The following is a 72,089-nucleotide window of genomic DNA, read 5'->3' as shown; positions in this document are numbered from 1 at the left end:
CCCTTAATTTTCGCAGTCTTCCTTCAGGTTGAACATCTTTAAATTCTTTTACCTGGAAGGTGCTATCAATTTCTAAACTTCTATTGTTGTTAAACGCCAACATGATCAAATTCCATATAGAAAGTTCAATGAAGATTTTTTCTTCGAAATCAAAAAGATCAGTTAAATTTAGTCGCCTGAATCCTTCCGAATCACTTCACTTTAAGGGGAAACCACATTAGGAGGCTTTCAGGATCGACTTTTTTTCTTACATAGGCCGTTAGCTTCGCTATTCCAGAATATCCTGCAGAAATTTCAAAGTGAGATTCGCGTTCCTTTAGATTTAATGAGTCTGGAACCGAACGATTATCATGTATAGACTGCAACACAGGACGTAGTCGCTTTATGTCCTTACGTAATTTTGTAGCGCAATGTAAATAGTAATTTCTATGAGCGCATTTGGATTTGTTTGAACTATATTTCATTAGTAATTAAGAGTGATAAATGTCTTCTTATGCGAAGGGGGGCTTTTCAAACAATTTTTTTTTTCAAAAGCGTTTTTCTGAAAATCACTTTTTCACATTTTTCACAATATCTGTCAGAAGGCTATCCCCATAGTGCCATTGTGGCGCGGCAGGATTCGCAGCGTTCGAAATTTATTTGGAATGTTGCGAATGTGAGTGGTCAGATGACGCCACCGACGCTCTCCACACATTTTTTTACAACTCGCCACAGGAGTGGAGAGCACTCTCGATAAGTAGGCGGCAGAGCGACGTAAAAAAAAAATAGAAATTGAGGAGTCTTCCGTCAGCCGTAGGATGAAATAGGAATAATCAAATTTATTGATTATGTAATATAACTGTAATTTAACAAGAAAAGAAATGACTAACAAGAATAATTAATTTGTAATTATCAAGAAATTATTAAATATATATAGCTATATTTTCTTAAATACGTATACCGGTCGAAGCCATAATGAATCTCTACGCAGACTTGGGTCTGATAACCTTAATTAAGCCCTGAAGCATCCGCCAACTGCATTGTGACCAGCAAATTGAGTATTGCGTTTCCTGGTATCATCACGGGAAGGTTTCCCTCGGCCGCTTGGAATTGTTTTGGCCGACAGGGTTGCTGCCCCCTCTTCATGCCCGCCACCATAGAGTACCAATAGAATATAGCAGGAGGAAGAAATAAAACCTAAGGAAAATACGCAAGTAATACCGAATCGTACGGTCATCGAGCTACGGCTAAATAAAAGAGTGCAAGACAAAGTGGGGGATGCACTTGGAATCAAGGAAAAAAGGCATTCTGACAAGCCCAACAACTAAAAGATCAGAAGGGAGGATACATGGTCCCCAAGTAGTTTTGCAGCCAATTACTAAAAATTATAGTAATACACTATTATTAACTTTATTTGAATAGATATCGTCATGGGGGTATTTCGGAGCCTAGGCACCATATAGGAGCAGCCTCTTGATTTTTTCCAGATTTTTCGGTTGAGTTGTTTTAGAGTAGTTTTTGTTAAAGAAATTATCACGGCCCCCCGCACTCCCAACCTTTCCAACGAATGTCAAAGTTAATTTCGGCTTCGGAAAGTACTAATCGATACCTTTCATTTGATACCCAACATGACTATATTTGATGAAAAAAAAATTTTACACCCCCGTTTGCATGTATGGGAATCCCCTCTTAAAGTCAATGTAGAATTATGTAACTCACTGTATGTCTGAGCGTTCACAGTTATCACCTTTCCACCAAATTTGGTGTAAATCGCTACAACCATCTCCGAGAAAAATGCGTGTGACGGACGGACGGACAGAGAGATAGTAAAACGATTTTAATAAGGTTTTCTTCTACACAGGAAGAGGAGACCAAGGATGCGAATTTACCCAGAGGTAATTGTAATCTCCAGTAAAGGAAGTTTACCGTATGCGAAGATACAGAAAAAAGGCAAAGCTTTATCCGTCCTAAGAAGGAGTGGCGGAAGTGTCAGCAAAACCAGAAAGGCGATCTCATATTTGAGCTGAACAAAATCTAGATTGGGATTTTGTAATCAAGTTATAAATTCGTTTGTGGAGAATGTCGCGGTACTTTTCCAAAAACTTGTGATCTGTATACAATGGAAGAATTCCAATGAAGGGACATCCACCGAAAAAATCTACACTGCTCACTACTCAAATGGCTACAATGCAACTACTAGTTAAGGGAAGGCAGAAGGTGTTTGCCGTCTAAGAGAGTAGATCTTATTAAAAAAGAAATTCAAATGTCTTGTGTTTGGACACTTCGTAAAGACATGTACTAGCGACATTGATCGGTCTGATCCTAGGAAGGAGTTCAAATATGATTTTAACTTGTGAGCTCTCAAAAGGGAAGTAGAGGGAATAATGTAAAGGGCCGAAATCTGTTAGAGACGTTTGCCAGTTGGATGTATGGGGTTTTGCCATAGTCGTAGACCTAAGCTTTGTCAGCCCCACACTGGTGTCTAGTATGTCTTGACACGTTGGCGAGGACTACGGCAGCGATCACCAGCCAATTATCGTTGAACTGAAAAACACCATATCTAGAGCCGAGAAAGACAACAAGCTGGCCAGCAAAAGCATTAGATTGGCAAATATTCATAGAAGTGGGTTTTGACCAACCTGCCAAGGCAGGCAGCCACACGGAAAGGGCTTTCCATATAACGCAAGACATCGCCAAAGCATATGACGCGTCCATGCCTAGGAGATGCATATTTCCTAGCAGAAGAACTACTACTGGTGGAATAGTGAACTGGCCAGTCTCCACCCAGCTTGACACCCAGGCTGACCGGAAGCCGGCGGGATGGGACGATTCAGTGGAAGGTCATTTCCACAGAACACGTGTCCTATCTCCTTGTTCAAAATTATCTGGGAGCTATTCTCCTAGAAAAAAATTTTTTGCGGTAATGAGAGACAAGCTGTTGGAGATCATTAGTAGAACAGGAAACAACAGTCCTAGGCCTGGACGACATAAAGAATAAGGCCGTTAAGCTCACGATGAAATTCAGACCGGATACATTCGCTGAGTTATTTGGAGCATGAATGGGCAGCCCACCTCACAGCTTCTAGTTGAGCCATTTGCTTGCAGTTTCATATATATTCTCTGAACTATGGGCCAAATGCTAGAGCGGGTAATCTATAATACTTTGGTCCCGGTTATTGAGAGTCAAGAAGGCCTTTCAGATCGACAGTATGGGTTCCATGAAGCCTGATAAACCATTGATGTCATCAAATTGGTTACTGGCTTCGCCGAATATCCAATTCACAAGGAAACTAATAGCAAATATTGGGTGCCGTTAACCCTGGAAGTGAGAAGTGGTTTGAATTCAACCAATTGGAGCCTAATACGGAAATCTTTGGCGAAAATTGATATTCCAGTTATTTGGCTGCTCTTATCGATAGCTATTTACAAGAACGAAGGCCCTTGTTTTATATAGACCATGTATTTAATCTTTTGATTCCGGAGCAAACCATGGTCGTGGGTTCTGAATAGGAGGTGTGATGGAAATTAGTGTAGAGAATGGTCAGAATAACCATCCGGGCTGAACATGGCCAACCGCGAGGGTAAAGCTCCCCCTCGGACACCACCTTGTCGTGGTGGGGGAGCCTGTAGTAGTTTACTACTACACTAAGGGTGTCCAAAAATATGAATATGGAAACGATGGATATAAACTCTCCAAGTGGTAAGAAGTCACAGACTTCGAATCCACCCGCGACCATGAGCAATCATGTCGCGACCGAGGCGCGGATTTTGGAGGCCTCACCACGTTCATATTTGCCAATAGAGCAATCTGTAGAAGGCATGCTTTCCGACTCAGTGGAAAGTTTGCATTTAGTGCCTACGGCGAAGTTAGCCAGAAAGGAAAGTACGGAAACTCTCAAATCGGGAGAAACTGGAAATCCGACTACGGCCCGCCCGTCCGTGGCACTACAGCCCAAATCTACCCGCAAGCGGAAGAGAAAGGCCCGGCAGAAGGGAACTTCGGCCACTAAGGAGGGGGGACTACAGGCTGAATCCTGCCTGTCAGAACCTTCTCCGCCATCCTTACTGGGAAGAGCGGAAGAACGGGAAGCTGGTGACGTGGACGCTACTGGTTCAACGCCAGTATGTGGAAATGGATCCAAGCGGTCCGAACACCGTGAACCTGGAAAGGCCCTAAGCCGACGGCAGAAGAGAGCACTGCGAAGGAAGATGAAGCACTTTGGGAATGAGGACATGGACGTGGCTGTACCACTAGGCGCGGTAACGCCCAGAGAAATCGGACGCAAGGTAGCGGAATCTCCGGCGGAAGGTGGGGATAAACTGGAAACCCCGGTAAGATCCACACTGGACGCACCAGACTCTTCAGTCAGCGGTAATGCGCGCAAGAAGCGTAAGACCAACGCATCTGCTGTGGCCGACGCTTTATTGTGCTCCGCACCAGGGCTTTCATCCACGCGTCTCGCGGGGATTAGGACCGGTGTGCCGGGAGGTGATCAAATCAGCGAGAGAGATCTCAATGAAGCTGGTCCCTCCCACAGGAATACGAACACGAAGGCGGGAAGGAAGAGGACGTATGCGCAAGCTGCGGCCTCTGTTCTGACTGCTGCCGTGGGAGTTTCCTCCAAGGATGGCAAAATGTCAGAGGGACAATTTACCATCCTCCAGGAATGCCTGTGGAAGAAAATGATGGAGCCTGGAACGAAGCCACGATTTAACGATCAAGGTTTTCGTGATGGGCTTCTACATTTGGAGTGCGCTGACGAGGCTGCATTAAAGTGGCTCCAGCAGGTAATCCCAACTTTGAGTTCCGGCGGTTGGCCCAAGTTCACTATTGTGAACACTGAGCTACGCAGGACAGAACATGTCGGATGTTGGCTACCGGGCCCTCGAAGGAAGGCAGGGGACATCATCCGCTTGCTGGGTGAACAGAACCCGGGCATGGACTGTGGGCACTGGAGGGTAAAGTTCATGAATGCCAGGAAGGACCAATCTACAAACGTGGAGGGCTTCAACTTGGTATTCGAACTGGACCAACAGAGTCTGAATGTGCTCAGGGGAAGTCACCATATGGTGCTCCACTTTTTCCTATATAGACTGAAATTCAGTCATATCAGGAAACTGTAGGGCACGAAAGATCCATAAGACCGAGAGTTTGCGTCCTGATGTCAAGACGGTTAGAGGCAACTATGCTGAGGCAATATTGTTCCCAGGACTTAGCTACGGTCATCATACAATACCAGATAAATGGCGAGAGGAAAAGCATCATAGTTGCCTCCGCTTATTTACCCTATGATTCTTTGTATCCTCCACCGACGCAAGAACTTAGGGATCTGGTGGCGTATGCAGAATCAAGTGGTCTCGAACTCTTAATAGGTTGCGATGCGAATGCTCAACATATTTGTTGGGGCAGTAGCAAATGCAATCCAAGAGGCTATTTGATTTCATCACTTCAGCTGGTCTTATGACTGCAAACGTGGGGTGCGCCCCTACGTTCGTGGGACCAAGAAGAAGCGAAGTAATTGACCTAACAATCTGTATCCCAAAATTGTTAGAGTTGATTACACACTGGCGAGTGCTAGACGAGGTCTCACTGTCAGATCACCGATATCTAGAATTCAATCTGACTATTGCGGGCGAACAGTCTGCAGTACAAAGACAGAACCCTAGGAAAACGGATTGGGCAAAGTTCAATGAACTTCTTGGCAATAAAGTACAGTTCCCTAGGCGACTAAGGACTCCTTTGGTGCTGGAAGATGAATTGAAAACTCTGAACTACACACTTTTAGAGTGTTATGAAGAGGCTTGTCCTATTTCTCGAGGCCAAAGCGGTAAAACAGTTCCTTGGTGGAACTGAGAACTGCAAAAACTCAGGAAATCAACCAGGCGACTTCTAAATCGTGCTTGCAAAAGTAACAAGAACGAAGACTGGTTAAATTTCAGGAACTCACAAATATAAGAGGCTCGTGAGGTGCTCGAAACGAGACTCCTTTAGAGCGTACTGTGAGGAACTGGAAGGCGAAAGGGAGACTTCAAGGCTGTGCAGAGTCCTCAAAAGGGCTGAGTCGGCCAAGTTGGATTCTCTTAGAAAACCCGACGGTACTTTCACGAGCTCCAGACTGGACTCAGTACAGACCCTCCTGGAAGTACACCACCCGGGGGAACGGGTGAGAGAAGTGGTAGGGGGAGAGTTGACGGTTCTTGCAACCCCTTCAACACGCAAGTGTTGCAAGAGGAACTGGAACACGGCGAAAGCGGTTGTTACCCTTGAAAAGGTGAGAGCTGCGATACTGTCCTTTGAACATTTCAAAGCACCTGGCATGGATGGCATCTATCCGGCAATGCTAAAGGAGGGTATGGAGCATTTAGAGCGACCTCTAAGAAATATTTTTCGAGGATGTCTTGCTCTGGGCTACGTGCCTTCTTCTTGGTAACAGGTCAAAGTAGATTTCATACCGAAACCTGGGAAAGATGACTATTCTAATCCAAAGAACTTCAGACAGATCAGCTTGACTTCATTCTTGCTGAAAGGTTTGGAGAGACTGGTGGAGCGTCACATTCGTGGAAAGGCACTTAGGTCACACCCACTTAGTGAAAACCAACATGCTTACCAACGTGGAAAGTCCTGTGAGTCTGCTCTTCATTCTTTGGTCACAAAGATAGAGGATGCAACATTGAATGGTGAGTACGCGATGGGGGTGTTCGTGGACATTGAAGGGGCTTTTGACTGTGCGCCTTTTCAAAAACTTTGTGATGCCGCCAGAGCGCATAGTGTTGATGATGCTTTAATTAAGTGGATCCATGCTATGCTAACGCAAAGATTGCTGTGCGCGGAGGTAGGGGTCGATCGCTACCTGACTACGGAGGCAACGAAGGGCTGCCCCCAAGGAGGTGTGCTTTCGCCGCTTCTGTGGAGTATGCTGATCGACTCACTGCCATGCGAACTGCAAAATTTGCCAATACACGCTCAAGCTTATGCTGATGACGTGGCTGTACTTGCTGTTGATCGGGATCTTGGAACGGTGTGTAGGAATATACAGCGTGCCGTTGATTTGATAGACAGCTGGTGCCTTAGACATGGTTTGTCAGTTAATCCCAATAAAACCACAATGGTTTTATTCACAAAAGGAGAAAACTGGATGGACTTTGCCTCCCTGAGATGAGGGGTACTACCCTTCAACTCTCCGAAGAAGTGAAATACCTGGGGGTTACTCTAGATAAAAAACTTCTTTGGAACAAACATGTAGAGGTAAAGATGATACGAGCTCTCACAGCTTATGGGCTGTGCAGACGGACCTTTGCCTCGACATGGGGAATCAGGCCTCATGTGGTAATGTGGATATACGTTGCAATCATTAGGCCGATGTTTGTATATGCATCCGTAGTGTGGTGGGTTAAGGTGAGACAAAAAGGTTTTCACCGTAAACTAGCTGCACTGCAAAGAACTGTTTGTCTGGGTATCACTGGTGCCATCAGCACGACATCCGGCGCAGCTCTGAATGCACTACTCAATTTGCAGCTCCTGGATATATTTATTCAAAGCACTGCAATGAGAGCAGCTCATAGGCTAATTCGATTGGATCTATGGGAAAACAACGGATGTGGGGGCACAGAGCATTGGAAGAGTTACTGGGAGGACTGAATCCAGTTCTTACAATTCCTTTCGATTCTCATGTCCCAATACATCTGTTTGGTAGAAGATATGTAGTTACCCTGAAGCGTAGAGAGGACTGGGAAGACCCAGAGGAATGCGTGGCGGGATATACGGAAGTCTTCTACACCGATGGCCCAAAAACAGAAGAGGGTTCTGGAGCCGGAGTCTACCTCTCGAATAAAAACGAGAAGTGGGCTTTTCCTTTGGGACAATATGCAACGGTTTTTCAAGCCGAAGTTTATGCGATCCTAAGGGTGGCAAACTGGGTGATTGACGAGCGGTTGAAGGGCAGGCGCATCGCAATCTGCAGTGACAGTCAAGCTGCACTGAGGGCATTGAGCAGTCCTTTGATCACCTCGAAAATCGTTCAGGAATGCAGAAACCGTTTGAATTCTATGTCTAGATTCAATACGGTGGAACTACTCTGGGTACCTGGTCACTGTGGCATAGAGCGAAATGAAATCTCGGACGCTTTAGCGAAAGAGGGGTTAATCTCCCCTATGCCGGGACCGGAGCCAGCAATTGGGGTATCAGTAGCATTGGCTAAATCTGTTTTCAAAAACTGGGAACAAGTTTCCCATAATGACAGGCGGCAGAGCCTAAATGCTGCTCGACACACCAAACTTTTCCTGCCAGAACCCAACATACGTACCGCAAAGTTTATTCTGTCGAAAAGCAGGAGGACTTGCAGGTGTATTGTGGGCATTCTGACAGGCCATAATTCACTAGCTGGGCATATGTTCAGAATAGGAATTACCGAAGATGATACGTGTCCCTCCTGTAATGAGGAAGCGAAATCCACGGAGCATTTCCAATGTGAATGCCCCGCCTATGGACGCATCAGGCATCAGATCTTTGGTGCCGATGTTCTCCAATTACGACGGGTAGCATCACATCCACTAACGGAAATCCAACGATACGTTAACGAATCCGGAATATTCCGTTAGACGGGGGACGCGAGTACAATGGGCCAACACGGCCTGAGTGCTCGGAAGCTGTAGCTTCTCCCCACCATACACACACACACACACACGAGGGTAAATCTATCCCAGCACTTAAGGAAGTTCGACCTTGCAAATCCGTCAATATATTCCTCTGTGTTGGTCAGACTGTAGAATGGGGGGGATGTGAATGTTCGTTGAAACATTTTAGTTTTCTTTTTCATTGCGTTGACAGCGCACGAGAACCAAAAAATACAAATAGAGGCTTCTTCCAGCCTTTGTAACTGAAGGTGCCCCAAGTCTCTATCTACAGGTTCAAGTCCTTTCTCAGCCATACATCGACCGATCTTATGCAACTCGAAGGTAGAAGTGATGAATTGGGTATACTTAGTGTAGGAATTCGTTTAAAAACGAAAACTTAGAAATTAATCGAACATCTAATGAGTTGCGCCTCGTGGAAGAGTATGAGGTACGTTACTTAAACAAAAAGGGGATCGAGAGAATCCAATCTTCTTCGTTTAGAGAGAGGCATACAAATTTTTTGCAATTAGATTTCTAATCTAAATAATGAATAGATCCCAAATTCTTCGAATTCATTCTCAAATGAAATGTCGAAAAGAGTTCAGGAAGAGATTATAGAAATGACGAAATCGGTACAAAGGAAGTTGTCCAATTGTTATGCTATAGAAAAAGGGGACCTATGCTATTACATAGATGGGTTTTTCATGCGATTCTGGAGCCAATCAATGGAAAGGCAGGAATACATCGTGAGGCGTGAGACTACCAGACGCTAGGGGATAATCTTCTAATCTAATCCAAATTAATGAAAATTATTTTTTTCCCGTGTAGTAGTGGAATAATGTAGCTTCCGGAGTTTTCTTAACAAATCAACCACCTCCAGATAAGTATTTGAGACTTGTATATGAAGCTCGTAAAATCGGCGCCATAATAGCTGTTGCTTTAAAACTATACAAAGTAAACAATGGTTTGGAGAAAAAAGTCCGTATAATTCGTCAATACCGACGAGACTTAATTCATGTTGTTGTGTTTAGATATGAGAAAAATGAATAACAAAAAAATATCTTCACAACAATACTAACCTTCTCTATCTTAACGGTAGTGGCAATGACGGCTAAATTCTGTTACACAAATTATTTAATTGAAATTTAACGTTTCAGACACGGTGGATGAACGCGACATAATTTTGAATAATTAGAAAGATACTACGAAGCGAGTTCAACGATCTTAATCTTGCCAAAAAGTAACGAGAGCGGTTAAACAAGTTTGTGAAAATACAAGCTTTCTTAAGTGCTCTACGAAGAATAACAGATAAAAATCCAGAAATTGAAATGAAATGCCTGAAGTAGGTAAATAAGCAGACATAAAGCGTGTAGGTTCAAGATTTGATAAAATTTGGCGGAATAAATTTTGCTTATTTATTCATTATTTATTTATGAGGTTTCCTGAATTACAGGAATATAAAAACTAGTTCAGGGCTACAGATGAAGCAAAAGAACAGATCTCGCAGTTATAAATTGAACCTTTGGATATTTCTCGATCGATGTGGCTTCAGACAACTCTTGACAAAGAGAAGATAAAGCATTAGAAAATGAAATTTTGTGTGTGTGTGTCTGTTTTGATTTGGTGGTTTTGACTCAATAGTCAACTCGCTGATCGATATGGGGAGCAGGGTTGGGATTCTCTTTCTGGCGAAGATGTTTTTTTATCAATTTTTTTTCCAGCGCAAAACATAAGCAGTTATTCACCCCCTTATCCGTCGCATTAATATGCCAAAGCTGCCTTGCATCTATTCAACAGTGCGTTGCCTTCGGGATAGATCCCCGCCAGCACCGATGGCTTCAGAGCGTCCACTCCTGATGAGCTTTTCGAGAACTTTCCCGGCCGTGCCAACCATACACAGCGATTGGTATGGAGACGGCAGCTCAGAGTCTACTTTTCGTTTGCTGATTAGCACGAGCCTTGCCACCTTCAAAGAAAAATGTCCTCTTTCAAGCAAGTGTTGAATGTCCTGAGCAGCAAGTTTGGCCTTTGCCGGAACACCAGTTTATAATCTTCCGCCGGGACACCATCACTACCTGGCGCCTTCTTATTTTTCGTAGTGAGAACTGCCTCTTTGAATTGTTTCATGGAGAAAAGGGGCAGTCCTCTATGCCTTCCGCGCTGTTGGAATCCGTCCATGGTGGGTGTCTGAGAAATTATGTCGAACAATGCGGTCCATCAGGTCGGTACTAAGTAAACAGAGCCCCAATTTTTCGGATGACAAGTCCCCACGGATCCCCATTTACCTCGTTGACAAGGAGATGCTAGCCGAAAGCTTCGCCTTTAAGGTTTTGTGTAAACACAAAACCTTATTAAAATTGGTTTACTGTCTGTCTGTCTGTCTGTCTGCCCGTCTGTCTGTCTGTCTGTCTGACCGTCACACGCATTTTTCTCGGAGACGGTTATAGCGATTGACACCAAATTTGGTAGAGAGGTGGGAACTGTGAACGCTCACGCATACAGTGAATTACATCCTTTTACGTCGAATTTAAGGGGGAGTCCCCATACATGCAAAAGAGGGGTGTAAAATTTTTTTTCACCAAATATAGTCATGTGGGGTATCAAATTAAAGGTCTCAATTAGTACTTTTCAAAGCCGATCTTAGTTTTGACATTCGTTGGAAGGGTGGGGAGCGCGGGGGGTTGAAAGTGATCACTAATTTAAGGGGGCTATTCTCAGAAATTACCCAACCCAAAAATCTGAAAAAAAATCAGGAGGCTGCCACTATATGGTGCCTGGGCTCCGAAATGCCTTCCATGCCGATATCTGTTTAAACAAAGTTAATAATAGTATATTACTACAATTTTTTGTAATTGGTTAAAAACCCCCCTTAAATTCATCCTAGTACCATGAAATTTTGTAATGATATAGGCTATAATATAGAGCATGATCTTACCAGTTTGGTGGAAATCGCACTATTACTAACAAAGTTATAATACCTCAAATTTGTTGCTTCTTTGAAAATTGAAGACTTCATAGTCAATATCATCCGAAAGTGGATACTCTCACATAATATATGGAAATATTACGTGCTACGTACTAAGAAATACACAAAACCTTTCGTACCTGAAGCGTCCAGCTTCCGGTTTCCCGACTTGTTATTTATTGCGCTGCGAAGTCTTTTTTGGCTTATCTGTACTCTGCCTTTGTGGCGCATGTCTCCTCGCGAGGCTAAAAGCGGGCTAAATGGCGGAGCGAAGTCGGCTATTTTTGCCGTCTAATACTACACAGAAAATTGTGGACACGGCTAGGGCCCCTCCGGGCCATGAAAGCTTCACAGGCTGTCGTTATAAGGTTTATCACTGAATTAAGGACGGTGTCAGCTGCAACGCTATAACCCCGCAAAGTACCCTCCAGCACGAATCTGCCTGTCCCCAGAGCTTTGATGAATCTCTCGATGTCCACCCTCGCGATGTTCTACGTGCAATGGGAGCCCCGGACCGGTATATGGCGACAAATAGCATCAACTATTTCAAACGCGATGTACTGACGGTCACTTGACGAGAAGGTTTGTACAACTTGCCACCCATTCACCAGAGGTGCCGGAGATTCCGACGCAAAAGTTACGTGAGGAATACTTCTTTTGCAGCCTGGGCATTAGAACGCTGGCGTGGATGTGGTTCCAGGATCCATTTGCCTTTAAATTCTGGGTGGGGCATGACCCATTCAAGGAATCTACCACTAAATTTACCTCCCATCGGGCCTCTCCGCCACAAAACGACGCCTTCCAGTGCATCGAGCCTGCGTCGAAATTCCGGTATCGTCTCATTTGGCGTTAGGTAAATGCTAAAAAAACATCATCCCAAAACACCGAATCCAGACAAAGTCATTTCCTTGACGTTGGGCACGAACTTCAAGTCGAATGTCGTTCCGATCCCAAGTGGCAGCGGTACCCGATAAGTCGAGATGCCATGAAGTCGGGTCCTTGCTCGATGATTAGCACTAGATCAGCTTTTACCCCCGCAGCGAATTGCGCTAGCAATTTGTTAGCGGTTGCGTTCCGGTGCATGTTAATTTGTAGAATGCGCATCATGTAGTTGCGTTTTACACCTTTCTAGTTCTGCTCTGAAGACTCGATATCGCCCCGAGTCCGCAGTGTGTACAACGCTTTCGCCAGACGCGTGACCCTTACAGGGAACGCAATTTTGGTTTCCGTTGCAGGTCTTCGCGTGGTGACTCTCTCTCAGTTTGGTACCATCACCGGCAGAAACTTCGCTTCCCAGATACACAAACTGATCAATTACTTTGATGCTCTACCCATTAATGCTGATAGGGAGAATGCGATGACCCGTCAGACTGAGTACTTTGGTTTATCTTCAATCTAATTCTACTTGCCTGTCTTTTCAAATCCACAGCCATTTATCCAAGGTCCATAATCCAAGCAAATATACGTTATCAGCGTTATCGAGGTGTTTGTAGAAAGATATCATTGTCCATTGAACTCCAACAAGTGCTCTGGACAAGGCAGCATGAAGAACATCACCGACAACAAGAACAAATAATATCGGTGACAAGAAGTAACCCTGGCGGACTCCGCTTTGAACCTTCAAATTCCTCTGAGATTTTTCCTCCTTTCCACGCACCATGTGACAGTTTCCGTCATAATATGTCGCTCTGTACATATGGTTCAGTAGTTAGAGTACTAGGCTGTCGCATCGGAAGGTCACGATTCAAATCTCACTGGCCAGTCGACTCAGCTGTGAATGAGTACCTGAGCCAAATCATGGTAGTAATCTCGTGTACTGTAGTGTTCCGTTTTCGTCGTGAATAAAGTGCTCAAACTGACTTGAAGGGCCTGATCTAATTGGATGGTCAGGCCAACGATTGTTACTATATATTACTCTGATAATAGCTATTAGTTTCTCCGTAACGCACCTTCTGCATAGAGCACTGCAGATACACTCCCTCTTCGCACTATCGAAAGTTTTCTCTAAACCGATGAAGAGCAGGTGAAGCGAAGATCTAAACTGCCCTCTTGCACATGCACTCTGGGGGGCACGTGCACAATGATGGGCAGGGTGTTGATGTGGTGAATTCAGGAGGATCCGGAGCGGAAATCAAAGAGAAACTTCAAAAAAGGTGATACCGTTGAGAACCGTGGTGAAATGGTGCTCTTCAGTCGCTCATCATCGTGGATGAGGAGTGATCCTTAAAGAGATTTGCGATCACATTCAAGTTCTTCTCGAATTGTTGGGTTCTGCGGTATCTTCCTCTGGCCTGACCAACGCAATACCAAATTTCCATTTATCACGCACAAACTACCCTGAACTTTCCGGGAGTTCGCTCGGTACCGGAGTTCGATCGCTTCACGCCTCCCATCACTCGCAGCAGCCAATAGAACCTTCGATCCCTTCCATTAAACCGAGCCTTCATTTGGGGGGGAGAATGAGCTCCACAACCCTGCGAGAAGTGGCAGACGCAACACACAAGCGAACGTAAACGATCATCAATTGGTGATCCCTTTCGAGGTCGATATCAATGCCTATCTTGTTATCCAAATCAAGGAGACAACTCCTCCCAATCCTCTGCTGATTGCGAAGTGATAGAATTGATTGATCGTACGGTGTTGGTCAGTTAGAACCCAGCTGACCTTATGGCAGGCTCTGTGCTCGAACAATGTACCTCCAATGACGAGGTGGTGGTGGTTGCAGAAATCCACAAACCTCCCACCATTATCGTTACGGTCGCCAAGACCGTGTTTACCCATCACATATTCGAGCAAGATGTTGTCAGAGCTCACTTTTGCATTCAGATCGCAATCACGATCACAATGTCACCTTTAGGAAGCCTGTCTTGAAGTACTTGTAATTGCTCATAGAAAGCAACCTTCTCCACAATCTAGGAAATCTGCGTTGGTGCATAGCATAATTGGTGCTCCTTAACCCGGATCCTTCTTGTAGATAGAAGCCTGTCGGAAACCGGTTCCCAGATGAAGGAAGGGGTAGCGTCAGTTACAATCTGACACTGGATTCGCGTCTGCTACCACCGAGCTTTCCAGAGTACAAAAGCACATTGCCGGGAAAGAAGTACTCTTCAGAGTCCCACCATCTTACTTCGCATAGGCCGAGAGTGTCCAGCTTATATCGTTGGAATTTTCGCTCGAGTTGGAAGAAGCGAGCATTCTGAGGACCCTCGCTATTGTTGTCGAGGAGCGTGCACATATTCCAAAAATCAGTCATTATCCGTTTCGATAGCCAAATGTCTTCGGCGTGAGTTGCGTCTCTACCATGGACGTTGTTGACGTTTCATAAATTTCTATTCCTTTTAATCGCCTCTTACGAAAGCAAGACTTTAAGTATATTCTTAATCCATAACTGACTGAGCTAAGTCACTATTGATAAATTAAACTCTAGCTTCATCCTCTTCCCAGGGGAGAGGTAGGGTCTGATGAGTTGCATCTGCCTTGGATGAAACTATTAGTTGTCCTCCTTTTACTCGAAGTTTAGTTTAGTCAGTTTCTAGAACTTTTGTATTTTTGATTTCGTTGAATTTATTTTTGAATATTTTTTTTTTCAAAAACCTTTACATGAGTGTAGTTTCCGCTGTCCGGGACCTATCGCTATGGAAGGGAATTCTTTATATTTATGTGGTACCCACACCAATGACACCTCACCCACGTAACCCGCTTTTTATGGCATACAATAACCTTCCATCATATTTACTATCGCCAATTCTCATTGTTCAAATTGATTCACCCAAGATTATATCTACATGTTTTAAAAACCCCCGGAAAGGGAAGAGAAATTCAATCAAATCAAGTTCAATAGTTGTTCCGGGATTTCGAATAATCGAAACTGACATTTAATCTTTTGCATGGATAAACTCATGCGAATTTGTTAAGGAAAAACGTGAGACCTTATCTACTAATTAGACACGTACGTCCCCTTTCAGGCATCAGGCGTTAGATGCTCTAATAAGGTTACAGTTCATTTTGTCAAGGGATTCACTGGGCGGCTCGCTAATTTCCATAAATTTCAATTTTAACATTGAGAAAGATACTAAAGCGTGGGTACATGTTACATACGACTACACTCACTGGTGGTTTATGTACATTTTGTAAGCCTTTTCAGTCATTCACAAAAATGGAATCATTTAATATATCGCACATAAAATGAATTATCTTTGCGAAGGTACTACAATATTTTATTGTTCAGGATTTATTATTTCATTGTTCATCGTAGTATTATTAATAAATTACGCATGGAACGTGTGCATATGTGTGAATCATGTGGCGGCTGTGTTCATTTATATTTCGTAAAAAGCGCTTTCTGCATATGTGTTGCACCTACATACTGGTACTTATGTGCTCTCTCAATTAAATAGAAGCTTCGATACCTTATTACAAACTATTTTTATTTAATTTAAAATGTTGATTCACGGAAAATAATGTTGGTCCGTATACACTGATGTATGGCTTCATTTAGTTTTTTGTTAAATATTTGAGTATGCTCATGTTTATAATTAACAACCAAAATTGAAGACTATCATCTGTTGAACAAGAATTCAGCTTTGAGCTGGTCAATACATGGATACCCCACAATGATGAAATTGTGGCACGGGAGTACGAGTTCATATAATAGTGTCATGAGATGCGCACATATATTAAGATGAAATATCAGAATATATTTGAATTTGTTACAAGAATAAGAGGATTACCGCCGAAACGCCAGGGGCGGCAATTATTAATAAATTCATGTTTACTTTCGAGCCCAGTGCATTCAACCGCATCTAATATTACATCTGATGTAATACAGGGGCACGGTCCTTAAGTTAGGAATCAGAACCCAGGCATTGAGCATTGTTAAATCTTAAAAATGTGGAAATTGCAAATAACTGTGTAGAAAGTTGATTTAGGGGGCTGAAATTATTTAATTGTCTAAAAGAGTTCAGAGATTTGTTATGAGATATGAGTACTTGGTTTTATTTCTGTTTTTCATTTATGTGATGTTTATAAATAAAAAAAACGAAATCTGTTCAGCTCTGGTTATATACATTTGAACTCTGTTGTAACCTGCCCCAAGCCCGGGTGAGAAAGGAGGAGAGAGACTTTAGTCTGAAAGGCTGTATGCCACCGCAGCATATCAAGGGATAGTGAAGAAAGTGTAGGAACTTTGCAGAGTACCCACTGAGGATGCTATCAGCACACCTGGCAGTTAGGGATAAAATGCAAACCCTGAAATGAGAAGAAGAAGGAATTTAAGGTACGGAACGGATAACCAGTGGGAGTCATCTGACTTGGTGACTGGGACGGACTCCTGTAATGGACCGTCGGCACCGTTAACCGTGGGGCGGTTCGACGTCTACGTGCTGCGATGACCAGGAGCATTGCTCGGCCTGCCGCAGCTATTTGGCCACAATTTGTGGTAATCCTTTTAGAAGGTTCGTCTAGGCGGCGGATGAAGTGGACTGGGGAAATGAACCTGTTTATCATTCGAATCCTAAAAAGCGTTTGTTGAATTCTCGGAAATGGATCCTTGGCATCGACTAGATATTCCCACGCTCTATGCATCTCCAGCAACTCCGAGAATTCTATCTCAACTTTTTGCCGTGTGCAGTCCGTTACCACGGTATGGCGAAAGACACTCCAGACGTGTTCAGAACGCAATGTACTTGAGAAGCCAGCGGAGCCTTTTCAGATAACTGAACGAATCCCAACAGAGCGTCCAGATAGTACAGTTTTCGGAGACGGAAGCGTAAGAATTTTGGGGTGGACTTTATGGGTTACGCGCTCAGCATGCTGAGTTGATCACCTCCGAAGGCACCCGCCATGCAACTACGTCTGGCATTAATTTTGCAGATGTTACCAAGAGAAGGTTCGACGAGCCATAAACAGCTCGAAGAATTGGAGGGGTCCTGATCTGGATGAGGTGCCAAATGTCTGGTTTAAAAGATTGGCGATGGGCATATATCATAAAATAGGTCATTATTCAGCCGGAGGAATTGCCACCATTCTTCACTGCGGAAATTACCTACCTTCTTCTTGAAAAGGACACGGTGCAGGACGCCGTAAACGCAAGACCGATTACTTGCTTACCAAGCCTCTACACATTCGTGACGTTGATTATTGGTGGAAGGATTAATGCGCGCCTCGATTCCATCCGAGGAGCAGAAGGGCTGCCGAATCAGGTCAAGGGGCTGCAAAGGGCAATTGATTATCGACTTGGTAGTTGCAGGACCAGCAGTTAGACACCAAAGAAATCTATTTAGTTGCTACATCGATTGCGCCAAGACTTTTGACAGCGTCCTGCACATGCTGATCGATGTCCTACGTCTGTATCGCATTGACCCTAAAGTAAAAAAGTTTTTGGCGACAGTCATGGAACGGTGGCATACCAACTTGTGCGAACATCTGAGGGTACCAATACCTCAAACACAGAGGCATCTTCCAGGAGAATTCGTTGAGATTTCTTTGATTTTGCATGGTACTGAACTCCCTTTTAAGGCTACTGAATGATGCTAGAAGGCATGGGTTTGCAACAAAGTATGGCCTACGTGCTAAATGCGAGCTGACACATTGTGTACTTAGATGACATCAAGTTATATGCTGGTACCGGTGACCCCTTTAAGAGTATGTTGCGAATAGTAGAATTGTTTGGCCGTAATATTCAGATGGAATTTGGATTAAAGGAATAGGATGTCAGACATAGCATTGGTTTCGTCTACATCCAAGCTATGACCGAGACAGACTTCTACAAATGTCTAGGAATTTTGGAAAGAACCCATGGTCGAACTGGTAATCTGAAAGCTGCTCTGCTATCCTTCGGCATGTAAAGCTGGTATTGAAGTTGCATCTCTCGGGGAAGAATAAGATAAGTGCATTGAATGTATTCGCTATCCCTTTACTGGCTTAAGCATTCTGAATATTTCCGTGGATGAAAACCGGTCTGGCAAAGGTCCAGCGGCTGATACGGACTACTATGTCCGAATTCCGAGGCGTGGATGACGTGGCGGCACAAAATAATCTGCAAGTCGCCTCACTACCTGCTTGTAACCGAATGTTTGTAAAGCAGATTGTCTGTTGACTTCACTTTATTTGAAAGATCGACCTTCCAATCCCCTGAGTGGGGTGAAGTCGGACCAGGAACGGAAGGGTGAATGGAAGTCGAAGGCAATGCACGGTAAACATGTGAATTGTTTTTGACAACCATTTGTCGATTTGCGTTTGTCAAATATGTGGGTGCTGGGGAGCTCTTTGCTGAGGCGCAGGGATTTTTGTGTGTCATTCAGGACAGCGTAGTTCCCACCCGAGTTTATAAAAAGCTCACCAATGAAAGAGCGGGTGGAGAACGACCAGTGCAGTATGTGTGGTTCGGCCTTAGGTACGTTGAAGCACCTCATTTTTGGCTGCGCTGCAGTGGCATTGGTACAATACGCGAACAAGCGTAATACTGTATGTAAGGTGATTCAACAAAACCTTGCATACAAGCATGGGCTCATCACGAGAATGTCCGGTTTTACGATATGAGCCGGAAGCAATACTTGATAGTTCATTTTACAGCATGTATTGGGACTGGTAAGTTCTAAATCATTGCCACACACCACACTACAAGCCAAACGTGCTGTGAGTTGACGAGACGGGTCGCTCCGCGAATATTATTTATGTTGATATCCCCCATAATAGCCACATTGGGCGGAAATTTATGGAAAAGAAGGTGAACTATGAGCCACTGGTTCGGGAAATCAAAGAATTTTGATTGTCTCGAGAGGGTAGTTGCAGTTGTCACAATAAGTTTAGCAACCTAAATTCTTCACGGCTTTCCTTGACTTCCTGCGACAATTATACAGTCTGGTTCAAACCATATAGAAATACACCATTCTGTATAGGTGCTCGATGTTGTGGGGAGTTCTCGATGGATTCTCCCATTAACCTACCGCCAATCACCACCACCAGAGCGTCTTTATGTTTTAAGTAGATAGCATCGTCTGAGCTTAAATGCTTGGCAATTAGTGCTAGTATTAGGTAAAATCCAGTATCTGCCGAGATTTTGACAACTCAGAAAGAAATAAAAACATTTATAATACGATGTAAAAATTAAAAGAGAATAAGAGATAAGAACTTGTGTTGCCTTTTCTGATAGTTCTCCAACGGGTAGTATGAAATTTCCAATAAAAATAACTTTGCCATAGATGGTCCAAAACCCGTTTGAGAGAGGAGAGAAAAGTGACTATAGTCTGAATGGTCGTGCAAAGTCTAGGCATTTTGAGTGTAAGTTGGGTAATCTTCACTTAGGCTTATAGTATTTACTGTTAAACTGCGAAAAACGAATGTTGGCTATCTTCAAATTGAGCGGAATTGCAACTATAAAGATTGGACACTCCGGGGTTAAGTGCGGCAAGATGGTGGGACTCTGGGCAGCATTTTTTTTCTCTAGCGGCACTGTATTTGCAAACCCTGATAAGCCTGAAGATAGTAAATCCGGGGATTAGTGCTTGCCACATCTACAAACCGTAGTCTTATGTCCTGAGTCCCAGAGTATCAGACAGAATATTAATTGAGAAATTTCGGCTAAGAATGAGGAGCTTATAGTATAGTTCGACTTCCGAAAAAGAGGAGAAAGAGGCTTCCTTTGAGCGTCTAATTCGCTCCAGGTGAAAATATAAATACTCTGATAGCACTTTGCTCACACTTGTTATGTGAGGACACGATCTTGGTGATCGCAAGTTTATAGTGAGAAGTCTGTGGATTTCTTCAACTTTCATCGTATCATCAACGGCGGAACATTTAACAGCAATAACATGAGATAGGCAGTTGCAAGACGTCTCAAATTCCTTGCTACCAAGAATACGTTCTAGTTTAGTAAAGAGTAAAAGTAAAGTAGTAAAGAATGCTGGTAAAGCGACTGGATTTACGCGTTTGCATTGAGGAGGAATAGGCATTTCATCAAGGTTCTCAAACCTAAAACATCTGATAAAATTTCACTTCTTGTGTCACCGTAAAGTGCGAAAATGGAAAACAGAAATAGACTCAAGCGTAGTAAAGTCTTGACAATCTAATCTCTCTTTTCATCCCCGCTCATATCTTTTCTGCAGAGCTGCTCCTCAGATTTAGATAAAAGTCCCAGGAAGCCGAGATTCGCAGATTTCCTAAGGGGTGGAAGAAGGAGATAATCGTTAAAATTTCTAAGAAGGGCAGCCATCTTGAGTGTCACAATCGGACGGGTATTTGCGTGCATCCTTTGTTGCAAATGTAGTTAAAATAATCCTGGGACGGATCACAAGACACCTCAAATCAGATCTACAGAGAGCAGATTGGTTTTCGTTTTTGGCCCTTCTGTACTCAAGACATGAATACTTTGTGGTGTGTGGAGTTTAGATCCTGGTTTTACCTGTTCTTCATTGATTTTGAAAAAGTCAATAGGGAATGTATATGGAATGATTTGGGCACTTCGGAGAAATTAACTGAATAAACATGTCATCTCAGGTTCGTGGGATAAACTTCACCCGAACTAATAATATTTGCTATTCAATCGAGACATTGATTCCCCGCAGAACTAGTAACTCCTTTGTCAGGCTGGTAGATAGGGTTGTGAACTCAATCAAAGTACTGCTTCCAATGAAGCAAGCGCGACTACCGTGCCACTTCTCCATCTTCCGTTTTAACTGGGACCAGTTTCGAAAAGGACAAATTGAGCTTTTTCATTTGTTATCCCACTTGAAAATATTCGATGAAAAAAAAAATGCACCCCACCTTTCGCATGTATGGGGAGTTTCGTTAAAATCAACAAAAATTGTGCCGCTTGCTATATGTAAAAGGTTCGTTTTGAGAATGAAGGGGGTCCTAAGTCCGCATCAACTTCCTTTTATATGTAAAAGGATTCTTAGACCACATGCTCTAACAAAATTTCGTAACAATTTGTTCAGCGGTTTTTGAGTAAATCGAGTGTGACAGACAGATAGGTGAACATTAAATCGTTTTTAACAAGGTTTTATTTCACATAAAACTTTCACCTGAAATTGCAAAAGAAATAATTTTTGTTATACTGTGTAATTTAATTCAATAAATCGGATTTAATCCAATTTAGTTTAAGTATCAAAAAAGAATTCAAATAACATAATGAAAAGTAGTACATAAATTCTTTAGTGCATACATTTTTTGGTGCATATATTTTTTACCATACCAGGGCGGGTTTGACGCTGGGCAACCGCGCCCTCAGCCAACTACTGTGGGAAATGAAGCAGTTGTTTGGCGACAAGATTAGCACGAAGCTCCTGTAGTCCTTGTTGTTGCTGCCGGAGGAGGCTCAGGCGGTCCTAATGTGTGCCAACGGTAGCTCCCAAGCAACACGTCTAGTTGCAGCAGCAAGGGCGAAATACACGAGGTGCACGTGTGTCCTGTGATCGTGGGGGCATCTCGAGAAATAGCCAAAACGGCCGAAATGCAGAGGCAAATGGCCACACTCACCCCCAATATGGCCATTCTGACAACGTTCATGAACGCGATGCGTTCAAATGGGCGGACTAGAATGTTTTCGACATCCTCTAGATGAAGTGGGTGGTCGGGTGGTCGACAATTCCACAAGACTTAAAATTAGCGGTAGTGAACTCCAGCTACAGGAAAAGAGACGTAAGTGTAGAATCGCATAGAAACTTTTCGTGGCGCTTCATTTTAGTGAACATCAGTATCCCCATATTGGACGCAGACTTTTTATGGGACTATGGGGTGGGTGCTTATGGAAATGCAGCGTAGAGCCCTGATAGATTCCACATCCTCTCTTAAGTCCTCAGAGGAAATTTTAACCTGTCAAAGCAACTTTTTTTCATTACTTTTGAGGACGTTGAGGACGATCCACATATTTATGCACTCCTCCAAAAATCCTGCAGTCTTACTACCGAATGTAGTATTTCTCAGCCAGTTAAGGATGATGCCCAGCACCACATCAACATTACGTGCCCACCAATCTTCTCGCGTCCTTTACTACCCCAGAAGCTTGTTGTTGCGCGGAAAGAGTTTGAACTACTCCTTAAGCAGGGTATATGTAGACATTCCAACTGCTGTAGGCCATCTTTACGCCATCTGGTCGTCAAGCCTAATAGCAAATCGCGACATACCGGAGATTACCGATGCCTAAATGGTCAGACAATTCTGGATCGGTACTCCATTCCTCTCATCCAAGACTTTTCGCATTACTTAATAAACTGTCATATTTTCTCGATCTTGGACCGCACCAAGGCATACCATCAAATCCAGCTCATGAAGATATTCCAAAGACAGCAATTTGCACAACTTTCGGATTCTACGAATTCATACTGATGACTTTTGTTGTGTGCAATGCCGCGCAAACTTTGGATAATGTTCTGTTCGCTTCCTCCACCGAGTCCAATTATTTGGCACATCACGAGTGCAATTTTTCAAAGCTCTTTACCGTGGCATAATTTTCAACGTTAAAAAGTGCAAAGTGTTCCAACTGCAGTTGAAAATGCACCCGCTACCTAAAATGGTGAGAGGCATCAGAAAATTCTAGGACATGATAAACTACTACCGTTCTTTCCTACCCAAAGCCGCCCACCATCAATTCCTGCTTAACGAAACCCAAACCAAGGGATCGCTGAAGGTAGTGCGTTCACCAGAAGCCGTTTGAGATCACCAAGGTTGTAGGCGCTAGACTTTTAGCATTCTCTCAACAGGATGCACCCCTAGCCATTTTCATCTATGACCATTTCTAGCACCTCGTAGTAGGTGCTGCTCTTCACTAGAAGATGAACCAAAGCTGGCAGCTGTTGAGTTTCTCCTCAAAGCGATTAAATCCTACTCAACGGAACTGCGCTACATTAGCTACCTACGCTGCGTTTTTCGGCAATTTCTGCGACCCAGATGGATGAAGAAGTTAATCAGAGCCTGCAGTCAGAACACAAATACACCTTCAAAAAGTTCCCCATCTTCAGCTCCCCTCCCTCTAACTGCTGCGAGATCTCCCAAAAGTGAGCTAGGCCATATATTCCGGCCGCTTTCCGTATGGAAGATATTGTGCACCCTGGCGTTTGGACAGCACATTCATGTGTTCAATTTCAGATGAAATTGATGAAGCTGAATGAAATTGTTCTGAAAAAAATGTACTGAGGTGAAAAGTTTCGGAAAATTCGTGGTGAACACTATGTCACCTCTTTTTTTATATCATTCAAATTTCTATTCCGGGGCCGGGTGTATCAACTCCTTCCCTCCCCTGCCCCTCCCTCGTCAGACCTGCCAATAGTAGAATCTTCCGTGCTTTCAAATTATTTATTATCTAGGGCTATAAAACAAATTGAGGAATGTGTTCATGAAGTGGTTTATAAAAATACGAATGGAATTTCCTTATTTTGGCAAATACATATAGTATATTTCTGCATTATTCAGAATCATGTATGTATATTGTCTTGAAATCTAAGAACTAAAGTTTGGTCAGTCCTGAAAACAGCGTGTTACCATTGGAAGATTCGACTTTGTAAATTTTCAATTGAAGATTGTTTCAATAATAAGATAAACCCATTTGTCTAAACACTTTGTTGAGCTTAAACAGTTCAGTTACATATTTGAAAATATTATGATTTGCGATGTAGAATCAGACCTTTGGATGAAGTTTCCTTAGCGTTCTTAATCCGCAAATGATAATATCACTTCAAACCGTTAAATCAACGATTGGGTTCAATACAAAAGTTAAGGCTTTTTTACGCGGTGCTACTGTTTTCAATTCATATTCAGATCTGTTGTGTGGAGTAAAAGTCTATATATACATGCATATATAGACAGATGTATCTTTCCTGCCCACTTACTTGTCTTAATGTTCGGTAGTCTCCCATACAATAGCCAAAGATTTCATACGAATTTACAATACTATTGAAGCGAGCTTTGTGTGAAATATCTGAATCATATACATAAGACGCTTCACATCTGAATAGTACTTTTTATAAAAAAGATACAGCTAAATCTACATGGAGGCTTAACGTACTGCTGTGAACTTTGTTAGGTTTGCTGTTCTGTTTTCTTGTGAATGCATATTGAGGGGGAGGGGGGCTAATCGTTATTAGAACTTGTCCCGTAGCTTCGCTGCCGCTACGTCCGAGCCCAGACTGTAGACTTCCATTGTAAAAAGCCACCAAACCAGTTAAACATCGCGTCATAGTCAGTTAGATGTAACCACCATTTGGGCTACCGCACAGTTCTTCGTTACAACTCTCGAAGTCAAGTTGTTTTCAACACGTAGCAAAACAAGGTGTGTCAGTTATCGTCACCCTGTGTAACTAAATAAAATTTCTGCTGTTGTTCATTAATAACGTAGAACTATTATCGAGTTTTCTATAGTCTTTGTTCAATTAACGAGTAATTGATTTAATTGAGTTTGATTTCAACTCCGGGATCATAAAACGAACTAATTAAAGTAGAGAAACCTTACAGCATGTTCTAAGTTTGAATTTCTTTATCGTTCTTAGATAACATTTAAATTTAGTGCGACTTAATTAATTTCAACGGAACTGCATCGACCACAAAAGATGTTGCACAAGTTTATTGGATTATTTGCATTTGTAGCACTTTGCAGTGCTCAAAAGGTGAGTGAGTAAACATACCAGGTTAGAAGAGTGAATGAGTGAATTGTAAAGTCAAACCGTAGTTCCGACTTCCCCCATTTCCTTTCTACATAAGATCCGCGTGAAATGTATGCAGTTCAATGTTCATTCAGATGCATTCACCGATGCATAACAAATCAATAAACCCAGTCCGCTGTTGTTACTCCCTTGGTTTAGGGTTCAAATTCAAACGATATTTGGTGTAAGAGTATGCAACCGGAGGAACTGAAGACATGTGCATATTTCTTTAGGAGATAAGTATGCTCGGAACCGGTAGACATTTTATTTATTTGTTTACATACTCAATACGTCGCACCCACGTACTATAAAAGGAAATACAAGAGACGTTGACGTTGCATGTCCATACTTTTAAGTGTATGTGGAATTAGAGAGTAAATATTAAACTTGGGTTCAAGTGATCAATAAGTGAAACTGGAAAAGATAAAAAGATCACCTTTCGTCTAAGCAACTCATACATATATACACAGCACTAGTATGAAAATGACTTAATTACGTTGTTTGATGTCATTTGCAAATGATTAGTAGGTGTTAATTACTGATGCACGGTTGCAAAACAAACAATACAACAACAAAGGCTCCCACCTTCAGACATACCAACATCACTTCAATTATGGAAACTTTCTTTTCCATTTTCAAACTGATATCGGCAGCCAGAAATTTTTTCTGGGAAAATTAGCGTACTATTGCCAAGTGGTAACAACTTTTCCGAAATGCACTTTCTATTGTGAGAACACACAGACTTACCTGCATCTATGGAAATTCATAGGTGCATATTCATTTCTATTCAAATGAATATTTCAAATAGGAATATGTGCTTAGCAGGTGCAAATTATAATATATATTTTATCTAAGCAGACCGTCATTTACAGGTCTTAATTGTGTTGTACGATTTCTCTTGATTTCTTCATCTGTGTGGAGGTAATCGAACCCAAAGTGTGATGAGACGTTTCACCTCTGAGATGTTTGTGCTGCTCGGTATTGCCTTACCTTCGAAACTGAATATCTGCCGGCAAAGAATCCGATCTTCGTTGCTGGAAAAGAGGTTTCAAAATTAGTTATAAACTGGGCATTATTGGTAATCTGGTTTTTACCGGAAACTTCTTGTATTTAGTTTGCGGAGAATTTATTCCTTGATTGTTTTTAGGTGATATGAGAATTGATTGTCCCGTGAATGATCAAATATTCCAGTCATGAACTCATGCCAGTAATATTTGTTCACTCTATGTGTGCTAAAATTTAACACAAAGGAAAAGTTGGCGGTTATTTATCCCATACTTTGTAAATATTATTCAGAAATTCCACAATCTTTTTCGTCGGGTACGCAAACTATTTTTAAAAATCATTCATCAGTCAGCAAACCTTGGAAACGCTTTTTCTACCTATAATTCTTCGTATTCATTTTCTTTTCTACCAAAACCGGAGAACTATGGCCATGGTTATGATAAAAATTTTGAATTTCCAGAAGATATTGTGTAATCATAATGAAGAGACTCACCGGGTTTGGGCGTGGCACTCGAACCTGCAATTTGTGTTTTGTAATAAACAACAATCGCTCAAGCATAGCAAACCAACTGACTCAGAAACCGGCAAATAACTATCTATAGGTTGAGCTCCCGCCAGAGATGTAAGTATGCTAATTAGCAGATTGTAGAAAAATGTTATTGGCGCAAGCCATTTAGTTGATGGATTCACGCATCAGCGAATTTCTTTAGTAGAAAAAAAAAGTTTTGCAATTCTTACTTGCATAATTCAAGAGAGTAGTAATAATAAACCCAAAAATACAAAGAATTTAATTTGGAATTAAATTGATGATATGGATGCGCCGGTGCGGAAATTATCACGCTAAAGCCTTAGATGACAAGGAATCTGCCTTCTGATAAGTGGTGAATGATTGCGCTTTTCTATATTGCAATTTGTAATGACATGGTGGAAGACTATCCGAGTGGATCAAGGTCAACTAGACTACCAAATCAATACAAATGGCATCCAACCAGTGGTCCAAAGTTCGTTGGGTTTCATTATAATGAAGCTGTGGAAGATAGTTTTTCTCAGTTTCCAACTTTGTTTTGGTATGTCTAATACGGAAACAATAATGTTTTAACTTTGTCTCCGGCTCTACTTGGCTTCGTTTTTCAAAAGTTTGATAACACATCTTTTCTACAGAAGCTAATGTTCTTAAGCCTCATTCAGCTTTGTAGAGTGGCGCTTCCTATCATTTCCTTTGGCAGTACACTTCAGGAGATTCTCATTTTTTGTGTTCGCTTTGGGACTTGATATCTCGTTGGAGATTGCCTTCCAGAAGTTTTCGAATATATGGGCGTTTGTGGCTATACTTTGAAAGGTATTGCCACCCGAGCTTCTGAGGAGACCCTACCTCCCTACGTCTATGCGAAATGACAATCTCTCCGTTCATTTATTAAAAGAATTTTAATATTTTTTCTTTTTCGTTGAGATGAAGCGACATGTGAGGTGAAACTGCGCCTATTTCGTCCTCAATATTTCATCCTCAATTTATTCACAAATTTCAAACGAGGAAGATTGGATTCTCGCAATTCCTTTTCATTTGATTTGATTAGTCACTTTGTTTTCTGCGGCGGAGAGCAGGTTGATGTTTCTTTGCTTGAAAGTGTACGATGTGCGGAAGTTTCCTAGCACAGTGAGTTACGCAGGTTGACTATTTTTGCAGTTGACAATTTAGGGAAAAAGGATTCATCATGGAATGGTTGCTTTATTTTGTATTTTTCATTTTTGTGAGTGTTTTCATCATTTAAATTATTTACTATTTAATTTTTGTTCGTCCCTTTAAATATTTTTGCCTTTTGATGCATCTATTTTAACAATTTTTTTTTTGATTTTGAAACTCTCCTAGCCAATTTTGTTGAGTTGAATTGAGTGCCTATATTTTTGGTTACTATTGAACGTGGTTCACATCGTTGGAATCCATATTTTCTTCGGTATAAAGTATAAAGAGATTTGCCGATTGGTGGTAGTGGCGAGCGATCGACCCAGAAAGTGAATTGGGTTCCCAAATTGGTTTTGTATTCGAATGTGGCATACAGTTAAAATCCAATGTTGAGGATCATTGTCATTGTCAGTCATTGCGATTAAAAGTAACATAGCTCTTAACAAATAAAATCTAGTACATCATACTTCGTCCTTTTACTTACTGTTTATCAAAGTTATACTATATATTTTAATATATCCAAGAAGGAGGAAAGATAATGCAAAATATTGAATGAATTTTCATAGTGTGGGAATACCTGGTCTGGGAGGATGGAACCTTAAAGACCCCACCTCCTAAAAATCGGAGGCCAGAGAAATATCGATTGAGGATGCGATCCCGTCATGGATCTTACCTTTCGTAGTAACAATCGAGTTTCGAATTTTTGGGATTCATTTAAGGGGCCCAGCTGTTAAATTTCCACTTCGAGCACTTTTTATGCTTTAGGTTTTGGTGCGATCCCAACCAGCCGGATCGAGGACACGCGGAATGTTGTTAACGATGTGAGAAGGACTGAAGTGTCCAAGATAGTCCAACTATCCAAATTCCTGAGCTTGGCTCGCAGAAAATCACATAGGCCCGTTTCCATGGGGTACTTCAGTGGATTTGCAGTATTTACGAGCGGAACTTCACGGTCAATTTAGCCATTTCTTTATGTTTGCCCTTCTAAATTGACCTTGGTTAACTTGGATTATTTATTCTTTGGTCGTTTCGTAGTCTATTAAATAATTACAAAATTCTTGGTGGGGGTTTTTGAGTAAAGCGTTTATTATCGTGGATCTTTCGTCGTGTCAATGCCTCATGCCGATCCTTCGGAAATTCAAGGTCAAAGAGAGTTTATTTTTAACCTACGTGTCTCTGTATATGTTGCTCTTAAAAGTGGAGATTTACTACACAACGCGCAAACGTACCCCGTACGTATATATATACATATATAAGTATGTCTCTATATATTCATATTCCCCGCGTGGTCAAATAGAAAATCTATCTAGTTGTCCACACTGTTTTCTTCCCTTACAGCACAGCATTTTTAATGGTTTACTTGATGAATGGTCAAAATTTACTTGCAAGATTTACTTTGAAAGTTAATTCTAATTCTTCTACTACTGCCCTATGTCTATTTTAATTTTGAAATACCCTCAAGTCAATAGGGATACTGGTTTTCTCATTGACTGTACCTGGCAGCCGTCTATAAAAAGAGTCAATTCGTCATCAGGAATTATAACAATATTCTGAATAAATTTTGTAATTAGGAGAAGTTGTAATCCTGCTATTGTGGTAAAATTTTACATAAAAGATGTAATTATGCGCTGAACCACGAAAATACCAAGCACCAATACTTGCTTTCACCAACCAATAAACAGTTCAACCTGAATTTTGAATTAATCCAAAAGGAAATTAGATCATAAGTTTGTGCTCAGGTGGCCGGGGGGGGGGGGGGGGGGGGGGGGGGAAATAAGGATAAGCGACAACAATTAACAAGATTTTTAAGGAGTGATTTGGAAGAGAGTAGTAACAGTGTTTCAGGATGGAACATCGTCTTTATATAATATATTTTTTTTTGGTTGATGCCACAGGTAGGCTTACACTTGTCAGACTTACCCAGCTGTACTCTTGAGAGTAAAGCAATAGGTTGATTCAATGGTTGTGGTATTCGTTATTTTATTGTTTTCTGTTTTTCGCTCAATAAATATATCTAACAATTTAATACTTGTTGAGAGAATTGAGCGAGTTTTCAACGTCATCTTTGGTGCAAATGTCATCCACATATCTCCTCTAAAATTTCGGTATTGGAGCGAAAAGGGTCGTCGCTTCTTTGATCGGAATACTCTGAGAACCTCGACGTCAAAGGACACCGAGACTTCATTCTCATCGAATTTCTCTGAAGTCACCTGAAGGAGTTGGGCGAATTCACTTGAGTTCTTGGTCAATTATTCTGAAACTCTTTCTCCATATTTTGGATTTACTTGATTAACCCTTTTCCATCATTATATTGAATGGTATTTGGATTTTAGAATCTGTCCTGGTGCCCGCTTCAAGCAATATGATGTTTGTAGGCGATATATGGCTGAATGAAGCCCAATGGACACGATTTACCATACCGAACCGGCCAGGCCAGTAAGCGTATTACCACTTTGGCACTTCGATGAAACTGAGCTGCGTTAAAGTGCCATTGACTTGGCGAACGTTAGCGGTCAAAATTCTTCTGTTTTGTTGTTTGGCTTACGTGGTTGTTGATAGTTAACCTGAATGTTCATTTTGCGTATCTCTATTCACTCAGTTGACTAGGAGGATTCCCAAAAGAATAACGGAGATTTCCGGGAATTTTTCTTTACGAATTAATTCCTTTACAAACACTGCTCGACTTCCAGTGACGTTTCTCAACATCTTTCAATGAGAAACTGCTCCCCTTCGATTTCGTAGCGGTGAATCGGAAATCCACTTCTGCACAGTTACCAACAGTTCGCGATATTTCTTCTAGAACCTTTCTTTTCGTGTTCACTAGGTATATAAAGTATATTATGTCCATTCTCAGCAGTTCTATATATTGTTCTAAAAATGCCTCTCTACTTTCAATTCGATGGTGACTTTTCAAACTTGTTGAAACCTCCATAGACTTTCGCGCTTTGCCGCCCATGATACAAGATGCTAACCTAAAGTAAGCGTTTTATTTTTCTATTGAGTTTAATTTAATCATAGATTCTATTGGAACGTTCGATCTTATTTGTATTTGTGTTCTTTTTATATAGTGCTTCACTCACTGATACAGATGCAATAGTACATTTCACTCAGAACTCGCATCAAAGTGTAGAATAGGTAACATATTTTCTACCTTCATATCTTCCAATGCAGAAAATTGGAAAATAATGTGACGAGTTAAAGTGAAAATTTTTTGTAACTTCTGAAGAAGGAATTCAAGAACAGTTGATTGTTTCACTTTCTTTAGCTTCTTCGAATTTGTTCAATGGTACGCCATGCATTAATTTAGCAATCTGTGAGTCAACAAAAAATTACTTTGAGATGTTTTCTATCATAATCATCGGAAGTGAAGAATCTTCGCGAGGCGGTTGTGGGACCTTTAAGATGACGGATATAATAATCTTTCCTGATAGGTCAATCACGGTTGAAAAATTCGGGTCGGGGATGTTTTTTGGAAAACTGACAATGTTATTCCAGACGGATATGAAGAGGACGAGACGGTCTTGATATTCATATACATGTATCATATTATACTTTACATCCCCAGACCTCAAAGAATAAGTCTTTTAAGCAAGAAATCTGTCCATTCTTGCATTGTGTGCCATAGGCAGCAAATCGTTTTAATAGTCTTATCAGAGGATAGCGCAAGAGCCTGAGTGCTTAGAACTAGCGTTCCCCTTCATTTCCTGACCTAACCTCCAATTTGGTATAATCGTAGGTAATGGTACGTGCTGTTTTATTTCTTGGGCTTTTATGTTTGAGTTCGGCAACGTTTAATTAATCGAAAGTTAACTGAATGTCCTTCGCATTGGTTATTTTTCATATAATGATTTCTTGGTTTGCAATATCTCTCGATTCTTTTCTGCAAGATTGCCTCCAAATAATATCATAGTAATCCCGAAATAATATTCACCTGCTTCGTTTCTTTTCTGACTTCTGCATAAGGTTCATTAGATACACCTGATCTACCGTAAATACCATAGATTAGATTATCTATGGATATGTATATTTTTGTATGTCGCATATACATATATACAGACTAATAAATAATTTTAATACAATTACTGAAAGAAAAGGAAGAAAATTCAAGAAATCTCAAACGTGACAAATGCCAACAATTTCAAATATCTCAATTTGGGAGAAGTGGAAAATGTATCTCATTATTTGATATAAGAACACATACGACATACGAGCTTGTTTCATGAGTTTTTTTACTTTTACCGTATTTCAATTATATTCATTTGTTACCGTTAAACTTGATGTGAGAACAATACATTGTCTGATTTAAGACTTGGGGAAATACAGCTTCCCTCTCAAGCTATCTATCGTGGGATGATGCCAAAGAAAAAAAGTATATCATTAATTGTGGTTTTCTCACAAAAGTACATTCGTGTCTGCCATTATTTAATAAAATTGTACTAATTTCTCATAATTTAACCGGAAGTAGGAATATATTTGTGTAGGGTTATGCATAGTTATGCATAGTTATGCCACTTAACACTGTTTCCAAATATTGTTGTCATTTTTCGGACAATTTAATTTAATTTTTTTTGTGGTGCTCATGTCCGAAGGAAGGTATGCATGTTTTCGGAGAGATTTTTGTTGACTTGAGTCTAGTAAGAAGGGTCATTTTAATATTAAGACCGGTTTTTTTTTAAACCCATGAAATTGAAATTACGCATTCCGACAGACAGGCGACTTTAGATTTGGGCGAGCTGCAATATATAATATTTTCAAACCAAAAATAGAAGTGTTTGTTCAGTTTAGTTTAAAATAATGCTATAATTGAGTACCTCAGGTTCAGTGCCGGCTTAAAATACGAGTTTGTAATGAGAAAGCTCCTGGTCGGCTCCAAAGGGTCCTACCATTAATATTTTGTACTGATATTTTCTCTCCTTGCATAAGAAAGGCTTAGAATGAATGAAAACAAAACCACCTAGAAAGGTGAATACAATTTTGAAAATGTTGATTTATTTTACTATCAAAGAACATAAATATATTTGACGAATCGAGGTGGCGAATCAAATATGGTATGTAGTGTGTTCCACTCACAAGTTTAAGGCTGAATTGCCTTGTTTCAGGCAGAAAAAAAATCTGAAACTTCTTGAGGAGGAAGGTCCTATGTGAGATATTGGAAGCACTTTGTATTGGATATGAATTACCTGGAACAATGAGCCGAAAATTTCCTCCAACATGAGCCAAAAATGTTGAACATGATAGAACTACAAAGATTCCAAGTGAGAAAGGGTGGTCACCCACAGCCAATGGACAACGTGAAAATATCCAGACTAGTTTTCAAGGCGAAAAAAAAATGTACCAACGGATATCTCCCACCCCTGTACAGATATGACTCGGAATGAATGACAAACATTCTAATTCGTAGAGCTTTAGATAATATACCTTCGTTGGTTTCTATGTCTTTTCTTTATTTTTCCGTTTATATTACGTTTGAATAAATTTCACAGTATGTTGTAGTTGCGTGGATCAAAGGTGTCGAATTAATTTCAATCCAAAAGAACGATTTTGTCAACGGTAGTTACTCGGATTGTTTTTGTTTGAGCTGAGTTTTTTTCACGCGGAATTTATCTCACAAGACGCAGAGAAGAGAGATCGCGGTAAGATCAGTTATATATTCATAACTAAATCACGGTTATTTAAGTTAAGTTATTTGAGGTTTCTAATATTTCTGGATCGTGCTATTAGTGGTTTGGAAGTTTCTTCGATTATCATTCAAGACTGAATACTGCAGCACGATTGAAATGTACTGTTTCCTTTTCTTGCTTGTATGAAGTGATCAATGCAGCAGTTAAATTAGATGAAACGGAAATGGATTGAATAGTGCGGAATTCCAATATTAGGTTCGTTTCTCGATATGATTTTAATTTTCCGTTGATATATTTCATTCTGGAATAACTTTAAGGTTTGGGTATAACTACAGTATGAAGAATAATTCGAACTGAGTTGCGGACGATTTCTACAGATCGTACATTCTTGACATTGTTTAAGGAGGTAGATCGTCAGCCTCTCACTTTCGCTGCTCTGGGTTTGAAACTTAGCCATCATGGGTGTCTGTGTCTGCCTCGGTGCTGCGAGCTTGCACATCGCTAAGTGTCATGATGTTGACACTGAACACCAGATTCCTCCGTTGTTTCTCCTTTCTGGGCTAGATAGATAGATTTTACGTACATAGTATGGTACATATGAATTCAGTTGGCATATATTTCGACTGCTCCGCCCTTCTCCTCTTAGCTCCTTCTCTACGAACTCACTACTCATTAAAGGAGCATCTTAATTAACTTAGATCATGAGACGCTCCATCTAAGACAAAAGGTAGTATTATGTGGACATGGATTTAAGCAGCGGAATGCGTGCACATTTAAGTCGCTAATTTGATCCACTTTTTATAATTTGTCCAAGACTTATCGATTTTTAACGTAATACTGATTAATTGTCATTTTTTAATCAAGCCTTTTGCCAGGACAAAGTGTGCAAAATATGCAAATTGTGCAAATCACATGAGAGGAACAGAAGTGCCAAACAACCCGACCTTTATCCCCGAACTGCTTACTAAGGAGCCCAAGATAATAAAGATCATGCCTATGGGTACTTCGGCTCTGATAGAACTGAATGGCAAAACATTTTACTATAGAAATCTTTGAACGTTTTGCACACTTTTGCCCTCATGATTGACAATCGCCAGTTTGGATATCGATTTTGGGCACCTTCAAGCTTCCTAACCAAAGCCTTCAGCACTACCATAGACCTTCATTAGGATTCAACTTGGCAGTTGTAGCAAGCATAAGTTTCATGATTTGATCTTTCCGATTTTAACTATTTTGCTTATCCGGCGACTATGTTTTTGTTTTCGCATTGATTTTGGTATTATCATTCAAGTTTCTCGGTTTCACTCCCTCTTTATATTTAGCTTTGAAGAGCGAAGACAATAATATTTGAAAGTCGTCAACCTTCTTTACCAATCGCACCATGCAGAAATATATGACAAACTTTTCTCTTGGGAAGTAGTTGTTAATGGAAGGATTTTTCTGGAGATCCAATTTGAAAGGAATATGGTCAATCTGTTTTCTGATTTAAGACTGATTCGTGAAATGAATCAATCAATAACCAATTTTGTTGAGAGGCCGAATTGAATTACACTTCCCTGTAGTATGTTTCGCTCCACAGGCTCAGCAATTATGAAATTGAAATAATTACAATAGAATGAAGTTAATACTGCACACGGAAGTCAATTGCAGACATATTTCCGGGCGACTGCTTGCGGAACTTAAGGTGTTGTTACGGACGAGAGTGATTATGGTATTTCCGGGCTATGTTGAACTCATTTTGATGATAGGGAAGGCCGCTTTCCCCACATTATTGAAAGTAGTTTGCTATGTACACTGTGATTAGCAAGCTTATTGAAAGGTATAAAGATGCTGGACCTTGACCCATGCTTTTAAAATATGTCGTTTATTGGCTTGGTCTAGATGGCGGTGTTCGAATGTTTATTTTTCGAAATTTGTTAGTATGCTAAATGAGAGTTCCTCTTCAGATATCAGAGTGGTTTTTATGCACAAAATATGGCAGCTTTAGTTCACTCACATTTTTTTTAGTTTTCTTAGTTACTTAAGGACAACAATTTTACTATTGATTTTTCTGTTCAGCGAGTTCTTCTGTTGAAAATGTGAATATTTCTTACTGGTCATGAAGTTAATGTCATGTTTGATATATTTTAAGAATTCCTCTTGCTTTTTGAGAATTTTACATTACATTTAAAGACTGTTTACGAATTCAAATTCCTAATCCCACTACATATATATTACAGTATTTCATTGTGATATTGATTTCTATTTGTCGCCCAAAATGGCGCTCAACGAGGGGACCAATTATTCGTTAGATTTCTTTGTAAATCTGTGGAATATAATTCAACTCTTTTTCTGGAATATAGTTTAACTATTTTTCTCGACTAGGTTCTACCTGCCTTTTTGCCATAAAAGAAGTACTCCTGTTTTACTTTGCAGCGTAGAGTTTTTCTACTTTCCTAGGTAGTATGCCATGAAAGATTGATGTTGTGCATGTGATACTGATTTGAGATTGAAGTGTAGACTTTACAAGGGAAGACTTTCGAACGTCCCTGCAGATGCATTCAGCCAATGAGGTTGGAATTATCTTGTCCTAACCTTTGCTATATTGTTTGATATTTAGGTTTTTAGGCTTTAGGTTTCGTAAGTCTCTGGAATACTGACATTATCAGCTGGAGGCTAAGAAAAAGTAGAGAGCGTAGAAAGGAGTATTATAGCTAGGTACTATGCTTGACCGTCCCGAATATTTCGTTCTTTCTGGTTTCAGATATCAAACATAGAAGAAGAGATGTTTCAGTTTCGTTTATTATGATGAATCGAAGAGACGAGAGGAGACGGGTATACTGTTGAAAAAAGAAATAGGCCGTTTAGGACTGTATGAATTTGCCTCAAATACTTCGTTTCTGGTCAAATTTGTGATGTCAAACAACGAAGACTATGTTAACGCCAATTTTGTGGGGATTTGGTTTTGAGTTTTTTTTTGTAAGTTGAAAGGGACGGATACAACTTTTGGTTGGATAGCGGGGACGTACTGGTGGTTGTCGCTAATAGTATATCCTCATATTATTGTTGGATTTCAGAGAAAGGCGTGGGGCGATTCTCACGTCTTTCTTCTGATGTTTGCTCATTTTATTTTCTTATTCTACGGCGAGTAGCCAACATTTACATTCAGTAGAGCTCTCAAAGTCTATTTTTATAATGTAAAGCGGTATTGGTAATTTATTTATAAAAGGTCTGCACGTAGAAAAACTTTCCAATGTTTTAATGATGTACACGCAGGATCCATTATATTGTTTGTAAAAGGAATGCTTTTAGACTTTTAATAAAATTTTTAAATAATTATAAAATTTTTGTTACAGCATTCGTGGATGAATTTTCATGCTATACTGGAATAAAACTGTTCGAATTTGAAATCTAGTAAGGGTTGCTGAATTCATATCTGAAAATTATGCTATTGTTCGAAAATTCTGCATATTTATGTGTACACACATTTTTCCTTTCCGTTCAACTCATTAAAAAAGTTATATTGCCCAGTTAAATGCCTGTCTTTTCAGCAGATATGATATTAATTATTGTACTGCCAGCAAATTGTTAATTAATTTATCGGGCTATAACTACATATATGTCCATATACATGTGATAAAATATTGAAATAATTGGTTAATTATAACACATTGCCCCGTAAAGATAAGGAAAATATTAACTAATTAAAGGTTAAAGTGAATACGTATATAACAACTTCTATTGTGAGTCGTGCAGTCAAAAGTGGAAGAACTTAACAAGGTTTTACCTGAACGTTCAACTCTCATTGCTTATTGAAAATGTACAAAAATAAATGCTTAAGGAAAAATTAGTGAACAAATTCGAAATATAATAGAAACAAAGCAATATGCTATTGGTCAATTTGATTGGAATCAATTAATTATGATTTGAAAAATAGCTTTTATTCGGGAGAAATATAGCCCAAATTTTCCAGTGACTTTCCTCACACTTTATTCTTGGTTTGACTCAAAGATAAAGGGTATTTAAATATTGTAGGGAATTTCCACATATGCCTATTAAAGCATAGGTATTTACCATTTCAAGGGAAAGAAAACCAGTTCTGAATTTGCATACTGAATGGCATAAAATGATGGGGTAATCAAGAAATGAACAAATGTGTAAACAGCATGTACAGGTAACCTACAGAACATGCCACAATTGCAAGCATGCAGAAGCAGGCATTGAAACATTAATTGTTTAGAAAAATATTTCACAATATTTCTCTATAAGGTTTGATGTATTTCTACATAGTCCACACATTTGTAGAGACGTGAATATCTACATAGCCATATAGTAAATAACCAACTCTTTCGTCACCAACTTGACCTGATTGTTTACTACTTCTTTTGCTTCTTTTTTCGTTACAACTTTCTGTGATTTGTGAAACCGGTTTAGTTACATTCAATTTATTCTGAAGTAAACAGTCACAAAAGAAGTTGTAAATTGACTCAGGTAGCCACAAAACCTGCTAAAAGCTAACTTACTCTCACGTTCTGAGAAAATAGGAATGATCAAGCTAAAGGAACTTGATCATCTTTAATTTATATTGAAATTGAAAATTTCCAGGAATTCAAGATGTTGACAATATGATTACATAATACTATAATTCTAAGAGCTGTTATTTTATTCAAACTATAATTTTAGAATAGGAATTTCGATGCATATTCCTATAAATGATTATATCAAATTTGAGTAGAGTGTAATGATGGCAAAATGAAAGTATAATACTTTTCTTAAAAAACGTTTAATGTGATAGTTTCGTCAAAACGATAAATTATTTTTGCTGTGATTTCAGTATAATGGTGACGGAATCTAATTAATTCTTGACAAAGTTTAACATTTAAAGATTGGACTTATCCATATGAAAAATCAATTTCACTTCTAGATGGCTTCGAAAAGATGACAATGATGTTTTGTTGTAGTATCAGCAACTTCCTTTCAATCACAAATACTATATGAAAGTAGCCATACAACAAACAAATGGCTTAAAAATATCTTAAATTAAATTATCGCTAATTAACAAATGAAGTTAGTGCCTTGTCATGCGCAAACCTCTTGAGATTCTAACCGGATATGGTGAAGAAGTGATTGAATTTTGTTCCAAGAAATTTAAAACAGATTGTTGTGCTCCAGTTTTTAATTTAAATCCCTTTCATCTGTTATGAATGGATTTAGATTAGAAATATTAGCTTTTTCTGCGAAATACACATATTTGGGTTTTTCTTTATTTGATTTTAATCCCAGAGCTTGCGAATTCAATAGGGTTCCGATACTTTTTGCTGCGCTAATGGGATTCTTCTTCTTTTTCTTCAGGCGTTGTCCCGTTCACAAACGGGATTGAATTAGATAAAGGGTATTATTGACAAATTGGATTAGTTGCAAATCAGGTTGATCATTGGTAATATGAACCGTAAATATATTGCACAATTTAGGTTCAAAGACCTCCTGGGAAACTCCTAATGTTACGGTACAGTACTGAGTACAAGTGTGAGAATTTTTTCTGACATGGACGTGTCTATTCTCGAAGAAAGTCAATACCAGTTTAATTATAGGCTGGCAATTCGTGACAAAACATTTCGTATAGAAGTCCATTTGTCCACACCAAATCGAAAACTTTATCATGAAAGTAGCTGAGAGCATGCTGCGTTCCGGGTTTATAGTGGAACCCGAATTTATGATCGGAGATAATTTCCTTGAGTTCCCTATGCTGAACTATACGAACAGCCCACACTTTCTAAAAAGTATTTCCAGGTTAGATATGAGGGAGATTACCCTAAATTTGAAAGGCTTTTTGAATGTGCCTTTTTTATGGACTGTTGCAATTTCCAAGTACTACTGGTCTTAATTTTGCAACATTTGTGAATCAGAAGGATTTGACTCAGACTCAGACTGTGGCATGCACAAGAGAGGAAACAGTAGAGTTGTTTGGTTTTGGTACGGCTTTAAGGGGGTTGGATTACCGCAGATTGGTGTATTGTTTTCAGTTAGAGCGAAGTTGCGGAGTTTAAACTTGTTCGTGAACTTATTCACTTGACAGAACACGTGAAGGCCGGGTTCGGCAAGGGCCAATTTTCGTGACAATTCCTTTTTATAGAGTTTAGTTACTATCTCTTGGATTAGAGTTTCGTTTTAACCGCGAAATTATTTGGCATGCCTGGAAGAGTTTTGCAGCATTTTATTAGAAAAAATCTATTTGATTCTATTTGACACCAGTGAGTAGTCTTTAATTGACTGATTACGTGGTTTAGTGTTGCCACAGTAGCTGTGCTTTGAACCAAAGTTCCCGCCAATTATGAGGTGATCAATTCTTAACTGGAGGTTACTTGTATGTAAAGTGATATGATCAGAATTTTTTCCCGGTTTAGTTTTAATAATTCGAGCTACAAGATTGGAGATCAAGGATAGAGATATGCTCACTTTGTAGATTCTTTTTAAGTAGTATTACGGTGCCTGTGTTGTGATTGTCGCGGATGTTATTTTCGGTAATATTTACAAGATGACAGTTGAGAAAGCGATGCCGTAATCTGGATAAGATTTGACTTCAAGATGTGGACCGATTCTTGGGTTGTGGCACAATGTGCGCCGAATATCAGAGATCCTTATTAACCCGGGTGGTAATTCGCCGGATCTCCAGCAATATGGTGGTGTTGTATATTGGATGGGGCATTTAACACGAGGGTGGTTTTTAGTGCATTTCACCCATGGGACAGTCCAGTGTTATGTACATGAGTGGCCTCGAATGTGGTAATAAATAGTATCGATTGTGCCTTAATAAGGATAACTGCATTTTCTTTATAAAGAAATTTATGATTTTTCTTCACAAAATTGACTTTGAACTTAGTGAGGGATTGCCAAAATCACAACCGGTAACAGCTACGACCTTAATCCTGCACGGTTGTTGGCAGCCAACAGAGCCTATTTCAGCTTACAAAAACTGTTCCGTTCGAAGCGTATCCCCAGAGGGTCGAAGCTCTTACTGTACAAAACAATGAACTTGTCAGTCGTCATGTATTCCTCGGAGACTTCTGTTCTTAGCAAGAAAAATTGCAAACTCTTGGCCGCGTTCGAGAGAAAAATCCTCCGAAGAATTTTTGGCCCCCTACATGAGGATGGATTATTCCGTAGTCTACGCAATGACGAAATCTATGAGCGATACCATATCCGTTAAGCTGTTGATAAAACGCGGTTCAATAGGATGCGGTGGGCGGGTCATTTAATCCACATGGATGAGGATCCAGCCCGAAAAGTCTATAAGGGCAAAATGTATGGTAGAAAAAGAAGACGAGGCAGACCCTTCTTGCGATGGCGATGGCGTAGGCCAGGAAGTCAGGGGGGATGTTTGAAATTCCAGTTATTAAGGCAGGCCTAGACCGGATACCGGTTGTTGCGCCGCTGATGGTGATGATGGGTAAACTAGATGCAGCCCTCTTATTAGTAGGGTTATTGGAGGAATATATGTTGTAGATTGAAGGTACTTATACATTTGCCTCGCAGCTCTCACGTCTTTTAATGAGGCATTTCAGTCTTTTAGGCTTTCCAAAAAGCCGGTCCTTTTACTTTACACCCAGTAATTGGGTAAATTTTCACTTTTTAGGCAAATACTGCTTACGCAGGAATTGAGAGCAACGACTTGTTCGGCACTTGTTTATGCGTCTGCCGTATGAAATTCAACTCGCTTCCGATGCTCGCTCGCTAAGGATGACTTCGACTGTGATAATTCGTTTTTCAACACTTTGAAATGTGTGTTCCAAAGCGTTCGCAGTTCTTTCGAAACTTTGTTTCAGAGCCATACAAGCATGAGATGAATATGCATTTTGTAAATCTACAAATTGTTTTGCCTGTGTGTTTTACTGGACTGTAGAGCATGCAGGAGAAAGAAGTGTACTGAGTTGGTTGCTTTGATTCGAGATACGTAAATTGTTAGTATGCTTTAAAGTTTTGGTTGGGGTCTTTTTGGCCTTGGAATAAATTTGGTCTCTGTTTTATTGACGTGTAGTCCGGCATTTTATGTTTTGATTGTAAATAGAGAAATGTTTCTTTGGCGTCAGGAATCATTCCCACGATTAGACTGACGTCTCCGAAGGTTACTATTTGAGTCCACTCATGTAGTGGCAGTGTTCTTGAAGTAACCGTATTCTAAACTAAGTTGCAGAAACATAACTATTAGCATATCGTCTTATTTTAAGGTTATCTAAATTCGAAAGCCTTTAGTCAAGTTGCTACCAATTTTTACTTCGGATGCCATATTCGTCATTGATGCTGCCTCTCTCCTGAATCGTAGTACTGTTTTTGAGTGGAGGTTAAAATTAGAGTGATAGAAGTTTAAACCTTTAAGGAAATTGATTAAACTTAATCTGACAAAGCCCGAAAATTGGTTTCGTGTCACTCTCATCCCAAGAACTTTTTAAACAAATTTTCTTAATTTATATACTAATATATACTAATTACTGAAATTTGACATAGTGCCGTTTTTGATGGTTGCGATAACGAGACTCGTGCGGTTTCTGAAATTCTAGTGTCTAACTTGTCTCTCTTCTTTGTTTTCGTTCTTTGGTCTTTGTGTTTGTTAAGCCTTACAAGAGGAATTTATTTGGACGTGGGCTCTGTACCTATATTTGTCACCAGAAATTTGATAACATTCTCTTACTGAAAAGAATACCAGTTTTTTTATATGATATGATTTATTCGTAGCCTTTGTTAACAGGAGGCGCTTATAGAGCGGAACAAGTACCTCAAATTGTTCCTACCTCTTTGAGCATTTTCAACAACTTCCGTAATTGAATTGCCACCACGAAGAATAGCTTATTGCTAAATTTTAACTGAAGATGGCTTATGATGGCTTTTCTAATTTACTTTGGCAAAATATATGGAAAGGAATCCTCTAATTAATTAAGTTGACAACATTCCAATGCCAATACCCAAGGGTAGAAGAATAGCAATTGATGATGGATTGAGGTAATCCCCTCTATGCAGTAGTTTCCTTTCAAGTTATTTGCAATAAATTTTGAGTTTTGATTTAGTTGTTGAGATGGATACTTCGATGGCACTGAAGTTTTTCTTTGCAGGGTAGCTTGGACAAAGTAATGATATCGTTCCTACTTTCCACGTTTTTTGACCACAAGGGCGAAGATGTTCGTTGTTAATGTATTAGTTAATTAGAATGCTCGCTCATATAGGGCATTCAGGCATTTATTCAATTTATGCCGTGAATAGTGTGGGAGTCATTGTAAAGCAGGACGGGTGCTAAGTATCCGTTTTATGTCCAACAAGCTCTACGATAGATAATCCAACTGACAGCCATTTTTTGGGACCAGGATAGATGTCGGGAGCACTATAGTGACACTAAGAGAGAATTGACTGAGGCTTCATTTTATAAAGGATCTGGGTCCCTAATATTACTGCTGAAACCGAAACATATTAAAACTTCTACTGTGTTGAGTACAAGGTGACCTTTTTAGAAAACGCGACTACAACCGCAACTCCAATGAACTTAACCATAACATTGAAGACATATATAGGATCTAGATAGCATCCTGTATTTACGCCCCCATTGTAGAGGATAGGAGAAGAGTCTGCCTGTATATGTGAGTCCTTTTGATCAACAATTAAGGAGCGTAGGGATAGCTACTTTCATTGGGGTGCTGCGAATTGGCTGAAACTAGCCCCGAATCTGACACCTTTTCACTTTGTACATTACCCTACGTATAATGTCCTATCACCTTCCGTGTGGACACTAGCTAGAGAATTATCCAAAAGCTATACTATGAATGTTACCTATTTAGAAATGTCCAAAATCAAATCAAATCAAAAATGCTTAACATAACACAGCATTCCACAATGAAGTCAATGTTCCCTTGGTGAGTGTTTACCAATGACAGCATGCCACGTGGAAAGGTGTTAGCAGAACATTCAACAAAGTATTTTTCGGACATTTGTAGGATTCTGTACTTGAACATACTTTGATCATTTACTATCCGTGTTACAGAAAGACTACACATATTACAATTTACTACTAATTAAAACTAAATAATAGTTTAATTATATATGTCTGGACATTCCATTGTGGCCTAAGCATTCTGACGACAGCTTGAGAGGTTAATGACATACATTTTTGGTTTAAAAATATGTTATTCTAGATGCATTGAACTTCTTTTATTTTCTTATTTTTGTTATCGGTTTCAATTTAGTAATCATTGCTCCTATGTACTAACTGTTATACATCCTTTTAAACGTTCGATTCAAGAAAGGCTGTTTAGCTAATTTAAGAAGATGGGGTAAAGGTAGTATTTTCAACCCCTCTCCGAGAGGAGTGAAAAGTTTATGGAAGCGAAGAGGGAGTCGCCTCCTCTTCAAAACCGATGCTAACTGGTGGCGGCCACCCCATTTAAACGAGTATTGTAACTTTTTAACGGGGTTAGAGAGAAGCGACCTTCCCTTTCTCTTGTTCACTCTCTGCAACGTCTCTCATCATTTGTTAAGGGGCTGGGGTAACCGCCACGAGTTTTCATCGGGGTTGAAAAGGGGTACCTCACCTGCCTTCTTCAGAAACTCCTTACCCCTTCCGGGAATCGGGATGAATATTCAACCTTTACTGAAGAAAGTATTAACAGCTGAGATTAAAATTCATTAATGTTCCATCTAAACTTATTTTTAATTGTTTTACCTATTTTAAACAAGATTTTTTTATTTTCCACGGTTCAGTGAAAGCTGCAATGAAAATCAGATACGTCCATTCATATAATGAATGAATGAAATTCAATAAACCTCATATACGGGTATATTACGCCCTTTCATCGTCACCAATTAAGTTTATCATCGTACATGGCTTAGATAGATAGTTATCAAGTGATCAAGCACGGAAAGAAAATTATATCTCACTATCCCCATATGTAGTGCGATATAAGCATGAATAATTCAAAAGAAATGAAACCTCAAAGGTCACGCAATTGCCATACATAGCAATTGCTTGTGATGATGGTCCCAATGAATTCCGACACATATATCCATTCCGTTAAACGTATTTAAAGTTCAAACATAATATAATTAATCGAATCACATTTATGGAATGCTCGTGACTAACGACTCAGTCGATGCAGCAATAAAAACTAGGAATACCGGCTAATTAATAATTCTATGTCGGTATGGAGGGTTGAGAGAATATCTGAAGAGGCGTTTTCCTTCAGAATCATATTTTCCACTGCGAGAAGCCATTCTTGTGAGTTAAAAGAAAAATTAGATTTTATTTCTGTTACGATCTGGGGGTTAATAGATAGCTCAATTCTGTGTAGATGGCCGTGAATGAAGTAATAATTAAAATAGAAATTGAAACTGATGTTCTGCATTTAAATACATCTGCTATGTAGATATTTAACCAAAATTTGCCTGTGTGGTAGGTATTTCGTTTCCGTTTAGGATGGAAATGTATAAATAAGTGAATATAGGCAATACTGCAATTATTCATTTATTTAATTGAAGTCAAAGAAATATTGCATATACATTTTCTGATCTACATATGTAAATTACAAAATTATATAATTTTTCAAGATACATTTTTCGACACTATAAAATTGTGGAGTTGTTGATCGAATGTTGGTGGTCTGCAATATATTATAGACCTTCCATATAGTGACCTGGGGAAAATACTTCGTTTCAATGGTAATACGCGTATGATGGATGTGTTAAGCATAGTAATTTGATTACGCTTCATTGCAGTTGCATGCATGCAGCAAAGCACATGAATATTCAGCAAAATAAGTTGACACAAGTGACCGTCGTATATGTTACGATATCAATCGGCGTGATGAATTTAATAAACATTCTTTTGAAAAATTGTTGCAAAGTCATTCTGCAGATTTAGTTGTGCTATTTTGCAATTAGGGATAGTCTTTTAATAGCTACTACAATTATTTACTAGTTACGTGAGTTGAGTGTTAGCATCATGACTTGGAAACTTGTGAATTTGGACCAATTTCTGTGGGCTTTGAATTATTAGGTGTAATAATCAACAAGACAAAAAATATAATTTATATATTATATTTTTGAACGCAATAGATTCTAAATCTATAAGAGACAGAGTTTGGCCAGCAGAAACCTGGCCTTGGAGAGAAGTGTTGACTGCTTAGTTTTTTCCGAGAAGCTTGCACTTACATATAGCTCTAGGGTAGCGACCATCAGTGATTCTGGGATAGTGGTTACACTGTATGGCATACCTTGCTAGGGGATTTTCGTGTTTTCTCAATGTGTGACCTATTCACTGCCAAGATTCAAACTTCGCCATTGGGAATGGGGTTTGCTCGAGAGGTCGTGAGAATAAGAACCTGTGTTAAATTAATATAATAATCACAATGAATACTAATACTGGCATCCTCTTGCACCGAAATGAAGTGCTACAGCATATTTCATAGGTTCTTGTTAGACTATTGCGCGATAATTTAATAATAAATTCACAACTCCTTAAATGAAACAAATTGAATTTCACTCAAGACAAGGGCTCTAGTCCTCCAATTATAGGATCACCCGGTGCAGCATCATAACCCCTGATTCATATTTGACATTTGTTGAGCATGTGATTTACGGATTTTGGTTTTCGAGCCCACCTTCCTTCGAAGAAAGGAGTAAGTCTTTTCAATTATTTAGAAATACTACTGTTAAGCTTTTAGCTTTCTTGTGGATTGATTAGACCCCAATTATCTAGATTTCCTTCACAAACAGCATAATTGGTTTTGGTCTCGTTAATTTTTATATCTTCGAGAGGGTGCCGAGAGTTTTACAATACATCACTGAAAATAGTTATCGTTCCGATGCTTGTAGTTCTTCTAAATAAAAATAAAACTAGGTAGCTTGCTCCTACTACAATATATTTTAATAGTTAGTAAATACGTATTTCGAAAGCTACTTACTCTCTTTCTCAGTACTTAAGCTAATACATCACTGGCTTTGGCTACCATTTTGGTATGGAACCTAAAAGATTATATATATTATTAAGTCAAGTTGCCTTGATATCAAAGATAGCCATGGAGATGCTGTAAGGTTTCAGTTCAAATAGATCCTTGTGGTACTTCTGTGGTTACTAATAAGAAGCCGGAAAATTCTTTTTCCGCGCTGACGAAGGAATGCCTCGAAGAAGTTTGTTATGAGCCTAATCTTTCGTGATAATATATTAAATTACAATTCAGTGACTGAGTTCCTGGTTTTAGTGTTGGGAACTATGATTTCCTAGGTTTGAACCGAATCTCAAATTGTTAAAAAAAAAACAGATTTTCGGTTCCCTTTCAAAAAGGAAATAAACGCTGAGGAAGAGAACAACTGATTTCCGAAATTTTGTAGTTGTTTAAATTAAAAAATCGTTATCAAAAACACAAGATCCTTCTTTTTTCATTTCACTTGTTTTCTAATATGATCTTAGATATTTCTCTTGGCTCGGAGAATCTCTTCATCAATATATTTGATCCTTTCAAATGTGGGTGTATTGACCTAAGGCTGGATGATTTCACAGGAAATTGGGTCTTCCTTGCATCGTTACAGATGTGCTCTCTGTTTTTAGTTAGAATGAAACCGTGGAAATTGCGCTTGCCCGCTAGCTTATTGATTGGTAGGAACATTTGTATTTGCTTTTTTCAGACAGCGAAAAGTAGTCAATTATTGACCGACTTGTGAGCATTAAAGCAGAATCTGATAAGTCCTCGCTATCGACGGATATTTTCTGAATAGTATTTCTTGTTTTGATTGTTTGACGTCTTGCCTCAGGAGGAGTGTTATGAGTTAAAGTCGCAACCAAGGATAAAGTACTTGGATTTTTAAGTCTCTGGCCCAATTTATGAGGTAGTAGGTTTTATTTTATTTACATAGATAGATGGATACTATCAACAATTAGCTAATGCTTTTGAGTTTAACTAGATCTGTTGTTGCGGAACTGGCCTGCAAATTGACTGATGGCATCCTTTTTGAATTTATAATGGTTTTTGAGAAGAATGAAGGTACCTGTGTGGGCGTCATTTCGTGCTAGGAAGGTATTATACTTACACGAATCGCAATAAAAACATGTTTTCATAGCATCGACCCACACGTGGGCGGTGCGTTGGAATTCGGATACCATTCATGAGCAGTTTTATGTATCATATATTACTGAAATGCGATTGCTCTGTGGTAGGCGCTGGAAAAAGGGCTCAATCTGCTGTTAAAACTTAGTGCGTGTGGCTGGGGCTCCTTGGGTACGTTAAAGCCTACGTCTTCCTGGGTGAATGAGAGTAAGATACACACATTTGATTACTGCAATAGTACTACGAATCTTTATCTTTGCTTCTTCGATGCTTTTTTGCTCAGCCGTTTGAGTAGTGGTAATCATTTGCTTGTAAGCTCAACATCGTTGAGTATTGTATAGTATCCAATTAAAATGCAAACCGACACCTGTCTTAGGTGTCAGAGTAAACCATTATGACTTCAACCCAAAAAAATTCCAATTTTATTCTCCAGGAACTGATGATGCTGTTAAAAAAACTTTCACTTGTTTTGGCGATTTTTATTTTACAAAACCAATAAAATGTATTTGATATTTATTAAGCTCGGGAGAACCACTTCTTCCCTTCATCTAATAGGTCTAATAGGTCGTCTTAGCAGCAAGTCTTAGTTATTTCAAATAATTTAATCGTTAGAAACACTGCTTTCCACAAACAGTGAACATTGATTGCTTATAAGTTAAATATCAACGAAATATCCTTTGGACGAAGCGTCGAAATGTTCTGGCGTTGAAACATTGCTCGCCTCGATACGTTGAAATGCTCTCGTTGAAACGACCTGCTTCCTTGGTCGTCATATAGGGTTCTTAATCATCTATCTTCCTGTAGGGTGTCAAAAGTTCGTCTGAGGATTCTTTTCTGAAACGTTGCAATGAGTTCGCAATTTTTCTTGCTAGAAACCCAAATCTCCGTAAAATATATTAGGACTGGCAAAAGCATTGACCTATGGTTAGACCCTTCGAACGGAATAGGATCTGTTGTTTATTGTTGTCAGTTGGCAGGCCAATACTAATTCATGTTATTGTCCCTCTCTTTTCTGTGCTCACAATGCCACCAATTATTTAATGTTGCCTTCATTAATATGCAGCCAAAAATTTCGCGCCGCCTGCCGGCTACTGACTTTTCTTATGGCCCTGTCCAGTTTTACCTTGGATACACTATTACCGGCGACTTTGAAGCTTTGAAGGATCACCGCACAACGGTTCCATTAAGGTTTTGAGTAATAAATTATGCAATCAGTCTTACAACTTATTGCTTACACCATGTTTGTTGGCAGGTAAGATATGACCATATAAACAATTTAAAAACAATATCATTGCAAAGGGCGCCATGCCGTTTGGGCTTACCACCGCACCTTCTTTTCAGCAATTTACAAATGTGCTGTTCATCCTACGAAATATCCATGGAACCTAAGAGAAAGCGAACAATTTATTCAAGTCGAAAGAAAGAAATAAAATGAAAATAAGTTACAAAGCGGATATAGTACAAGCGTTCTTGTGGTTGTATCTATCTAAGGACTTTCGGTTCTTGATGCGACTGAGGGGCGAAATAAGACACTAACTTCTAATTTGTTGAATAATATTACAAGTTTACATCAATCTGATTTGGTACAATTTATTATGTTTTTAATTCTATGCCCCTCCCGGGCTATGTTTATAGTGAAAAAGTATGCAATCATTACGTTGCCTCCGTTGCTTTTTTGCTGGTAAACGTTAGGGTCATGTAGGTCCTTCAATAAAAGTGATCTGTGCATCTTTGATCAAAACGACAGTTCCTGAAGACATTCGAAGTATTTCTTTGAAACAATGGTTTCCACAGACACTACTTAAAATATGCAATGCCATAATTTATTTCAGTTGAGCTAAATTGGCTGGTTGTAATTTTCCTATCCAAAACAGTTTTCGATGGGGTCGACCAGGTATTAGACCACTACTTTAGTTTCTTTCTTTATCAGAAAGTTTCCAACCAGTTTGTTTACTTTTTCTAAAGTTCTGCGGATTTCGTATTAACTCTTGTCTTCGTTCGTAGTTGGCAACTTTTTTAGTTTTTTTCTTCAAACATCATTAAATCCAAAAAAATGTGTATTTGGCAAAAAGTTGTGATCTTTGAAAAGGAGACTTTGCAAATGTTTTTTTTGCCTAAAGAAAAAACAAATTAAACAAATTATAATTGCGTCATACAGAACTGGGTGGAATTGAAAATCTCAGAATATGTGGGGTAAAATTATCTAAGAATTCAGGAAACTGCTATCAAAAAAACTTCTTTGATATTCATATTTATGACCCGCATGAACAGAATTCCATGGAATTTTATTATCTCTGCGATTAATATTCATTATCAACAAAAACTATTTATCCTTTTTAAACAGAAGTGAACTTTGGAAAAGGAATATGGATGAATTTTGCGGAATTCGAAAATTTCTTCAGATCAAATTTGTGTTGGAAGCCGTCATTATTATTCACCCTTGCAAATATGCTGAACGACTTTATCATACCGAAAGTTCACGAAAATTGGTAAAAACTGAAATTGATTCTGAGAGAACAAGGGAAGTTTGCACTTTATCTTCGAATTTGCGAAGCTGCTAAAGATCAGATATTCACAAATATAATATTTTGAAAAAAAAAAATAGATGTGTATTATTAACTATATAAATTTCTATAAGATTTTCGGTGAGTGTCAAATATTCTTTTCGGTCTGACTAAAAAACATAACATCTTGTAATCTACTAGTTGAACGGTGTCCTGCCTAGGGGTATTTGTAGAAAACTGAGAATTTTCTTGGTGTACTGGAAGTAGTATACAAATCAGATGGTACACTTACCCTTGCACATAGTACTCGAAGAGGGCGATTAGAATCGAATCTGCAATGGGACTCATCTAAGGGGGCTTACCGAAATAATTCATGAAGGTTGGTTACCTTGTGAGAGTTTCAATGTGGTTCTGCTCATATCGCGAGTAGAGCTTCTTGTGGGCTCTAGTGTCAAGTTGCGCCTAGTTAAGGCAGAGGTATTAGATAGGTTTCTCATGCACTCTGTAGAAACCAGTACCGCTGTGTGTATCTTGCCGGGAATCTGATTGTGGTTTTTAAATCAATCCGTGTCTGAAGAGGACCTTGGGATTAAACCTATATTACAGGCATTCAGGGTAAAACCCGTAGACCTTCATCACCTTGCAGCTTGAACATCGGTGTGAAATTTTGTAATGTTCGCCTCTCTAAACGATGCTATTTGAAAGTATTCATTCAATTTCCGAATATACCGTAAAAACTGTTTAGATTCCTGAGTAGCTCCAGTAATATGTCGACAAATTGACCAGTGGAACAATACATTGCAGGCAAGTCGTATATCGTGTTTTTCGGAAATTAGCGCGGCAATTAGATGCTCTTGCCCGGAAATTTGTAATTAGTACCCCATGTTGTTGAGATGTTTCCGCAGTCCTAAGCTCTGATCGGTTATATTTTCGGTATGGGTCTTATTTTTTCCATATTTCAGCACCTCATAAGTAGAGACTCTAATTCGTTCTGTTCCCACTCGTGAGTCTCGTTCCTCAGATATGTCAGTAGCTCTACTGGCTGGCAGTTATGCTGCTGTGTATATCAGCTTGATTGCTAATATTCAATTTTCTGGGTAGCATTTTCGATAATTTTCAGAATTTAATATTTCACCAATCATAGTCATTATTTATCATGAAAACTGGTCGAAAGGTGTATAAGTTGACTTATCTAGGGGCAGCTTACAGGAATGTGGCCAGCATCAACATTTTTTTCGTTAAAAATCAAATATATACCCCAATTTTCATGATTATCGGGTGAACGGTGTAGAGATTGATATACTGCAGCGGAATCTACGGACGAGTTATGACAACTTATATAGTGCATAAATCTTCTCCCTGAAAAAAATATGTATATGCATCAATTTTCATGGCGATCGGTTGAACGGTTTCGGAGTCTATGAATCACAAGTGAATATATATACCAACAGCATCCATTTTTAAATAATAGAAAATAAAAACTTGAGTATCTTTTCCTCATTTTATGTGTATTTCTTCGTATTTCAGATTCCTGTGACCGTTTACTATGAGTCGCTTTGTCCTGACAGTCAAGCATTCATTACTCAACAACTATATCCACAACTCAAGCAAGGGCTAGCCGATCGTGTAGAAGTTAAATGGATTCCATTTGGAAAATCTAAAGTACCCACTCTAATGTGATTTGAATTAAAAGTTCATTTCTAATCATCACTTCTTCCATTTCAGTTCGAAACGAGAGGAAGCGACGTTGAATTTGAATGTCATCATGGACCAAATGAATGTTATGGCAACAAAGTTCAATCATGCGCCATTCAACATATTCAAAGCAATTCCTATGAAAATCAATACACACGCGAAAGTCTCATTTTAGAATTCATTAATTGTTTGATGAAATCCGGCAAAAACTTCCCAGACAACATTTATCCAGGCGAAAGATGTGCCCACGAAAACCATATCAACAATTGGGAAGTTATTGCTCAATGCGCTAATTCAACAGAGGGTAGCAACTTGTTGAAGCAAAATGGTGAATTGACGAAGGCTTTCCAACCAGAATTGCAAAGTGTACCTACTGTTACTTTCAATCATGTGAGTATTTATGTGAAAACTGTATTATTATATTTTTCGGCTTTTATAGCAAATGGATAGGCATTTAGAGATGTCCACTTCTATTTCCCTGAAAGTTTTTTTGTTCATGTTTTATTAATTGAACCTGTTCGAAGCGCTTAACACGGAGTCGGAAAATCTTTCAACACTATTTCTAGACTCTGATCCTCTCCAACGGTCGGAGTGATATTTCCGGAAATAACTAAGAACAGAAGATTTTCGCATATTTTTGTCTAGATGATGGAAATAGGTCTCTAATTTTGTTTTTTGTCTTGAGTTTACAAATCTCGACCTTCAGCAAATCTAAGTTCAGCCAGTTATAGATAGAAAAAGCCGAGATAATACCTCTTGCAGTGACAACTTGACATAACTCATCACATTACGGCTGCATAAGCGAGTATCAGTCTACTAATAGCAATGTATATCCATTGTCAAATGAGGACTAAGCCCGCATATTGACGTAAAAGTTTGCCTGCGTTACTCATAAACTATGAGAGGTCGTTTCATCTTTGCATATACATGTATGTTTTGTCTATAACAACTTTTAAATATTTCAATTTAATGGAAATTTCATGCGTTATTCCACTCATCTTTATTGGGAAAGACCTTTCAGTTTCATCCTTTTTATAAATAATACCAACGTTTGGATCTTTCATTTGGATTTACTGAAAGCCCATGTCTGAAGCACCAACTGTTCTGGAGTTACGATTAAAAGCTAGTATATCCATGTTATTCGCAGATAATTGGGCTTGTGTTGACAGTTCTTGCAGTTCGCATAACAGTAAGCCGATCATCATACTGCATAAAAGTCTTGCTAGAGAGCAGCCTATTGTTGTTTTTATTACCAGGTAGTGATCACCACCTACTTTGACACATAGTCATCTTTACGTTAGTATAGGAATTAATGATTTGATTAAGCCATTGATTGATTGATTCTCGAAGAGAGTCCAGCCTGCCCGAATCGTTCTTTTCAAGGGCCATGTATAGCCTTGAAACTTCTCTGTAACTTTCCAGTTCCTTATAGACTTGTCTAAAGGAGTCTCGAATCAAAGTTCTTACAAGTCTGTTTTATTCACACTGAGAGTTCCTGAAGTCTAACCAGTTTTTATTTTTTTTCCTTTTACAGGCGGCTTTCGGAAGCTGCTGCGGTTGATTGTAATTGATTGATTTGGTTGATTTTTGTAATTCTCAATTCCATCAGGCGCCTCTTCCACTACATTTCGCCCGAGTAATAGGGCAGTCCCTTTAAAAGCTTTCTGAAAGTGTGTGTTTTAGAGTTTGCAATTGATGTTCGGACTGCCAAAGGAGCTTCTTCCTTTTAGAACTGTATTTGCTAATTTCCCAACAAATATGTTGGACATACACAGAGGCAATTTTTTCTCTTGCCATTAGTTTGTATATTGTAAGATGGCCACAGCTAGATCCTTAGCATAGAGTTGTTTCAGCATGACTGCTGACATAGACTTTTGGTTTGTGGATCTTGGATCGCAGAAGATCCTAGTCCCCATTACTGATCCAGTACCATTGATATTATTAGATCAAATCAGTGGGTCTTATAGCACATCCTGTGACTTTGTTAATCTTACCATTAGTAGAAAGGTGCCGGTTCTTTGGGCAACTTTGTTAACCATGCCACCAATTGAAAGATCCCCCTCGATTGCGTCCGATTTCTCTGGATATTGCCAAACCTCGTGGTGGATCAACGCTTATGCCCTCATTACCAAGGGACTCCGTCTTCTTTGCAGTGCCTTTCTCAGCTGTCGCCGAGGAATATTAGACTGCTTGCGTGCCTACGGGCTGAATCTTTCAAAATCTACGCTTCAACCGCGACTTGATTGCTTACAATTGCGGGTGAGTTCGAAGTCTGTGAATTAATACTATTTGGAGAGTCAATACCCCTAGCTTCCATATTCATGCTTTGCCGTATATTAGTGTAATATAGAACTGCATAGGTTATCATATTGCGGCAAAATGGTGTTAGAGAGGAGTTAATGTACCACGGTGCCCCTGTTATTGTATTTAACATTTTCGGTTGTCCACGTTGATGAAGGTCATTATTTAAGATACAAGCGCTTTCTCATTGCTGAATGTTGTAAGACGAAAGTAGCTGTATTTTACTATGTAAAAGAAAACCTCACAATTCAGTTTGGGTTTTGACTCTCTGTTCATTAGTCAGGAATAGTTTTTGGTCTTTATCATCATTGGCAACTGCTTAGCATCAATAAGCCTTCTCCAGGTTAGGCGTCTATTGAAAAGGTATAGTTTGGGTGTTTCACTCCTTTGCTTTGGTTAATATTTACTCTGCTAACCTTAAGTGCCTGTCAGGTTCCTTTTTCAGTGTCAAAGAAGGGATACATACAGTGAAGGTTCGTGGAGTAAATATTCATCAAAGCCAAGAAATAAAACATTCAACGCCTATACCGAAACATTCCTCGTAAATTGACTTTTATTCTTCTATCCTTTTGCTAATTTCCCACTAGTTACAGGTGTCCTGTCAAATTCGCAAATTTTCCCTTTTTTCACCACCGAATTATCTCTTTTCCGCGATAATCTTTTCAATAGTTCGGAAAGAAGTGGATAAGACTTCTGTTGTGAACGTAGGGGGGGAGGGGGGGGGGGGGGGTTTGCATCTAATCACTGAACATTATAGGGTCATACTATTATTAACTTTGGGAAAAGCTCAACATAAAAGTTTTTGGTCTCATTTTAAAAATATGTATGGGGACGACTTTAAAAGGACAGTGAAGTATGCAAACTTTTTCTGCATTCACATGGTCCGCAGGGGTTGCATAATATGCTTAAATTTTCCGAGAAGCATAATTTTATAACAGAAAATGCATAAAGTGTGTTTATAGCTGGTGAAAATGGAAATATTAGTATAAATCTATATTAAGATTTTGAAACTGAGGAGACGGAAATCATTTTCTACAAGTGGCGCAAAACGTGGGACATTTTGCTGCTGCTGTTGAATATTCATGAAGGGCTTGGTGAGCGTAATGATGATTTAAACGGCAGAACAGAACGACAAGTAAAGGGCTTATCACTCCAGCGTATAGGGTTTTTTTTAGACTACGCCAGTATATTATGGCTAGACTGAACGGAAAAGCCAAAAGCATTTTCTTCTTTTTCTTCAGCGATCATTTGCGCCATTTTGTTTCATCAAAAGCCTTACCTAGATGCAATCGCGAAGCTTTCTGATCTCCTTTCAGCGTATCAAGCCACCGTTGTTTCGGCTGGCCATTTAGTCGCTTACTATCGCTTGCAATGTTCAGACCAGTCTTGGCGAGTGAATTCTCGTTATCGCGAATTATGGGACCATACCATCAAAGACGCCTCCCTCGCAATTTTTCCAAGATTGGTGCAACCCTATATCGATCGCGGATCATTTGGGATGTGCGTGTCATTCCACTAGTCTAACGCAACATTTTCGTCGCTAAAGGAATAACAAAAACAAAACCAGTTCGACTAGAAAAGTACTTCTTATGTCCTACTAGAATATACTAGGGTATATCGATTGTTGGCAATGATGCATATTCAACAAATTGTCCCAGAATACTTTAAAAGTCAGAACTTTATTTTCGGTGCAGGTTTCAGATAATACTCGAGTTTTTTATGACCATTGTAGTCTGCTTAGTTTTCTTGAAAGTGTCATCTACGTGTTCCTTCAGACCCAGATGAACCGTGAACCCCCGAAGAAAGTAGTAGCATGTTTTAGGTGTTGCTAATTGAAATTGAAAAAAACTACTCTCTGTCCTCTAGCAAACTTTAGGTTTTCGACTGGAGTCATTATAACGGATGGTCTAACTTTGTGGCCTTAGACTATGTCTTGGCTGAGCTTTACTTACTATTTAAATTATAACAGCAGTTTAAGAAGAAGAAGTGATTTAAAATTAATATTTTCATTTACAGCAATTCGATAAGGAAGTTCAAGCCATGGCTTTGACCAATTTCCGCTCGGTCATCTGCACATTCTTCAGTATTCCCAAGCCACAACTCTGTGTTGCAAACGGAGGTGCCGGAACCACAGCTGCCGTGTCGTTAGTGTTGGGAGCTGCTTATTCTGCCGCGCGAATTCTTTAGATGGTAAAGAATTTTAATCTTACCACGTTCAACCGTCCTTTTTTAATTACATTAGTTTAATATTAGTATGAGAAACCTCAAATTGGCTTGATGCTGTTGAAAATTTTCTTATTGATAAGGTTTTATCCGCAGCTAATACAGAACATTTAAGTAAGTTTGTAAATTTAAAGTATTGGAGGACTTACAAGTAAGCAAGTATTAAAGGATACATGCTAGGTTTAGAAAAATGTTTGTTTTCTTTCAAGTCGTGGTTGGCTAGAACAAACCTAAATATACAAATTTTGCAAGTAAGGCATTATGAACATGTACTTTTCTGTATAAATTTTTCAGTTACAAATAAAAAAACTTTAAAATTAAGTAATTTTTACTAATTTTCTGCCTGAATATTAAATGTAGGAAACTGGTTGGTTAGACTGCTTAGGTGAATACCTGAGAAAAGAAATCGAAACATAACACAGCTACCTACAAGCGTAATAAATCTGTTATCCTATGCGATGCAAATCCAAATCACTACTTCGATTTTTACAATTCCTCGCACAAGGACACCCGTTGTTGGGGTACCTACCGATTCTTGTAAGTAATCGCAAGAAATAATATTGGAACAATGTGGACTTGATGAGGGGTTGCTTGATGGGAATTTCGATTGAAAATGCAAATCTTTTGTTTGTTGCTCTTTGGATCGGATGTCTGTCTCATGAAAATAACAAGGAATAGACTCTTCGGAAGGCAAGAAGTAAGTTCTTACTAGGCCAAATTTACGCAAAATGAGAAACAGTACCAACATAGTATTTAGGATTTTTTCGGCAGTATTTGAATTTATTAACATATCTGCAACATATAATAGTAGATTTTAACTTCCGTTTCTAAACTTGTCGATATCGTTTATTGCTCTGTTTTGGATATAGGCATTGCATACATTTACATTTATTTAAACTTTGTGTTATCATTACATGACTGAATTTCTACATTAAAGAAATTGATAATAATTTTGAAGACAATCTCCACAAGAACATGGAAGAGAATATTCATGTATTTTTGGGAATATTACGCGTTTAAGAGAATGGAATACAGAGGAGCGGCAATGTAGTAAAATCTAATCGAGAAACTAGTCGAAATCGCAAAATGTTTGCAGGACTTAGAGTGATTAACCCTCCTACCTTTAAGCTGGTGCATACGCAAGTGCAACCATTTTCAAAAAAACAAATGTTTCTCATGTTGAAATAAAAATGTTGAAATAGGTAAGCATTACAAATAAATATTTTTTCGAATTGATAATTTTTCAAAAAACTGAAGCTATTTCGCAGAAAAGTAATCAGTATAAGGAGGAAAGAAGGAACGATTCATATGATATCATCTTATGATAAAATAATAAACATATTTTGGAGATCCTTTGATGATTATGGTGTCGCATATACGTGATTCTGTATTTCGATTTACCACAACTGCTATTGGAATCATTCGCCAATTTAATTTCTTACTTACTATGGGCATCCGCGGTGCTATTTTAGAATCAATGTTGGATTTGTTCCACTCTTGAACTTTTTTTCAGCAACAGTTATGACGCTTGCCTTAACGGGTTAATGGAAACAAACCATGGCATCTGTTTTACATCACCTTTCAGAATATTGTTTTCCATTTTTAATAAGAGGGTCCCCTTTTAACTTCCATTTATACTTTAAGCAATTGATTGAAAGTGCTGAAAATTAATATATACATATACACTATTCAAGAAAGCAGTGGAGTTCTGGAAAATCAACTACATTTTTCGACTAAATATTCCAAGAAAAATACAAATGTGAGTTTTACACTACACTATTATATCTGTCAATTTTTAACTTGACTTTTGATATAGGATATATCTTCCTTTTGATAAATAAATCGTTTTCGTGAGGCTGGTGTTATTAGTTTGGAAATATGTTCGTGCCACTATCGGTGATATTCTAAAATGTTTATTTATACTGCCATTGTTATACTCCCATTTCAAAATGTATTCCAAACTTTCTCGGTCCTCGATTGAAAAATTGTCAATTAGTTCAGTGAAGTTCATGAATAAATGCGATATTTTAAGGTCGAGAAATGCCTGCAGTTGAACCTCAATATATGTTTCAGTAACATGAATTGATACTGCCTTACGATTTTCGCTTTCTTTATCAGGATTCTGAATTATTTTCCACTGTCTTCTTGTATAGCCTCCTTTAATGAAAATAGTACCTTTCCTGGGATATGTTTTCCACATTCACTGCTTCTCGCTTTCGGATAATCAATTAGCGAATTTTAATGGCTCTCGTACTACCAGTTTTTGTGAAGAAATTTGGAAGTCGAATGAATGAACTGGGCTATTATACGTTACTATCTTAAAAGTACATCTTACTTAAATTGAGGTTAAAAAAAAATAATTTTTTCCTACAACAACGAAAAGTTTTGGCGGAGCTCTTTTCCTTTAGATTCCTCCCTAAGGTTGTATAATTTTCGTTTTTTTTTTAAATCATAGAAATCCAAGTAGTTATCGGCAATATCTACAACCGAAAGCGACGAAAAGATTGTGCGATATTTATTTAGAAATTACCAATGCGTCCATGCGTTGTTATGGCTTAAACTTAACGCCATCAATGAAAGTTACACATGACAGTTTTTTCCGGGATAAATTCGTATATATATTATATATACTGTATATATTATGTATATATATTGTATATATTGTCCTTTATATGTGCAACAAATTTCAAAAAGATTGGTTCAACTGCAGCACCGCTTGTTTGAAAGTTACCTTTGACCATCTCTAGTACTCATATTTAATCGAAAATTATATAAAAATAAACTATATATGCTCCATTTCCATTTTAATATCCACACAACGATTTAACAAGTTGGAATGCCGGAAGCTGGCTTTTCGGGTATAAAGGTTCTGTATTCATCTTATGTGAGAAACTTTCTACGCACATTTTTCCATTCGTATATGGCTAAAAACCCAAAATATTCCTTCATATTTTTTCAAACTACAAGATATACGTACGTATTACAGACGTAGATATTATGCTCACTATAAACAAACAGACATTGCCTATTACCGAATACTATACTTATATATGCATGTATATAAATTCCTACCTATTTCCAATTTACTTCGTGCACAAAAGCATACATATGTACATATATAGTCGTTTATTGGATACCGCTGGTTTAATATACTATTATAATATATCTACCTGAATTACGCACTACCACAAAGCTTCGTTAGCGTATACATATAAATACGTACATATGTCTGCCTTGGGTAATTGATATTGATATATAAATGATTAAAAAACTAAAATGAAATGTTTCCTTGCGACCTCCCATTCATGTGAAAACAAACATTTTCCGAAAACAAACATTTTTATTTTAACCTATAAAAATACAATTCTAAATTAACCTAACTTATGTACTACCTTAACAGCCTAGCTTAATCTAAGGTACAATCTATGGCTTAAACTAACTTATCACTAAAGAATATATGGAATTATACATAATACGTACTCTGGAGGAAAAGTCGAAAAAAACCTCTATTAATTAAATTTTTTATAAAAACAGGCGGGCGGGGAAGGAACTAGGATGTGGGTTGGGATGGGGGGCATCCGGGAGGGGTTTAGGAAAGGAAGCTAGGAGTGGCGCTAAGGATGGGTAGGTTTTGAAAACTGGAATGAGGAGTAGTTACCGTTGTAGAAGATTACTCTACCGCCGGGGTCGAAAAGGAGGTTACGGGCCTGGAGAGATAAGAGGATTTGTGGGAACAGATGAGTTCGTAGAAGATTCTCTTCGACGATCTCGATCTGCATGGCCTGGGAGATAAGTGGATTTGGGTGGGATATGGCTTTTTCGAGGAATTTGAGGGCATGACGGGCTAGGACGGCGTCAATGCGGGGCGTTTGAGAGGAGTCGTAGAGGATCTGGTTGGAGATATATTTGGAGCGGTCTTCGTTCTTGTATATGTTGGTGCAGTGGCGGAGGATTCTGCGTTCTTTGAGGCGGATTCGTTCGATTTGGTGAGGGGAAGCGTCGGACCAGAAGATGAAGCCGAAAACGAGGAGGGGACGGATAAGTTGTTTGTAGCCAAACAGCTTAACTTTCTGAGGTGTTGGGCTTGTGTATTTCAGGATTGGGTAGAGGTATTTGAAGGCACCTGTTGTTGGTTGGGGTGGTGCCGTTGTGGATCTTCAGGGATAGGGTTGAAATGTCGTTCCTCATTTTCGGCGTCATCTTAGCGGTACCACGGAATACGATGGTTTCGCATTTTTGTGGATTTAGGGACAGTTTCCAGCGGGTGAAGTACCGGTAGAGCTCGTCCAAATAGGAATTCAGACGGGCTTCACCGGCAGGGATGTTTCTGGTGGAGGTGTAGAGGATGAGATCATCCGCGTATTGAAGGATTTGGATTGGATTTGGGTGTGGAGTTGGTTTAGAAAGGTCTGCGGTAAACAGGGAAAAGAGGGTAGAGGAGAGGACTGACCCCTGAGGGATGCCAGCCGGGCTAGAATATGGGGAGGAGAGGTGTTCACGGAGTTGGACTTGGGATTTCCGCCCATCAAGAAAGCTAATAATTAGCTTGCAGAGGTGCGGATGGAACTGGAGGACTTCAGAAAGCTTGTATGCGAGTCCGTATTGCCATACGGAGTCGAAAGCCTTCTTTATGTCGAGGAGACAGGCTATGGTCGGAGCGTTCCGGTTGAGACCGAGGAGGACGTCCGATTTGAGCACGAGTAGCGCATGCTCAACTGAGTGTTTGGGGCGGTTGGCGAATTGGAATTGTGGGATTGAATGATTGGAGTCACAGTGCTCGTCGATAGTGATTTTGATGATCCGCTCGAAAATCTTGGCGGAGGATGAGAGGATTCCCATTCATGTGAGTTCACTTTGATGTAGTATTAACGAATTGTATGTTATGTTGACCTCATACACGTTTTAGAATGCATGAAATTGACATAAAATGTAAAAGTTTTACCTTCTGTAACTTTGTTAATAATAGTTGGATTTCCTTCAAACTTCTTAGAGATATGCTTCATGTTATCTTTGTTATCCTGCGGGTTTCCAGCAAAATTTTTGAAATATGGTAATATACTATTATTATTTGTGTATATTTCGGAACGGGATGTATTTTGTGGCCTAAATTTTATTTAGATACACCACTGTGATTTCTTTTTCCGGTTGGATAGATTCGGAGAACGAGATCTGTTACAGTTTTTGGTTGTCATATTTTGAGCTCTGACTCCCCTATGTTTCGCTCGAGATCAAATATGGGATCAGTTTCGAAAATTGTTAATTGAGCTCTTTCATTTGACATTCAACATGGCCACATTCTGTGATAAAAAATGTGCCCCTTCGTTTCGCATGTATGAGGAACCCCCTTAAACTTAACCCAAAATGGCGTCACTTACTGTATGCAAAGGGATCACAGACCACACGCTCTATCCAACTTTCGTGAAATTCGGGCTACCCGTTTCCGAATAAATGGGGTGTAGCAGACAGACAGATAGGCAGACAAGGCAGACACCGGCTCGATTCTAATAAGATTGCGCTTCACACAAAACTCTAAAAATGGGAACTGGAAGCCCGGCGCTTCAGGTATCAAGGTTTTGTATTCATCTTATGTGAGGAACTTTGGATGCCCTTTTTTCTTTTCATATATATATTTCCAAAATTTCAGATATATGTACATAAGATTTAAATATTATGCTCTTCCTAAATAAACATTGACTATTGTCGCATATTGGTGCGTATATACAGTATTTGTCCATCGAATTATGAACGATAAACTTTTTTTTAGAAAATTTACTATATCAAAGATTTTTTTATTCTAAAGAATAATCAAAATAAACAGTAATTGTGGGCAAGCCATTCAATTCTGGTAGGCTAAAAGGAGCTAAAGAAGCACTGTTCTTATTAACACCACCATTAGTGATGGATGATTCAAAGAGCATTGAAAGATGTTGGATGGAAATGTAGAAAAAAAGTTAAACGACTCTCAGAGTATAATTTCCCAAATTATACACTTCAATGCCAAACTGCATAAATCTGTCAAAAAAAGATGAAATACTTGGTTTCACGAAACTTTTGCCTGGAGCAAAAATCAGTCAATGACATTGGGTGTTTAAATGTATGTATTTTTTAATAAATTTACAAAATTGTTAACTTTTTCTTGGTTAGCCGAATAAACAATTTTTCATTGGGACTTTTTTTTCATTTTCGTATGACATTGACTCAATTTTGCACCATATATCCAAGGGCAATGATCAATTACTTACTTCGCCTAGGTCCGGCGAATATGGCTGAAGTGATGAGATTAAATAGCCTCCGAACAAAAAAAATCAGCGTCCCGACCCCGCCAGCATTCCTCTATTCAAAGTTCAAGGCCACGCTCCGCATGTGTTACCAGAACCCTCAGTTCTTTCATCGTTGATGGACATAAAAACCAGAAGATAGGCATCTATAACACTTTTATAATATTAACTTGGTATTTTAATATGATCACGGCGAAAGGCTGGGCACAGAATTGTTTCAGCTTGGTTGTTTCTAACAAATTTGATCTCATTATAAAAGATCCTAGTCCCCTTTACTGATCCAATACTACTGATTTTGTTGAACAGAACCCGTGGGCTTTTGTACCAGAATTATATAAGGGCAGTCCTGCATCCTGCAGGAAGAGACTTCGACATATAATAAGTTTATTTGACTAACCTATATGTTTGTAGATATACGTATACAGTCTAATATATGCTGAAGAGCAGTAACTAACTGTCTGCGGCGTTTGCTGTGCATCTCATCGGGGTAATCAGCATGTCTCCACTTTTCCCGAAGGTTTCATTCTATCCATTTCTATGGACATTACACACCACGTTCAACCTGCAGTCTTCTCTCCTTTGCGGTTGAAGTTTTCTTTTGCCAAGTTTTCCTTTGCTATTTTCTGGAAATACCATCGGCGCATCGGCCGTACTGATTTCTCCAGAGAGATCGTGGTGAGGCATTCAGCAAAAATCCGTGCCTCGGCTACGACTTGATTGCTCAAAATCGCGAGTTGTTTCGAAGTCTGGGCCTTCTTATCACTTGGAGAGTTAAGATCCGTTGCTTCCATTTTATATATTAAGCTACCAAACCACGACATCGAGATTGGTATACCCATAAACAACAGTAGAGATACAAGTGAGGCGTGGAATCTATCAGGGTGACTCTGTAAGCTCGCTGTGGTTTTGTTTGGCTTGAAATCCGTCATCCCATCTTTGGCTTGAAATACGGGTTTCAAGTCAAACATGGCATATTGTGGCAATGTACATTAAGCCATTTAATGTATATGACGACATCAAATTGTATGTCAAAGGTGAAAATCAATCAGCGTGCAAGATGCTGAGTAGTAGCTAGTAAACCAGTCTTCAAAACTCCGTTTGCACGATTATCCATTGAAACCTAGTGTTGGAGTAAAACTTCGTAGCAAATAACCATCCCTGATAGAAGAATAATCCGGGGATCTTGGAAAATGATACTGTGGGATCACAAGAGAAGTGGGGAAGCGGCTCTTGGCGCATGGGCAGCGTTAGGACTTAAGTAAATTATTCCGAACAAAACAAATACGTGTCTGTATCCTTGCTAGAAAAAACGGAGGCATTCGGAAGAGACTTTTAAAAAAGATGCAGTGAAACCTGCGCTCTACAAGAAACTCGATGGTGTGGTACCAAAAGATGCGACATAGAACGGGAACGCGGTAAAAATTCTCTATTTTGATAGTCCACATACTCGATATGTAGTTGGCATTGTCATTTCTGAGGGTTTTCGTGATGCTTTTAAAGAAGGCGAGTGATTTACCGCACGTTCCACTTTTTCGCCGCAAACGCACCACAGACCAGTCGACCTTACGCCGAGAAAGACGCTTTCTTGTAATTCCTCGATACAAAGACTTATAACTGGCTTTATCTTAAAAAAAAACCGAGATTACCAACCTTTACGAATATGCAAGAATTATGGAACCAAGTGAAAGACACTGTCTATAAAGCGACCTATGTAAACCTCGGGCTCACCAAGCCAGATAAGCGGTTCATCAACCGAGATACTTGGCTTTGGAATGACGGTGTTCAAATGAAGATCTGTGCAAAGAAATGACTCAGCGACAAATTTCTCGGCGATAAAACGCTGTCCAATTGGCAAATTTACAAGGATACCAGTAGGAAAGTAAAGAACGCGATCGCTATTACCCAAGCGATAGACTGGACACTCGAGACGAGGAGATAGATCTTCACGATTTATCAAAAGCCGACACCAACGCACAGGATATCGACCAATTCGGTTGCGTTAATGATAAGAATGGAAATTGGTTACTGATCGACGAGGCGCAAGGGATAGATAATGGGAGTATTTCGTGGAGATTTCAACAGAAGAATTTGTTGATCCTTCTACAAACATTGTCGACATTTGGAGCAATTTCACCTGTCAGCGCCATTGAAGTCAAGGAAGTTGAAAAATGAAAGAAATTGTTGAAAGCAACAGGACCTGACGATATAGTATCTGTGCTCGGGAAAGCAAAGAGCTGGGTTTCAGTGAGTTTTTCACTCGAAATGTGGAATACCACCTGATTGGGAAGAAAGCACTACCGCACCAACATGGAACAAGAATCGTAATCCAAGAGAGTGTTCAATTTACCGTCGATCCGGTTGCTGTCCTACACCGCGAAGATTTTTGAACGCATTCTTCACAACCGTATTCACGTCAAATAACCGTTCGATCAAATAACCGCGAATCAAGCGGGGTTTGTGGAGAACTGTGAAGTTTCTGACGCAATATATACTGCCCGGTTTTCAATGGAGAAACACCGTGAAGAGCATCACACTCTTCACCGTGCATTTTTTGTCTAGGGAAGGCGTTCGACTGGTATGTTCTGCGGCAAAACTTAGTACCACGATAATAAAGGTAAAGTTCGAAGTGCGGCGGACATATCAAAATCGATTCATGTCACTGTCGGTATTCATCAAGGAAGCGCCCTTTCACCATTGGTGTTTGTTCTTACGCAACACACAGTGTCCTTACCATACGAGACATCCAACGTACCGGGCCCTATAAAGTGCTTTATGCAAATGATGTTTTCCTAGCATCAAAAAGCAATGCTGATCACGAGCAAATAGGGTGTTTGATGGCCGATCCTTATAAAACCGACACTATCATTCCCCAGAACTGAACAATTCAATTATTTTGGATCAATGCTATCAGCCACGGGTGAATTGCCTTATGAAATGGCTGTACGCATCGGCACAACTTGGATAAAGTTGTGTTCTGCAACTGGCGTTTTTATGATCCATTTATCAATGAATGCGATTTGAGATCTAAAATTTACAGCAGTGTCATCCGTCCTATCGCCCTCTATGGTTCTGATTGTTGGCCGACTATAAAAGATAACGAACACCGTCTCGTTGCAATGGAAACGAAAGTGTTGCGTTGAACCAGTAGCATAACACACCAGGATCACATTCGAAATGAAGATATCCGCGATCGACATGAGGTTGCATCAATCATGTGGAAATTGTGACATAATTCGGACTAATGAGAATTCAATACCTGGTTTGAATATCAAAGTCGATGGTAAACGGTCAAAAGGTCGGCCGAAACAAGGATAGAGTGGTACGCTGAATGGTGATTGAGAGCCTATCGACGCCATCTAGGGCTGGCCTTTGACCAATCAAAATGTCGAAACTGGTCGAGATGAGCCGACTCCGCTTCTGAACGAGACAAAGGCTGAAGAAGAAGAAGATATATTGCTGAGAAAAAAATAAACATTTCATCTCATCAGCTCATCATCTATCAATTGGTGTATATTTTGCCTTGGAAATGTGGGAGCAGGATTTATATTTTTCTAATTTTTATTTCCCCGTGTTATTAGTTTTTAATAATTAATAATTGATTAAAATTTTTTTTTTATTTCGGTGCGGTCGCAGGCGTCGGTTAAATGGCATGTAAAACTTTGGTAAATATCACATGAGAAACTGAAGTGTCGAGTAGGAACCACGCCACCTTCCCGAGCCTGATTAGCACAAAGACGTGCAAACTTGTGCGGACGGGATTCTTCAGTGGAGGATAAAAATTGACGGTCTTTTGAGCATCGTTTAGCATGTGTAAGAAACCAACATGTTTGAAGCATTTGGTAAAATCTTGTGAATGTTTATTGTTTATTTATAAATAATATATGTATACAGTGTGTAGATATACAAATAAACTTTTACTTTTCACAAAAAGAGACGTTTTTTCCGTAACTTTTGAATTGTTTGGTTTTCGTAGATCCGTAGTTTTAATATTATACAACAGCTGATATTTGGAAATGGATACATGGGTCTCGGGTGTGTTTTCTAGGATTAAAGGTATTTCTAATTTTCACAATATTATCGGAAATATTATACATAACTTACATGTTAATTAGCACCGGAAGCTTTTTGCTGCGGTTGAGCGGCCTTCTACGGATTATTTCTTACAAATATTGTACATAAAGTAGAATGTGAGTACTTCAGGTTTTAGGAAGTTACAAAGTTACTATTACATTTGTATCAAATGGAATATGGATGCCAACTAGCTGAGATTAATATTCAAGCCATCGACAAAAGTTTCAAATTTTACGGTATTCCATCTCCAGCTCGATAGATATGCAACGCTGTAATTGTATTTTATACAATTTATATATTTTCTATGTCGGATGTCCATTTCTAAGGATACACCTAATTTCGCTGTGCTATTGCATCTCGATTTCAATTTATATAACATTCATTGTAGGTTTCAGGATAGTAGTGCCTTTTAAATTTCATTTTCAATTGCATTGTGTTGAACTATCTTAAGGAATACTGCAGTATAAATAGACATGAAAAGGAGCATGAAATTGAGGTAGTGAAATATAGTGGAACTGAAGGTAATAATATGTTATTATCAAAACTCCCGAAAGCAATTTACAAGATCCAACTATGGTGGTATGCACCAAATCAATTTTTTGGAAGTAATTATGTATGTAAGTATTGACAGATATGTACCTCTCTGGTAATCAAAAGCAATTCCATCTCTACTCGCCTTCAATAATAGAATTTAATGTAGTATTCAAGATTGGAACATATAGCATTAGAGTACATTATTTCGAGTTTCTTTGCTGATGAGGAAACTACAAAAGCCGTGGTCATTGGTTGCTCCTTAAAACACCGAGGTAATTTTCAATAGAAAGGAACAATGCCACTGCTAAAATAATTAGAGTGGGGATGGAAAAAGGATAAGACTGAGGTTACATCCATCTTTCAAGAATCCTTGTATATTTTCTTACTCGTATTTTACATATTTGCCGGCGAAATAATAAAACGTACTCAAGGGCGCTTTGGTTGTTATACTGTTCCTAATAAGGGTTGTATTACAAATGGAAATTGCTTATTAGAAATAGAAACAGACGCAGACGCTCGTGTTCTTCAATTTGGAAAGTTCAGAAAATCTCACAGGCATCTAAATCAGTTGGTTTTGTGTTCTTCAATTTCTATGATTCTCTGTGAGTAAAATTTGGTCGGAAATGGAACATGTTATGCTTGGCTTGAATCAGCTAATCAGGAAGATTTTCGCACAATAATTGTGAGAAATCTTTGCCGCTGGGAAAATTTACGAGAATGAAATCGAAATCTACAGCAGTGGAAAAGTTTGCAAGAAGGCTAGGATACGTGGGAATGGTATGTGTTGATTTATACATGTATAAGCATAGAATTAACATTGCATGGAAATTGAGGGTAATTCTTGTGGATTTGCTACAGAAATATACCACGAAAAGAAATTTTAGAAAACTCAACAAGTTGACATGTGGATTCACATGTAATAAACATAGATTAACGTTGCACAGGAATTGTTGATGTTATCAAAATCTAGTGTTATGAGTAACATTTTCAAGTGTATCTGTCACCACGAAGCGGAAATTAAATCAGCTTCTTGTCCAAATCATCGGTTCTCTTTATGTGTGTCTTTTCTTGTTAGTTCCTTTTTGTGGGATGTGTGATAAGATTTTGCTTAGAATAGAATAAATAATACAATAAAGTGAGAATATCTTGTCCTGAAGATGAAATCAAGTGGCTTGCCACAAACAGTTTATGTTCGAGATTTCCCAAGCTCATCGAGAAAGAAGGCTAGCGCACAACTGCACAATAAAAACAGATTTATTAAAACCAAAACGAATTTGGAAGCAAGTCGCTCGACACTTCGGGTATTACCGTTTAGGGTTATCTTGTGTGATAAGTTTCCTCCCCACGTTTTCACATTCGTGCATAGCTAAAAATTCAAAATATTCCTTCATATATCCAACTCCGCCGTTCATATGAGTTCACTTTATATAATCATGATATAATCATTTATGTCTTGGATAGCGATGAATTCACGTGATATACAAAACTTTGATTTTCTATACTTTCTTAATAATAGTTGGATTTCCTTCGAACTTTCCAAAATTGTGTGATATATTATTATATATAATGGTGGCAAAATATTGTATTGCTAGGTTGAAAGTAAGGGGATTTTTGGGTAAATTTCTAAAATATGGTATTATGCTGTAATTAATCATATTTGAGCGGGTACCGGAATGGGATTTAGAGGCTTTGATTTTGAAAAGCTTCACTATTATCCATTTATTCAGATTTTTTGTTTGGATAAGTTCTGAGAACGAGACCTGTTTCACTACACGTACATTTAGATCCCTCATTCCCAATATCAGAAATAAATTTCAGTTTGAAAAAGTACTAATCAAGCCACTTCATTTGATATCCCACTGGACCATATTCTGTGAAAAAAAAAATTTACAGCTCCCATTCACATATTAACGTAGTATGCTGGTCCCAAACTCAGGTAAAGGATGAGGGTTTGAGGCAACGTACTCTGTACTATCCTTAGTAAAACAAAAATAAAATGCTGAGATCAGGGAAAGAGATAAATAGAGTATAGTTGGAGTTATTCTACTATGCTAAATCCTACCTGATCTTTCTTGGTGACAGGTCCGCGCCAGGTCGACCAAGAAAATGCATACAATGTCGTTACAAACATGATGTTCGGATTGAATCACAAGCCTCGGAGAAATGCTAGGGCGTCCACCTCAGCCGACGCGGCAGGACGGGCCCCGGTCCTGTCGAGAAATGGGCAAGGGTTCTTGACGCATGGACGGCGTCAGGACGTAAGCAAGTTAGTCCGCACACAAGGAACAAAACAAATACGTGTCTGCACGCTAAACGTTGGTACCCGAACTGGAAAGACCGAGGAACTCGCAAGAGCCTTTCGGAAAAGGCGCATTGATATCTGCGCTCTGCAAGAAATCCGATGGTCTGGTGCCAAAAGCTGCGACATTGAACGGGAACACGGTAAAAATGGCTATAAACTTCTCTATTTTGGTAACCCACACACTCAATATGGTGTTGGCATTGCCATCTCAGAGGGTTTCCGTGATGCCATTAAAGAAGTCGAACGATTTGATGATCGACTGATGAAGCTCACTATTATAACAGCTGATCGCACTATTCACTTCTTCACCGCGTATGCACCACAGACAGGTCGACCTGATGCCGAGAAAGATGCCTTATGGCAACTTCTCCATGAAAAGACTTGTCACGTGCCTACTGACGATTATATAATCATTGCCGGCGACCTTAATGGTCATATGGGTGAAAAGGCAGACGCTAACAGGTGCCAGGGGGGGGTGCCAGGGGTTCGGAGCGCGCGATGGGGGTGGCGAGCGTATAATCGATTTTGCGGATACCCATGACCCTATACTTATGAATACATGGTTCATCAAACGATTGTCTCATCTTCCTACATTTTATAGTGGGAACAGTAAAACGCCAACATTTTACCACTGTCACTGCTTGCAAAGTCGTTCCCTACGAGACCCTCGCGCCTCAACATCGGCTTTTGATTGCCGTCCTGCAAATTAAGCCACCGATAAAACAGCGTGAGGAACGCACTGGCCCGCCGCGCATTAAATGGTGAGAATAAAGAAGAAACGGTCTCACTCATACGATTGCCGGCCATTACGAATGTGGAAGAATCATGGAACCAAATGAACGACATGATCTACAAAGCGGCCTCTGCAACCCTCGGGGTCACCAAGCCGGGTAAGCGGTACATCAACCGAGATACTTGGCTTTGGAATGATGATATTGAAATGAAGGTCCGTGAAAAGAAACGCCTCTACCACAAATTTCTCGACGATAAAACGCTTGTTAATTGGCAAATTTATAAGAACGCCAACCGGGAAGCAAAGAAAGCAGTCGCTGTCACCCGAGCGAACCACTTCAAAAATATTTACGATAAACTGGACACTCGGGATGGCGAGAAAAATCTGTATCGACTGTATCGAGCAGATTTCAACTGAAGAATTTGCTCATCCTCCACTTCGACAATCATTGCCGACATTTGGACCAGTTCCACCAGTCGGCGCAACTGAAGTCGAAGAGGCAATAAAACAAATGAAATCGGGGAAAGCAACAGGACCTAACGACATCGCATTTGAGCTCTGGAAAGCGAAGAGCTGGGACCCAACACTGTAGCTCAGTGAATTCTTTAACCAGGTTATCCAGGAAGGAAGAACACCATCTGACTGGCAAGAAAGTACCACTGTTCCAATATGGAAAAAAAGGTGGTCCAGCAGGATGTTCAAGTTACCGTCCGATCCGATTACTTTCCCATACCATGAAGATTTTTGAACGCATTCTTGACAACCGTATTCGCGAAATCGTTGAAATAACCATGGATCAACCCGGATTTGTCAAGAACTGCGGAACTACTGACGCAATACACGCTGCGCGGTTACTCATGGATAAATATCGCGAGAAGCATCACCCTCTTTACATTGCCTTTCTGGATCTAGAGAAAGCGTTTGACCGTGTACCACACGAACTCATCTGGTATACTTTACGACCACACTTCGTGCCAGAAGAACTTGTGCGCTGGGTTCAATTGCTCTACCACCATCCGAAAAGTAAAGTTCGAAGTATGGCGGGTGTATCAAAACCGCTTCGTGTGTCTGGTGGTGTTCATCAAGGAAGCGCCCTCTCACCACTCCTCTTTGTCCTTGTTATGGACTCCGTCACACGGGATATCCAGCGCCCTACACAATGCTTTATGCAGATGATGTTTTTTTAGTATCTGATAGCAAAAATGATCTTGAGCAACTTGTTCAAAAATGGAATGATCGCCTCATGCAACACGGTCTCAGATTGAATTTAAACAAAACTGAATTTTTGACCACCGATCCCCATGAAACAAGCACAATTACTCCCAGCGGCAGTGATCTGCCCAGAATTGAGCAATTTAAATACCTCGGGTTAACGGTATCAGCCAATGGAGAATTGCGTTATGAAATTGCTTTACGCATTAACGCAACCTGGGTGAAGTGGCATTCCACAACTGGTGTTCGTTTTGATCGACGTATCAACGAACGTCTCAAGTCTAAAATTTACCGCAGTGTTGTCGGTTCAGTCGCTCTCTTTGGTTTTGAGTGTTGGCCGTCTATAAAAGACAATGAACGGCGTCTTGCGGTAATGGAGACGAAGATGCTATGTTGGAGTTGTGGCGTCACACGTTGAGATCACATCCGAAATGAGGACATCCGCGATCGTGATGGGGTTGCACCGATCGTGGAGAAGTTGCGAGATGGTATGGTCACGCAATTCGTGCAAACGAGAATTCACTTGCCAATATTGGTCTGAACATCGAAGTCGATGGTAAACGACCAAAAGGTAGACCTAAACAACGGTGGCTTGATACGCTAGATGGGGATTTGAAAGCCTCGAGATTGAACCCCGAACAGGCATTCGATAGAGCCAAATGGCGAAACCGATTACGACGA

General features: G+C 39.4%; 1 protein-coding gene and 1 long non-coding RNA gene across 2 annotated transcripts; one reads left to right on the top strand and one right to left on the bottom strand.

Annotated features, from left to right (window-relative positions):
- The first annotated feature begins 24,661 nt into the window (after nucleotides 1–24,661).
- Nucleotides 24,662–56,590, top strand: LOC119657030 (GILT-like protein 1). Its single transcript, XM_038063783.1, has 5 exons — nucleotides 24,662–24,821; nucleotides 25,039–25,155; nucleotides 51,587–51,721; nucleotides 51,785–52,144; nucleotides 56,072–56,590. The coding sequence occupies exons 2-5, from the start codon at nucleotides 25,099–25,101 to the stop codon at nucleotides 56,240–56,242; spliced, it is 723 nt and encodes a 240-aa protein (XP_037919711.1). The 5' UTR covers nucleotides 24,662–24,821; nucleotides 25,039–25,098; the 3' UTR covers nucleotides 56,243–56,590.
- LOC119657031 lies at nucleotides 25,179–27,368 on the bottom strand. The gene is made up of 3 exons (XR_005250116.1): nucleotides 26,690–27,368; nucleotides 26,286–26,423; nucleotides 25,179–26,225 (listed from the first exon to the last, which is right to left on the bottom strand). It is a non-coding gene; the product is annotated as an uncharacterized LOC119657031 (long non-coding RNA).
- Nucleotides 56,591–72,089: the final 15,499 nt, after the last annotated feature.

Source organism: Hermetia illucens, chromosome 5 (assembly GCF_905115235.1).
Source record: "Hermetia illucens chromosome 5, iHerIll2.2.curated.20191125, whole genome shotgun sequence".
Lineage (NCBI taxonomy): Eukaryota > Metazoa > Arthropoda > Insecta > Diptera > Stratiomyidae > Hermetia > Hermetia illucens.
Note: the sequence above shows the minus strand (reverse complement) of the source record. Positions and strands in the feature narration are given on the sequence as shown.

What these genes read in the sequence shown, in the direction of transcription:
- LOC119657030 (XM_038063783.1), top strand. Translation starts at nt 25,099, where the DNA reads ATGTTGCACAAGTTTATTGGATTATTTGCATTTGTAGCACTTTGCAGT. An exon ending in CACTTTGCAGTGCTCAAAAG is followed by an intron (nt 25,156 to 51,586) that starts GTGAGTGAGTAA and finishes TTCGTATTTCAG; the next exon opens with ATTCCTGTGACCGTTTACTA. An exon ending in CTACTGTTACTTTCAATCAT is followed by an intron (nt 52,145 to 56,071) that starts GTGAGTATTTAT and finishes TTTCATTTACAG; the next exon opens with CAATTCGATAAGGAAGTTCA.